Source organism: Cuculus canorus, chromosome 1 (genome assembly GCF_017976375.1).
Source record: "Cuculus canorus isolate bCucCan1 chromosome 1, bCucCan1.pri, whole genome shotgun sequence".
NCBI classification, from domain to species: Eukaryota; Metazoa; Chordata; class Aves; order Cuculiformes; family Cuculidae; genus Cuculus; species Cuculus canorus.
In genome coordinates this window covers 56,443,689-56,515,777 of record NC_071401.1, presented here as the reverse complement: position 1 = coordinate 56,515,777, position 72,089 = coordinate 56,443,689, and the positions used below count along the sequence as shown (strand labels likewise).

Below are 72,089 nucleotides of genomic sequence, written 5' to 3'. Positions count from 1 at the left end.
GCAGCATATGATGTTGGGAAAAAGAAAATATTTTTGCCAATGACACAAATAAATTCATATTAAAAAAAAAAAGAAAAAAAAAAAAAAGAAGACCTTACCATGTCTGGATGTGTGTGCAGATGTAAGTAATACTTGTAAAGTAATAAAATACCATCAACTACTTGATCAAACATGCTATTCAGGTTTCATACCTCCAAATACTATGTTCAACTTGTCAGGCTTTAACAATTTCCCTGGATCTCATAGAACTCCAGTTTTACTGAAAAATAGAATGAAAGTTGTGCACAGAATAACGTAGATGTCAATAGATCTTTGCAACTTCTACTATTAATACACTAGTCTAGCTGAATTTCAAGAACTGTAATACTATTAAAGAGTTAGAGAGATTGGACATTTCCTATATAAAAATAATTATATTTCTAACAATAAGAATAAACTCGTTTTGACAGAAAATAAAATTAGAAGGTAAAAGAAGAAAAGTCAAATTAATCAAAACCTCTGTTCCCAGTTTTAAAACTCTTTAAGTAATCAAAAGAAATAAGAAAAATAAAGACAACTCCTTTAATCACAGAAACTGTTAACCAAGTGACATACATACGAACTTGGAAAAAAGCATATTTGATCCATAATTTAATCTTACTTTATTAGTTTACGAAACTATCCTTGCATTCAGTGTAAGGAACGTGGAAACTGATGGCAGGTGCTTGTTTAAGTCACTGAGTTGAGGACTATTCAGTAGAAGAAAATAAGTGATAAAGAAAGTGATAATTAAACACACAGATACACAAACTTAAAAGAACAAGGGAATCATAGAATGATTTGGGTTGGAAAAGACCTTAAAGATCAGCTGCTTCCAACCTACCTGCCATGGGGAGGGGTGCTCTCCACTGGACCAGGTTACTGAAAGCCTCATCCAACACCTCCAGAGATGGAGCTTCCGTGACGTCTCTGGACATTCTGTTCCAGTTCCTCACTGCTATCACAGTAAAAAAAAAGTCTTCCTAATATCAAAACTAAATCTACTCTCTCCTCCTGTCGCTGCTCTCTGATGAAGCTTTCCTGTAGGCTCCCTTTAAGGACTGGAAGGCTGCTATAAGGTTTGTCCAGAGCCTTCTCTTCCCCAGACTGAATAACCCCAACTCTTGTGGACTGTCCTCATACAGGGTGTGGTCCAGCTCTTTTATCATCTTCATGACCCTCCTCTGGACTTCGTTTAACAGATCCATACCCTTCCTGTGCTGAAGACTCCATAACTGAACACAGTACTCCAGGTGAGGTGACATGAGACCAGAGAGGGAGAATCACCTCCCCTGATCTGCCTGTCACATTCCTTTTGATGTACCCCAGGATACAGTTGACTTTTTGGACTGCAAGCACACATTGCTGTCTCATGCTGAGCTTCTCATCCACCAGCATCACCAAGTCCTTCTCTTCAGGGCTACTCTCCACCCATTCTCTGCCCAGTCTGTACTTATTCTTGAGATTGCCCTGATGCAGGTGCATGACCTTACACTTGGCCTTGTTGGACTTCATCAGGTTTGCACAGGCCCAGCTCTCAAGCCTGTCCAGGTACCTTTGGATGGCACCCCTTCCCTCCAGTGTTTTGACTGCTCCACACATTTTGGTGACATAAATAAACTTGCTGAGGGTACACTCAATCCTGCTGGCCGAGTCTGCAAAAAAGGATGTTAAGCAACACCAGTAACAATAGTGATCCCTGCTGAATGCCACTGGTCACTGATCTCCACTTGGACCTTGAGCCACTGACCACAACTTTTTGAGTGAAACCATCCAGCCAATTCCATATCCACCAATGGGTCCATCCATCAAATCCACATCTCTCCAATTTAGAGACCAGAATTTTGTGTGGGAGAGTGTCTAATGTTTTTCACAAGACCAGGTAGATGATGTCAGTTACTATTCCCTTATCCACCAGCTTTGTAGCCCCATTATAGAAGGCCACCAAATTTATTAAGTGTGACTTGCCATTTGTGAATATCTCTGTATTCCTTCCAGGCTGTCTGCTCTTTCTTCCACCATCTGTAGCCTTCCTTCTCATATTTAAGTTTTTCCAGAAGTTCCATGTTCATCCATGCAGACCTCCTGGTGTTTTCGCCTGACACCCTTTGTGATGCATTGCTCCTGAGCTCTGAGGAGGCATTCTTTGAATACTAACCATCTTTCTTGGTCCCTTCTCCCCTCCAGGGCTCTTGAAGAGGCCAACGTCCACTCTCCTGAAGGCCAGGGTAGCAAGCTTGCCACACACCCTCCTCAAGACGCAATAACAGTGACAATAATGAAGAAACAGCCACTAGTGGATGGGCTATAAAAGAACATCACAGACATAGCCTTGAAGATGGTCAACTTGAATGTTTTAACTGGCATGAGGAAACAAGAATAACAAGAATATTAGGGGTTACTTGAGTGACGTCTGTGAGTATGTCTGGAACTTACTATGGGATCCTTAGAGAAAGCATCAAAGATAGGGAAAAGGGGGCATTGGGTGAGATCAGGGAGGAACAAGTGTGAGAAGACACAAAAGGGGATTGAAGGCACTAGCTGCATATGAGCAGACCCAGTCATTACCCTCTTTCCTGGCTCAGAACAGTACCTGATCACTGCAGTCTATACTATCTTTTTATTATCTAAATCCTTTTTTATTGTCTAATTTTTATTTTCCTGTATACTTTCACTCTCTGTCCCGCTGCAAACGGGAAAGCAGCAGTCACATCTCTCAGACTGGGCAGAGACCCCAGATCCTCAGGTACTAATACAGAACTATTAGCAGCCAGGCAGAAGTTAATCTTGGGCTAGAGGGCAGGAAGCCACGCTTAACATGTCTTAGCAGTCTGAGTCCCCAGACTCTCTAATAGGGAAGGTTTTTTAAGGTTTTTTTAATTTGAAGCCTGAATACTGTTATGGAAGATTTGTATATTGAATGCAATGTTATTTTTAGAGATTTCAAGTAGGAACATTACAGTTTTCTTCTCAATCCTCTACGAACGTAGGGGGAATCTTACTTTATAACAATGATTTATATAGAAGAAAATATCCAAGGAAGTGTGACTATTTATGTTCCTATTTTATTTATACAGGATGAGAAAAACATGAACGTTTACATCAAAATTCAAAGTTAATGAAAGTTAACTACATGGGCTTGGGATGAGGTGCTTGAGGATGGCTTTCTCGGCGGCATCCAGCGGTAGGACGGTGAGTACTGCGATGGGGCACTTCCCTGAGCCGCGAAAAGCCCCGCAACACACAAACCGCAGCGGGGCCGGCGGGGCTCGCCTCCTAACACGCGGCAGCGGATAATCCCGAGCGGTGCCTGACGGGAGGGGGTGGTCCCGGCAGCTACTGCGGGAGAGTTAAACGGTCCTTTGGGAGCACAGCAAAGAGGAGTGTGACACGGTGTTGTAACGCGGCAGTTCGAGCAGGCAGGGAGGGCGCAGAGAGAGGCTGGAGGCCGGCCAGAAGGGACCGTAGACTAACATGCTAGAACCAACATATCACATTTAATTTTGCATAATGATTCCATCTGCATCAGATGTGAGAAAAATGGGTTTTTTTAGGCAGCATCCAGAGGCAGAACGGTGACTACTGCGGTGCGGTGGCCACCTGAAGCGGTGGGGCACTTCCGTGAGACGAGAAAAGCCCAAGAAAACAGAGGCGGAGGCGGGGCTGGCGACGCTCGGCTCCTGACACGCCGCACCGGACGATCCCGCGCGGTGCCTGACGGGAGGGGGCGGTCCCGGCGGCTACTGCGGGAGAGTTAAACGGTCCCTTGGGAGCACAGCGACCCGGAGCGGGGCACGTTAGTGTAACGGGGCAGTTCGGGCGAGCAGGGAGGGCGCAGAGCGGGGCTGGAGGCCGGCCAGAAGGGACCGTGGACCATGGTGGCTACCCGGCAGAAGATTAAAACGGCTCCGGGTGCTGCAGCAAGCAGGATAGGTGTTGCCACCCAGACAGAGCCTCAGTGGATCCGTGCAGCTCCCCAGACCCTGGGCTGTAGGCGGTGCCCCCCTCCCACACCAGCTCACGCCTCTGGCACTGGCTCCGCTTGTGGAAGCTGTGCTCGCGTGGGGGAACTCCTTCGCATGGTGGCAGAGCTGAGGGAGGAGGTAAATAGACTAAGGACCATCAGGGAATGTGAGAGGGAGACAGATCCCTGGAGCAGCGCCCTCTCACAAACTCAGCAGGCTGCTGGAGCTGGTGCGGCTGAGCAACACCCACCTGCAAACTGCAAGATTGGAGGAACAAGAGATGGGGAATGGCAGCAAGTTCCTGCCTGGTGCAGGAAACCTGCTCCCCCCACCCAGACAACAAACCCCCAGATCCCCCTCAGGAACAACTATGAAGCGCTGCAGGTGGAACCCATCCCCAAGGATGAAGAAGATGACTCCCACAGCCAAGAAACATTCCCTAGGCTGCATCATCCTCAGATGACCCTAAAAACATCCTCAGTAAATAAGAAGAGGAGAGTGATTGTCTTAGGGGGTTGCCTTCTAAAATGAACAGAGGGACCCATCTACAGAAAGGACCTGCTCCACAGGGAGGTCTGCTGGTTTTGGGGTCATCAGTGAAGGATGTAACTAGAAACCTTTCTTCCTTGGTGAAAGAGACAAATTATTACCCTCCGGTAGTATTTCAAATAGGCAATGATGACTTACAGCGCAGAAAGCTGAAAACCATCTAGAGAGACTTCAGGACTCTAGGGAGAACATTGGAGGGCTCTGGGGCACAAGTAGTGTTTAGTTCCATTCCAGTGCTAAGGAATGAGGAGCAGGAGGTCAAAGAGAAGCAGTTGATTAATGCCTGGCTCTGAGCCTGGTGTGAGGAGAGAGGCTCTGGGTTCATTGAACATGGGGTGACCCACGCACTCCCAGACTTTCTTACTAGGGGTGGGACATGCTTGTCTCCTAGGGGGACTAAAGTCCTTACTAAAAATCTAGCTATGCTCTTAAATAGAGCTTTAAACTAGATGTGAAGGGGGAGAGTGGGATAAGGACAAGGCTGAGGTACTTAATGCCTTCTTTGCCTCAGTCTTTAATAGCAAGGAAAGTTGTTCCGTCTGTGTACAAACCCAGGAGTTAGAGGAGCAGAATGAGGCTCCCATGATCCAAGAGGAGGTGGTTAGAGACTCGCTTGCCCAGCTAGACACCCACAAGTCTATGGGGCCGGATGAGATCCACCCAAGAGTATTGTAGGAGCTGTTCGATGTCCTTTCCAAACCCCTTTCCATCATCTTCCAGCGGTCCTGGCTGACTGGGGAAGTTCCAGTAGACTGGAGGCCGGCTGATGTTGTGCCCATCTACAAGAAGAGTTGCAGGGAGGATCCAGGGGACACTACAGGCCTGTCAGTCTGACCTCAGTGCTGGGGAAAGTCATGGAACAGGTGATCTTGAGTGCTATCATGAAGCACATGCAAGAGAACTGGGTGATCGGGCCCAGTCAACATGGGTTCACAAAAGGTAGGTCTTGCCAAACTAACATGATCGCCTTCTATGACAAAATGACTCAACTACTGGATGAGGGAAAGGCTGCGGGTGTAGTCTTCTTGGACTTCAGTAAAGCCTTTGACACAGTTTCTCACAGGATTCTGCTTCAGAAACTGTCTGCCTCTGGACTGGACAGGCGCATACTCTCCTGTGTTGAAAACTGGTTGGATGGATGGGTCCAGGTAGTAGTGGTAAATGCAGTTAACTCCATCTGGAGGCCATTTACAAATGGGGTTCCTCAGGGCTCGGTACCAGGTCCAGCTCTGTCCAATGTCTTTATCAATGACCTAGATGAAGGCATTGAGTGTCCCCTTAGCAAGTTTGCAGATGACACTAAGCTGGGTGGAAGCGTGGATCTGCTGGAGGGTAGGGAGGCTCTGCAAAGGGATCTTAACAGGCTGGACCGCTGGGCTGAGACTGATGGCATGAGGTTTAACAAGGCCAAATACTGGATCCTGCACTTGGGGCATAACAACTCTATGCAGTCCTACAGACTAGGAGAAGTCTGGCTAGAAACCTGCCTAGAGGAGAAGACCTGGGGGTGTTGGTTGACAGCCGACTGAACATGAACCAGCAGTGTGCCCACGTGGCCAAGAAGTCCAATGGCATCTTGTCTTGTATCAGAAGCAGTGTGACCAGCAGGTCTAGGAAGATTATTCTCCCTCTGTACTCGGCACTGGTGAGACCACACCTTGAGTACTGTGTTCAGTTCTGGGCCCCTCACCACAAGAAGGATGCTGATGCTCTAGAGCATTTCCAGAGAAGAGCAACGAAGCTGGTGAGGGGGCTGGAGAACAAGTCTTAAGAGGAGTGACTGGGAGAGCTGGGGTTGTTTAGCCTGGAGAAGAGGAGGCTGAGGGGAGACTTTATCGCCTCTACAACTCCCTGAAAGGAGGTTGTGGAGAGGAGGGAGCTGGGAGTGTTAGGAATGGCTGAGCTCGATGACCCAGTGGGTCCCTTGCAACCTAGTGATTCTATGATTCTATGATTAGACTGCACGTTTCTATTTCAAAGCTGAAGAAAAGAAAACATATAATCATCTATTAAATCCTGTGGAAATCTTAGTATGTTTATATTTAAATGAAAAATGCATCTTCAGGTGTCATATCGTTGTGTACATACAGAAAGACAATAATGAAATAAAATAGATGTGTTTCATACAGAATAGTAAACATGCATTCTTCCCTTAAAACTCTACTTCTTAGAATCAATTTCATATTCTTCTTATTTTGGATATGCCTCAGTTTTTTTTCCACTCCCTTCACTTCCCCAAAAGGCCTTGTTTTTCCCTGGCAAAACATGACTTTCATGAGATTTGCCAGAAGCAAAGATTATTTTCCTGCAACTCTCACAGAAGATTAGAAATGGGTGAATCTCTACAAGCTTGGAAGTACAGCTAAGATAAGCAATTTATCTAAAATTTTTCTTAGTGGCCTAGGGCCTTCAGTAGGAGTTTATCATTCAGTATTTCCCTTATATTTGGAGACTTAATGATATATTTTTCCACTTTGGAAGAATCAAAGGAAAGCTAGTTCCAGAAGTCTCAAGGAACACCACAAGAATTAACAGTTTGAACTGTATCAGCACAGGAGAGAAAATGACTTGGTGCGCATCTTTTTGTTTAAATAAATCTGCTCTCAGCTTGGGGATCATCCAGCTTTATCACCTACCAAATGCAGATGGGGGAATTGCATCTACCTGTGTCTTTCCTGATGAGTGAAAGCAGACAAGGGGGGTTGGCAGTGTTCATTAGAGCTTGGCGTTGTTCGCCTTGAAGACCTTGGAAGCTGATAATGAAGGAGCCAGCTAGCAGAAGTTTACTGATAAGTGGGCATTGGAATGCAGAAAGCTGGAAAGCAACCAGAAGAGACTGTGCTTGTACACAAGGAAAAAAAAACCTTTTTTTCATCCTGAGGGAGACGTCTTACTTCATCCCTAAGACCCCAATCCACGACCACCAGGAGGCACTACGCAGGCTCAAGACTGGAGCAAACTTTCCAGAACTAATAATACAAAGCAGGGAAAGTTTATGAATATGTAGTAGGCCCTTATAACTATGCATGTCTTTACACTATAAGTAGCTGCTTGTTAAGGTATACAGTGTGCAAACTAGGAGGAGAACCCCCTTGCACCCCAGCACTGGAAATAAACATACCTGCTTTATAACTCGTTTTGGATTATAGGGTTTGATTCCGCAAAACACTCCCTACTTCAAATGCTTTAGCAAAGCACTTGAAGACAGGAGGAGTGAGTCTAGTCCCTGTTGTGTTGACAGTGTAGCTATATTTTACTCATTATTTCCTTTTGCATCTGTGTAGGATAATGACTTCTTACTACCCTAATTTTATTCCAGTTGTGTAATGTTAAATCACTTTAGAAACGGGAAAGTTATCTATTGATGTTCTAGCTTATGCAATCAGTAAGTAATCTCAGCTCTAACACTCCTTGATCCTGGATCCTTCAATCTTTTATTTCTCCTCCTTCCATTCTGTTGCCATTCTCTTTCTTTGCTGACTAGAGATAGAGTTGCATTCAATACTTACATGGCCACAGTTCAGTGCTTGAAAAATTGTAGTAAAAGTTCTTACCCAGTTAGCTTTTTTATACCACCATGGCTACTGCAAAATACAACTCATTCAATATGTAACATTCTTAATCCCAGACGTCTAAAGGCCTTTCTATTATCTTTGTTTGTTCCTTTTTATTTAATTTCTCTCACTCCATTATCAATTCTCCCTAAAATAATAATGTATCTTAATATGAATTTTAGTTGTGGATATTGTTTTGCTGATGCATTGCAGAATCCTTTTTTTTTTAAAATCAGAAATGGGACTGATTGAAGGAGAAAATATTTTTTGTGGGAATTGAGGCAATGGAAAAAGTCTTCAGGGATCACATTAATAACAATAGTTCAACTGATTGCAAAGAGTACTCCAGGGTTTTTGCCAGATTTGCTGAAAATAAGGATAGATCACACTTATATAATCTCCATTAATAGTTTCCACAGTCTAGATATTAGCTCAGTAATGTTGAGATAGATATTGAACAGCAATCAAAACTATCTATTCCAGAAACAGATTCAGAGACTGCAAGTTTACTAAGTTACATTATTTCCTCAGTTCCACTTTGCAATTACGGAATACGTCAGACTGTGATTTTTTTCTCTCTACCTATACGGACAATTCATCTCATTATGGTAGTGGCCTGCCAAATTGCCAGTGTCTATATAAATTTCCAGGGCTCTCACAGTCCAGAAAACAAAATGAGATCTTGCATTTTAACTGATTAAATTGTAATCCATATTCCAACAAGTGAATGTAAGCAGAATTTTTATTATTCTGTCCACTGAGGCAGCCCTACCAAAGCTATCAGTTACTATCAGCTGAATCAGTCTAATGGTTCTCAGAAATATAGATTTCATCACTGATGCCTGGCATCTTGGGGTCAACTTCAATCTTTTTTATGGATTTGCTTCTCAGGAAACAACTGACCGTGACTGTTGAATGCAATCCCTCTTTCCTGAAGGGAAACATATAAATACTAGAGGTGAAGGGGAAATACAACATCATTAGTAATGACTGGAAATATCAATACATTTAAGAAAGAAATTCTTCAAGGCTTTATCATCATTTGGAAAATAAACATTTTCATAGGTAACGAGGATATTCGATAGACAAAACATACAAAGAAAGATTAGACTAACAAGGACTATCACTGTTGAGTGCATAATCTGCACAAGAGTTGAGCCTGCAAATCATGTAATTTTAGTTGCTTTCTTTTCTCCTTTTTTTCTGCTGCCTGTAAACTACTTAGGATGGAGGCTATGTGCTCTTGTTCAGATAATTCTCAGCCAAAGAGCGCTTAATAAAAGCAGTGCTGGAATAGAACTTTCCAGAAGTAACTTTTAATTTTTTTTTTTTTTTAATTAACAGTTAAGATTAATTTGAAAAGAGGAAACAGTTATGTGTTCATCTGACTACATGAAAAGGTTTTCTTTGTAAATTTAGATAAATGTTTTCCTGGCAATGAAACTCGATATGGAAGTATTAATTATTCACAATATACTCATTAGGGAATTGGGTAAATGTAGTTATATTGCACAGCCAAATTAAATTAGCAGATGTCACCAAAAGGAATAGGATAATAATAATATATTTTTAAATAGGGGAAAAAAAATCAGGAAAAAAGGCATAAAGATCTAATAACACCACTATTATTACTAATGCTTTCTTAAAAAGCATTGAAGAGAATAGAATATTATTATTCTGTGTGCCTGTGTATGTATTACATTACTAAATTTTCTGAACAGGATGTAGAAGATATTTTTAAAGTATATCCAGTTTCTATACCCTGTTGTGATTTTCCTCTTGCAAATAAGAGGATGTATGTGAAGAAAATTATCTGAATAATTGTGTAGATAGTTAGACTTAACAAAAGAGGTGTTCCATCAACCACTCTCAGGGATCTCTGGGAAAAAAAACAGGGCTTCCTGTTTAGAACTTGAAAGACATACAGATTTAGGGGTTTTGTTGTCCCTGAGCACCAAGTCACAATTTTCTGGAGCCACATCAAAAAACATGAAGTGCTAAAGGTGCTTATTAATGGGTATGGGATGTGGAATATAAGGAGAGTAAAACTACCTAATAGTGCAGCCTGAATAATGCAGTTATGCTTTTAATAGGAATCATCCTTAGAAAAGCCAGCATTTGTCTTCACTAATTACAGAGGAAGGTTAAGGTCACAATTTGTGTACTTAAGTCAGTTGCCTAAAAATAAGCACTATAAATATCCACCCAAATGAAAACAACTGCCTAGAACCTGAGAGATATGAGTTACACTTACAATATTTATTTTTTCTTTTTCTTTTTATGTGTTCATATTTGTTCAGACAAGCACATTATAGGTTCAGGCAAAACAGAAATGCTTTTCAAAATTAGCAAAGTGAAAATGAATATGTCAAAAAATTTAACTCTACAAGACATTATTTTGCGGAATTGCATGTATACTTTCACTTGCAAAGCATAGGACAACTCTGAAGTTCTTTAAATATTAATTCTAACTTAGCATAAGATTTTACAATACTTTATGCAGGCTTTGCTTACTGAAGAAAAACAGAAATGTAATGAAGAGTACAAGGAGCTTTCTGCAGCCTCTTCTTTTCAGCTCTCCTCTTTGCAAAGCAAGTAAATAGTAATCTCATCTTATACCTGGTTCAGATATGAAAAACAGATCCACTCTTTCACAGAATTCCATTTAAATAGATATAAAACCAAGGAAGAATACATGATATCCTAAGTAAATATTAGGGAATAAATGATTTAATTTATTTTCATTTGTGAAAATAAATATGGAAGTGCTGACTGAAACAAAAGTCAGCATCATTTTCAGTGAAATGAAAAATCAAATAAATGCTTTCACAACAGAATTAATAGTTTTGTTCTGAAAATATTGTTTTATTTTGAATATGTAAATTCTTTTCAACTTTTAAGAAATGGGAAATTTAAATAACCAAAAGTGAATTTAAACAAAAAAATGAGACAAACATCAGAACTTGCCATTACTGAAATGAAAGAAAAAATACAATTTCATCATAGAAAGTCACTTAAAGAAAAAAAAACCCAAAACATTAAATATTTTGATGATTTTCCAGTTTTCATTGTTTATTAAAAAAAGAAAAATCATATGCATGGTGTATCTACCATTCTTTTTAAGAGGAAGGTAAATATTCCTATCATGTGAAGAGATAAATCTTCATGATCTCCGATTTGTTTAGTTACCAAATCAAAGACATTAGACAGAAGGATATTTTACATAACAATTTTATTCAATATGTTGATTATTCCTTTCCTTCACACATTTATGAAATCCTATTGCTAACCAACATTAAATTAAATTACATTGTTACACTTTTATATTTGCGAAAGTAAAAACTACTGAAGTAATCTGGAAATACATCTATATTTATTGATAAATATATATGTGTGTGCATACATACATATAATAGTTATGCTCTCTATATAGCATATATATTATCGAATGTATCTTACATAATAATAGTCAATATAAGATAATCTTGGATAAACATATCTAGAAATGGAAGTCATCCTGCATCATCTATTATCGGTCACTATTTTGAAAACAAATTATACTTAACATTCATATTACAGAATTAGGTGCATGGTGAAGCTCTGTGCTTACTTTTCACAGGAGGTCAAACTAGATCCTAAGGATGTTCTCTTGCTATAAAAGCTCTGATTCAGTGGGCTGCCTCTAATCAAGGAACAAGTGAAGACAAGGTTGATGAGGACTGTATGAAACAGTTTTCAAAAATTCCAAGCACTATGCAGAAATCAAAGAACTCTTACATTCTGGGTAGTTAGACATACCAATATTTGTTAAAGATCACATAAAATTTGAATCAATTGGCCTATTTTACATTGTCATCTTAAAGCAGATAACATTTTCTTTAGAATTACAATGTCTTCCTTTTGATCATCTTAAAGCAGATAACATTTTCTTTAGAATTGCAATGTCTTCCTTTTGATTATAGAATAAGCAAACTCCTTTCAGAAGTCAAAAATTTCCGTGCAAAGGAAATAAAATGCAACTCTTAAAATGTATCTAAACTCAACATTGACAATTTCGTATTTGAAATCCATTTTGAAAATGCTCTTTCTGCTTACAACTGAGACATGGAATAACTGCTTTTCTCAAACAAGATCTGGAAAAGTAAATTAACGTTTCTGGGTTCAGATGAGACTTTTAAATACGTTTTAAATTTAGCCTTATGTAATTTTTTTATTTATGTTGTCATACTAATTTAACTGTAATTTCTTGTGCGATCACTGGGTTTGCTTTAATTCTTATATTTCCTTCAATACTATCAATGCTGGCTTTAATGAAATTAATAGCTTTTAAATATGGCAATTTCATAGTACTAGGTAATATTCTCTGGTTCTTTTAGATTTTCCATATAAGTAGGACTTAGTGCTTTAATATTAGGTTTACTTTCTGAAGATAATTGACATCACATGGGATTTTTATTTAGAAAAGGGATACAGCATACACTGATCCCACAATACAAACACAATGTATCAATTACAATACACATTTGGATCATAATACAAACATGATACCCATTACCAGTCTCTACATTCTCACTGTAGCAACACTGGGCATCTCTAGTCACTGGGAAAGAATACAAGGATCAAAGGCAGCTCAAGGCTTCTGCTGCCTTCAAATTTCATTCTGTTTATTACTTGACTTTTACAGTCTATGTTGAGTTGAACCACGTGAACACTTCCCCTCTGTTATCTGGCTGACTCAGGAAGACATTATTTTATAATGATTACTTCAGGAAGACCATTTACATCTAGTTGACCTAGTCAACTGATACAGCCATTTATCTATGACAAAACCCACTTTCTCCTTTCCTTGATGTTGAAAGTTTTCCTATACAATTGCTGTGACCACTTCCTACATTCTTTTTCTGAGCTCTACCAGCACATCATCCTTGCTTGCCTTGTCTGAGTCCTCTTCCACTGTTGGGGTTGTTTATCACTTAGAAAATGTAACAGATAACATCTCATGGTGCTTATGTTAGTATTCTTTCTATGTAATTGTTACAACCTCTGAAAATCTACATCTTGTAACTTCAAATAAAACATATCAGCATGATCTTTCTTTTGAATCCAATTCATTTTTTTAATAAGAAAAAGAAAATAAGCCTAACAACCATTTTAAATGTCAGGCATAAATAAATGAGCAGCATTATGTAAGTTTTACAATAAAGTGAATTATAAGTGATTATTTCTTTTGTGTCACATTATTTAAAACCCCAATATATCCTTGTTGAATCCATCCATATGGTCTTCTCTTCTTTTGAGCCCATTGAGGACATAGTCCTTCCAAAACATTGCATACAATGTTAAACCGAGATGGCATAAGTGTATTTTCTGTGTACTCTTTAATTCTTATTTCATCTGAACCCCACCTTACATATGTTAACCATGGAGAGAACAGAGAAAAGATAGATTAATTAACACATTCTTAGCATTGTTCTAAAAATTTGGAGTCTTGGTTCCCGCGCCACATACCTTTCCTATCATCTTCAATTTTTTTGTAGATCAATTACTAACCCAATAAGAAAAAAAAAAAGTTGTTTTCAAAAGAATTCTGGGGGAAAAAAGTATAGAAACATACTATGAAAACGGTATGCCTACTTGCTAGAATGATTACTACAGTTTTAACAGCTCCCCTCATGTGCAACTGGTATGCATATATGCAGCTATTTAATTTCATTAGTTACTTAAATAGTATCCAAATTATGTATGCATTCAGTGTACATATTGATTCACTTGACTAAATTGATTCCAAAGAAGCCATTGCTATCAATCAAGTAAATGATAAGCATTTTCAAAATATTTATGTTTGGCCAATTATGTAGATAATGGGGAAAATAGAAAACATATTTAAAATCACATATCTTTCTGGAAGACTATGTATCATTTCCTTACCATGCATGGCAACATAGATACATTTTGATAATATGAGTATTTGTTTTTGTTAATTAAATCTAACATTATGGGACATCTAGAACAATCTGGAGAATTTGTTGTATTTATGCAGGAATTGTGGAGAGAAATCCACATTCTGGCTCTTCTTGGTAAGAGTGAAGGTTTAAGGAATAGAGAGTGCATAAACTCCAGAGAGCATTCAAAGTTCATTTACCTGGACATAGCATTACTGACCATACAAAGGGGGCTACATAATCTATTTAAGGTCCAGGAGGCACACCAGTATTCAGAAAGGGAATTTATTTTTTCCCTTCAACTGGAAGGCACTCAAATCATAGAATAGTTTGGGTTGGAAGGGACATTAAAGATTGTCTAGTTCCAACCCCTCTGCCATGGGCAGGGACACCTCCCACTAGAGCAGGCTGCCCAAGGTCCCATCCAACCTGGCCCTGAACACCTCCAGGGGCATCCACAGCTTCCCTGGGCAACCTGTGCCAGTGCCACACCACCCTCATTGTGAAGAAATTCTTCCTAATGTCTAGTCTAAATGTGCCCCTCTCCAGTTTATACCAATTGCCCCTAGTCCTATCACTTCAAGCCTTTGTAAACAGTCTCTCCCCAGCTTTCTTGTAGTCTGCCCTTCAGGTACTGGAAGGTTGCTGTAAGATCTGCTTACAGCCTTCTCTTCTCCAGGCTGAACAACTCTCTCAGCCTGTCCTTGTATGGGAGGTGCTCCAGCCCTCTGATCATCCTTGCAGCCCTCCTCTGGACCCTTTCCAACAGCTCCATATCCTTCTTATGTTGAGGATTCCAGAACTGGACACAATACTCCAGATGAGGACTCACAAGAGAGAAAGAGAGAGGCAGAATCACCTCCCTTTACCTGCTGGCCACGCAGGTATTCTTTTGATGGAGCCCAGGACACAGCTGGCTCTCTGGGCTGCAAGCACACGTTGCCAGCTGATGTCCAGCTTCTCATCAACCAGCACCTCCACATCCTTTTTCTCTGCAGGCCTGCTCTCAATCACATCATTGAATTGCTAAGAAAGAATCATCATCTATTCTGGACATCAGCTGCTTTCCACTCTCCACTAACAGTGCACAGAAAAGGATTCAATAGTAATTACAGGAAGTCAATGAGAAAGTGAATCTGTAGCCTGCTATGTAGGATACTCACATAGGAGTGATGAAATAGGATTCTGATCCTTGTTACTAGGGCTGCTTCTTTAATTTCTTTAATTAGTTATGTAAAATATAGGAGCACTACTGAGGGCAGGGAGCATAACCCATGCAAGCATATTAATCAGTGATTTGTGTAAGTATATACTCTTGAGATTACTGCTGGGCTACAGAAATATTCTTTATTTTCACTTCTTCTCTAAACTAGTAAGCCTTGAGGTCTTCTGTGCTCCATGGAGAAGATTTGTCACCACGGGAGGAGAAAGCTGCCTGATAAACAAGACAACTTTAAGGTTCTCTTACTTCAGGTTCAGACTGAAGCAAGGTAATTCGGTACAGCTCAGCAAGTCCAGGCTGGCTGGAGTCCTTTCTCTCTCCACAGCTTCCCACGTTCTGATGACTGTTGCCACCCAGTGGGAGCTGCCACTGGCATTTTTATACAGGATCAACTGTTAGAGGTGAACAAACAAACAAACACACACATTTCTTTGGAAATATATTATCCAAGAAGACTGAGTAAATTCTCTGTTTTCTGAGTTTGTGCTTAAAGTAAGAAGGATTTAAAATATTTTTCACTGATCTACTATTCCTCTAAAATATTTTGAGGTGAAAGTATCACTAGTTTTTTACTAATTGATATCTTATTCAATATGTGTATGGTTTGTTATTGTTCAAAAGCCTATGTTATTAAATTTGAACATTTAAAAAAAATTAAATAATATGGAGTTCCAAAATTGTTTTATTGTGGGATTTTTTCAGAATTCATAATTTTCCAAAATGCAATTGTCAACTTCCCAAATATTATTAACAAAAATAACTGCTGAAAATATCTTTGACATAGTTGCTAGAAATAAAACATGCAACATACATATATGCAAAACTATCTGCCTAGTCATCAGGATGCCAACAAATTGCGAACTATAAATTTAAGAGACAAAGTAAACAACAGGTACAGTTATAGTCACTCGCAATTGCAGTAAAAGAATACACAGTGCTGTGATTTAATGTTTTTTTTTGCAAGTTATTATTTTAGTGAAAATACCAGTTGTAGTTATGGTTTTTTACTGCCTTTACTTTTTTCTTCTGTTTTGATAATACACAGGTATTCATCCTCTGTGAGCCACTGTAAACTAGGAGTAGCTATAACTGCTTCCCTTGCCTCTTTTTCCCTTACAGAATAAAGCAGAAATCCCAGGAGAGTTTTTAAAGGATGCGTATATATGCAAACTGTAAATAATTTTTATTCTATCCCTTCTAAATTATGCTTGGACCATAGTTTTATTTTCTTTGATCAATTATCTTTTCATTCTAAAAAAACTGTAGTTATAAAAATAAACACTAGACCAACCTTCTGTTTACAAATTGTAACACCTTGTGCTGTGATAGTGATTTAGACTGATATGCTGTCACTTCATATTGCTTTCCATTGACAGCTTCAGAATTACAAGTTCATTTGGCCAACATCCAGAATAAATAAAGTATATGCAAAAAAGTCTCTATTTATTGTGCATGAGTGGTTGTAAGTTTTTTTCACATTAACGTTCCAGAATAATTTTATGTAACAGTAGGAGGTATGTAGACTTCAAACAAAATTGTTCCATTGATGTAACTTTAGGAAACCTACATAAAAAAGATTGTTTTAATTACTGAGGAGATTGAATGAGTCTGTGGGATCAGTGCAAACCTTATCAACACACTTGCTTAAAGCTAGAGGTTAGACAAATATCAACAGAATATCTATTAAAGCTATTTGCTTGCTATTGTCAAAGGTCTCCAAAAACCTATAGGATTCAAATAACACCTGAAACCTCAGATGTTCTTTCTCCTACCCCTTCCATTCCAATAAGTGTATCTTACATTACAGATTGAATTGGAAAATTTGGTTTTGTGTTTTGAAAAAAAAATAAAATAATCAGGATTTCTTCCACAGAGAATTTATATCTTATCAACTTTGGATTCCTCATAATTTGAAAAATGTCATCCCTTATATTCTTAGATAGAGAATACTGAAAAACACTCAATACTCTTTCAGCACTGGTTTGGTGCATGCACAGTCAAATACCTGTCAGTACAACATAGTAATTGAAATAACAACAACATTTACCCAGAAAATGTATACTTCTTTCTAGCACTTTACAAAGGAAACAGACCAGAAAGAAATATAGCATCTGTATTTTCTACTTCTGTGTGTTTTGAGAACATTCACACTGTGAAGTAATAATTGTAAAGGTGACCCAGAAAGTACAGTGGATTAACTGACAAAAATTACCTCATCGTAGCATCACTTAATTTACTTATGCCTCTGGGATTCTGAACGGATTGAATGTACCCAGCAGCTTGCTCATAGGTTCATTTTTCAGTGCTTAAGAATCTTTCGGCACTTCAGCAATTTTTTTTTCAAAATAGAGTACACTAACTAATAAGAGTTCTGTAAAGTAGGAGCAAAAAAAAGTGTTCTGAACGTCACATTATCTGATTGAATTACACATGATTAGATGATGGGTATTGATATCCCACTGCACAACCACTCTGCCTTAGAGAAGTGATTTGCTTATGTAGCAAAGAGAGTGCAGGACTTTTCAAGAATAACCCTAAGGTTGACTTAATCTGCCATGTGAATGAAATCAGTTTAAGAGTAGGTGGATATTGTTGGAGATTATATGGGAAGTCTGTATGGGTTTGGAAATTTCTGTCAGCTCTGGTTGATTTTGCAAGTGAGTACGTACACAGGTACATTCTGAAGAAAGCACAGTTTTTACCTTCTACCTGTGCATTTCTTCATCTAAGCAAAGGCTTGTATTTCTTTTTCTCTTTTTCTATTATTGTTGAAAATATTGATAATAGCAATGAAGAAAAATAAACATGCAATATTTCTTTTCATAAACGGAAAACGTATCTTTATAGAAAAGATTTTCTCTTTGAAAATGACAAGGATCAGAAACATTTTCTGTTTATTACATATACTTCTATAAGCCATTTGCCATAAATGTTAATTTCACTAGCATACCTTAGCATACTTCTCAGGCTCAGTGAGAAAACGTTCTATTTATGTCATTTTACATACGTAAATGAAGGCATATTTTATTGGCAGTGTTAAGAATCGAATAATCTACTGGACCTAATGGAAATTATTCTGGTATTCTGTTAAAACTATTCTGGTATAACAAAAGAATACAGATAAGGCTGTGGATAAAGATAGCATCCTTTACTGCACCAACGATTATAACTGGGAACAATTTCTGAAGAATTGGGTACACAATTTTTTATTTTAGTTCAAACGCAAATTGAGAATAATTTATCAGATTACTGTAATATGCATATATTGGGCTTTCTTTGATAGAAGGTGCAGTTGGCATCTGTGAGAAATAAGGTATTTCAACTGAAAGTTGGGGGGGAGAGAGCAAATTGGGCAGCAGGGAGAAAGAGAGAGAGATATACTTTAAAAAAAGAGAAAGATGTGTCTCTTGAAGTTTTTGGAACACAGAAGAAAATAACTGTGAGGAAGAAGATAAATAATAAAATACCATATATAACAAGGGCTCCCTGAGTTTTGTGTTCTAGTATTCAACAACGCTTTGAATTTTAGTTCATACTGGAAGATGTGCTGTCAGTCAGTGAAATGAACTCATTTATAATGAAGTGCTTTGTTTTCACTGTATTTTTAGAGCATTTTAGTTATCAAGCATTAACCTACTTGATCAGAAAAAAACTCTTTTTCATCAGGAAGATATGCTAATTTGTTGTCAATTTATAACAGAATGTGTGATGCAGAAGTATACATCACACAGTGGAGTGATACATGTTGCTGCTTTGGCAGCAGAACTTCATCATCTCCACCTAATGTGAATGTTTTTTTCCTTGGATAGTGACTACAATTCCTATAGTAACTATCAGTGAAAAACCTGGATATGAAAGTATAAATTTTTCATGTTCTGGAAGGCAACTAATAAATAGCTGAAAATATTTATTATAGAAGAATGGAAGAACTATGAAAGAACTATCTTAAGAGTAAAAAAAAAAAAAAGCAATTTAAAAGTATGTGCAACAGCCATCAAATGTACCTGAAATCTATATTGATGAGTTACCATTTCAGCACTCTATTACCTTTGACTTTTAGAGTGTGTGTGTCTCCATATAAAGTATATATGCAGAAATGTTTTCTTGTTATTATTTGAATTCATAGAATCATAGTATCCCTAGGTTGGAAAAGACCTTTGAGCCCATCAAGTCTCTTGTGCCACCAGGATTTCCTTTTTAAAGAGCATCCAGCCCTCTTGGGCTTCTTTGCCCTTAAGGACTGTCTCCCATGGAACTTTATCAACCAGCCTTCTGAACAGTCCAAAGTCTGCCCTCCAGAAGACCAAGGTGGCTGTTCTACTGACCCCCCTGCTTACTTCTCCTAGAACTGAGAATTCTATCATCTTGTGATTGCTATACCCTAGGCGTCCTCCAATCATCACATCTCCCACAAGGCCTCCTCTGTTCACAAACAGCAGGTCCAGCAGTGCATCTTCCCTAGTTGGCTAATCTTTACTGGCATTTGAATTGCTATTCCCCACCTTCCTCTGAGGAGGCAGGCTGAAGCTCCTCTTCAACACACCATTCCCCAGACACTGGAGTGCCATTACCAGGCCTTTTTCTATCAAGCCTAGGTTTGTCACCCTTCCCCTTCACATCTACTTTAAAGCTCTGTTAATGAGCCCTGCTAGCTTCTTGGTAATTATCCTTTTGCCCCTTGGGCACAAGTGTACCCCATCCTTGGACAGCAAGCCTAGTGTTATATAGGCCAACCCATGATCAAAGAACCCAATGTTTTCCTCCTCACACCAGATCCAGGTATTTATTTCTTGGCTCTTCCTATTCCTCCCTTCATCATTCCCTGTAGTTGGAATGACAGATGAGAACAATACCTGTGCACCTGATCCCTTCAACATATGTCCCAAGGCCCTGAAATCCCTTTTTACTGTCTTCAGATTTCTTGTATAGATGTTGTTACTACCTACTGAGAAAATCAATAGAGGATAATAATCCATGAGCCTGACCAAGGTTGGAAGTTTTCTTTCCACAGCTTTAACCAAGGTCCCAGGTAGGTAGCAGACTTCCCTATGTAATGTGTCTGGTCTGCAGATTGGGCCTTCTCTTCCCTTCAGAAGGGAGTCCCCTATGATGATAACCTGTCTTTTTTCTTAACAGAGGTGGTTTTGATGGATGGCTTTGGGTGCCTTAATCCAAGGAACATTTCTAGGCTGTGAGACCCATCATACTCATTGAGGTTTGGTTCCACTTGCAGAGCTTCATATCTACTGTGCAAGGGAACCTGGGAGGCTGAGGCTGGCACAAGGGAGACACTCCTGGTGTTGCCAGGAGTGTTGCCAGGAATGTGTTGCCAGGCAGGAATGTGTTGCCTTTATACTCCATCTCCTAAATTTCTCTCCTCAGCTGATGGGAGAGAGGATGGGGCGTTCTCTGTCATACAAGGCATGGCTGCCTGTTGGGTCTGAGACAGGGAACACAGGGTGTTATTCCAGTGGTCAGTGTCCCTCTCACACTCCCTGATGGTCCTCTGCCTGCTCACCTCCTCCCTGAATTCTGACACCAAGCAAAGGAATTCCTCCTCTCAAGCACAACTCTCACAGGTGAATTCCCCACTGGTGTCCAATACCAGTGCAAGAAGGGGACGCACCCTGCAGCCCAGCATCTGGGTGGCAGTGTGCACCCACTCGGGCTCTGTCTGGGAGGCTGCATCAGTCACAGCTGGTACAGAGCTTGGAGCAGCCTTAATTTTCTGCTGAATAGCCACCATGGTTCCCTGGTCCTTCTGGCAGATCTCCAGAGCCCTCCCTGCCCTGCCTGCATGAACTGCCACTCAAACTGCCACACACTACTTTCCTGATGCCCCACACATCTGTCCGCCTGCTCCTGTTCGCAGTGCTCTGATTTCTGGCATTCCCCAGGGGCTATTTAAATCTCCCGCAGCTGCTTCAGGTGTTTTGCGGAATCAAACCCTATAACCTAAAATGAGTTATAAAGCAGGTATGTTTATTTCCAGTGCTGGGGTGCAAGGGGGTTCTCCTCCTAGCTTGCACACCATATAGCTTAACAAGCAGCTACTTATAGTGTAAAGACATGCATAGATATAAGGGCCTACTACATATTCATACCCTTTCCCCACTTTGTATTATAATTAGTTCTGGAAAGTTCGCTCCAGTATTGTGCCTGCGTAGTGCCTCCTGATGGTCATGGGCCGGAGTCTTAGGGATGAAGTAGGAAGTCTTCCTCGGGATGAATATTTTTCTTTTTGAACTTTGCGCAGACTCGCAGACTCAGTCTCCTCCGGCTGTTTTCAAACTCCCGAACCAAATGCCGCCAGCTTTCTGCATTCCAGTGCCCACTTATCAGTAAACTTCTGCTAGCTGGTTCCTTTGTTGTCAACTTCCAAGGTCTTCAAGGTGAACAACGCCAAGCTCTAACGAACACTGCCAACCCCCCTGATGATAAGCTTTCGCTCATCAAAGGTACCAACTCCTGTCCATGTCAGCTGCCACGTGGCAACTGTCGCTTCCAGGAGTCAGGAGCCACCAGGCCTCCACTCCCTCCTCAGTTTCCTGGGCTTCCGCAACTCAGGCAAATGCCTTTTAGCCTGGATCTAGTGCCCGGTCACATAACTTACTGTCCCTGCTGCCAATTCTCTCCTATAATTCCTTAGAAAATAATGAAGCTGGAGATGGATTCCAGATTCTTATTTAAATGGTATCATTTCTGTCATATACCTTGTGTGATTTACCCCTTCCAAGGGAGTTAGTTTTCTTCTCCTGTCTTCTGCCTCCAGGTGGGGAGAGTCAGAGACAAACACTAGATAGCAGTATTTGAAGCCTATCAATCATCCATATGAATGACTGGAACAAAAAAAACCAACAAACCAACAAAAAAACCAAACAAGAAATATTTTCAGAAGGCTAGTTGTGTATAGGGAAATGAAGACTCTACTAAACTGCCCACTTTCTTAATATCCTGATGTTCCCAGACAATCCTTAAACTACAGGTCAAATTCATCTCATTCATTATGCAGTCTAAATCTGATGGCTTAGTAAACTCATTTCAAGTCTATGTTTGGCCTGTTGCTACCCTAAACCAACAACTGAATTCTACATTTATATTCAACTTCCCTTTTTTTCCCTTACCTTTCAGCTTTTAATCTGTAACATCTACTTTAAAAAGTTGACAGAAAACCAACTATGTAGCCTTTATTTCCTCTTTTTGCAAGAATGTAGATTCTTTCTACATGAGCCCACTGGAAAGACTGCACTGTAATTCATTCCACTAACAAACAGTTCAGATAAAACCGATTCAAATCCACAAGGTGTCCATCCCTATAGACTTTTTCAGGAAAGAAGAAAGCAAATATGCAAATTAATATTCAGAGAATACTTTCCTGAAGGCAAACACATTAATCTTCTCTTTCATCGGACAACTTTTTACCTTACAAGTTAATGAAAGGACTATCTTTAATTTAGCATGACTTTCCTTGATTGAAATGATATTTGTGCCATGACACTCAGGTCAATGTCCTTCAGACTAGTAATTTAAACATTCGTACACCCCAGAGGATGACACTTGTCCAGCCTTCATGCATTTTATCAACTAAACTAAAGTCAGATGTGAATTATTTTTCTATAAGTATGCAAAGAGAGAAAGAACTTTACATACCTAAATGCATATCTGAGCCTTTCCATCTTGTTCCAAAAGGTGACTTTTCAATATTGCTCTGAAAAATGCATGAGGTGGAGGTTCTTTCTGAGCTCTGACATGGAAAGCATGATAGTAATTAGCATTTTCTATTGGAATATTTACAGAAGCAGTATTTCTTTGGAGGAGTTATACCAAACAATAAACAATGTTAACTGTATGGTAATTTATTAGGGAAACAGATACCAAAAGAAGCAAATCCTCCCCCCAACACCTCCGGATGTTAATACTTATTTTTTCTTAGTTTTCCACATACTATGTCAACTTGAGCAGTGTAGTGTGATCCAAAAATCACCAAAATAAGTAGACACATTTTTGCTCAATGTAGATAAAATTTTATAAGAACTTGAAGAAACAGAATAATCATAGTGATGATACTAAAGAAAGGAAAAATATTTTCTTCTGAAGTTGCTTATTACTATAAAATTTCTGTGGTTCATAAACTCTTTTAAAATCATATGAGTGATACTGAGGATTGGATGACAAGCAACTTCTTCAGACAACCTATTACATTTAAGACATTTAAAAAACATTTTTGTTGTATTAAAATTTCTCTTTGAGTCACTACTCATACTGCATAGTCACTCTTCATTGTCAGTAGCTTGAAACATCATAGTTTTATACCAACCTTCCTGTAAACAGAATGCTAGGAAATTCTGATACAGCTTCAGAGATTATGCTTGACATCAAAGATAAAAAGAAAGGGAAGAGGGTATTAAAGAGAGGTTTGCCAAAAAAGGGGAGATTTGTGTAAGTCTGAATTTGCTCTTAAATCTCAATAAAAGCCCAAAGGAGCTTAGTGCTATAACCCTGAAAATTTATGTACATGAGAACTTTGGCCACGTAGCTCACAGATGCCCAGCTTATCTCAGTCCTTCCTAATTTAAATTTTGTCACTTAAAATCCTCTTAAGTCCACATGATTTCTACACTGTCTAGCCCTCTTGGAACTCAATTCTCAAATATTGCAAAACGGAGTAAAAGAAAGAAGTAAGAATATATGTGAGGAACAGCCCTGCAGACACCAAGGAGCACCTCCTCCCCCTCCTTCTTCATTGATCTTGGTGAAGATTAGTGAAATAAATTGTCCCTCTACAACCCATGGAGGTCCACAGTGGAGCAGTCATCTACCCTGCAGCCCATGAAGGACCCCACACCAGAGCAGATGGATGTGCTGAAAGGAGGCTGTGACACTGTGGAGAGTCTTACACTGGAGCAGGATCATGGCAGGACTTGTGATCCCCTAGAGAGAAAATCCCACACCAGAGCAGGCTGCTCCTGAAGGACTGCACGCTGTGGATAAGACCCATGCTTGGAGTAGTTTGTGAAGAATGGCTGCTTGTAGGAAGGACCTATGTTGGACAAATTCATGGAGGAATGTCTCAGATGGGTAGGAATCCACACTGATGCAAGGGAGGAGAGTAAGAAGAAAGGATTAGCAGAGACGATGTGCAATGAATTGGCTTCAACTCCTCTGTTCCCCTGTGCTGCTCCAGGAGGTAGAAGGTAAATCATGAGTGAAGCTCAGCCCAGGAGGTAGGGAGAGGTGGGGGAAAGTGTTCTAAGATTTAGTTTTATTTCTCGTCACTTTACTCTGGCTTTTGACTGGCAATAAATTAATTTTTAAATTTAATTTTTAAATTAATGGAGTCTGCTTGTCCATGACAGTAACTGCTGAGTGATCTCCCTGTTTTTGTTTTAACTCACAAGGCTTTCATTGTTTTCTCTCCCTCTTCCTGTTGAGAAGGGAGAGTGATTGTGTGGCTCGGTGAGCACATGGCATCCAGCCAAGGTCAATCCACAACAAAATAATTTATTTTATTATTATTATTATTATGGCAGCTAGAGGAATTAGTAAAACAGGAATCTATCAGAGCCACTAATATGACAAACTCTGGAAACTCAGTACAGAGAAGACACTTGTAACTTTCAAAAACATTATACATATCAATTTCAGAATCAGGGAAGCCAGAAACTACTTTCCAAACCATTTTTGGTGTGCAACAAATGTGACTGTTTAATAAGAGTTTAATTTGTGTTTAAATCTATGTATTAGCTGTATCCAACACTCCCATTAATAGACACATTTATTGCTGCTAATTTTCTGCAATCACAGAGAACAGAAAGAAATAATTCTGCAAGTGAGAACTAAAATTTCATTTCATTGTGGCTCAAAAGGGAGATGGTTTCAGGAGCCAAATGTAGATCCTGCATCCCCACAACTGAATTGAGAAGTTCTTAGCTCTTGTAATATTGTGAGTGATTGCTAAGCTGCTTAAGATATATGGATTTTTTTTTTTCATTCTGGTGTAAAGCTCATCTTCTTTTTACTCCACTCCTTCTTTCTATAGTGCTTATGATCATAGTCTTTAAAAAGGAGACCCGGAATCTCTTTCTTGTCTATCCCTGCTGTATTAACCACATGCTTGTTCTCTCAGTCATTGCAAATTTCTAGATATCAGCAAGGCATAAAAAAGTCATTGTACATTATAACGCAGAAGCACTTTGGAGTAAATTCAAAACTATATGAACAATTTACAAGCAAGTATATAGAATTCCAGGCTTTACAGAATCAATGTGTGAAAAACAGTTTGTGGCATTTACTGAATACTCGTTAACTATTTCACAGAAGTCATTAGGTCTTTACAAAACTCAGTAACTGGAATTCAGGAAACATAAGATCATTCTTCTCTATGAAAGGGTGACATAGTTAACAATTACATAGAAAGATAAGGACAATGGCTGCTAGTCTGAAAATTCCTAGCATGTGACAAACTATCTACAAACAAAAATAATTCATACTCATAAAATACTTCCCATTGAGGAAAGTCAACAATTCTGGAAAGATCACCACATATTTAACCATTTTTAGGAACAAATAAAGATTTCTGCTATATTTTGTAACTCTAAAATATACAGTCTTTATAAATTCTCCCAAGTATTCAATCTTGTAAAATTTATCCTTGCCAAATTAAACTATTCACGGGAATTCTATTTGTATCTTCTTCAAAACATAAAAATTAATTTATAGATGTATTTTTGACAGCTTACATTTTTTAACAGTTAAACTAATGATTTTGCCAGTTTGCACTACAAAAAGTGACAAATTTAAAATGAAAACATTTCAGCTTCTACTTTAATTCTAAAAATATATATTTTAAAAAATGTAAATTTTTGAAAAAATATTTTATTTATAATCTTAAATTGAAAAAGACTATGGGAAATAGTAAATAGAAAAAAAAAAAAAGACTACAAAAAGAATCCCTCTTCTTGTCTTTTTTCCTGTAAAGGTGATGTTTCATAGATTAAATCACGTGGTTCTATTTTTACCTTCAACTTCTTACAATCTCTGATTCTGACAGTTGCAGTTCTTAATTTTACACATGGCAAGATTTCTGAAGAAAACATCAGAGAAACTAGAAACAAAGATGCAGGAGATTCATATCATAAATATAGCAACTGATCTGAATGACTATTTATATATATTTTGTGTAACACTGATTTAGAATCATAGAATAGTTTGGGTTGCAAGGGACCTTAAAGATCGTCTAGTTCCAACCCCGCTGCCATGGGCAGGGACATCCCACTAAATCAGGATGCCCAAGACCCCATCCAACCCGGCCTTGAACACCTCCAGGGATGGGACATCCACAATTTCCCTGTGCAACTTGTTCCAATGCCTCACCACTCTCATGGTGAAGAAATTCTTCCTAATGTCCAGTCTAAATCTGCTCCTCTCCAGTTTGTACCAGTTCCCCCTGGTCCTATCCCCACAAACCTTTACGAATAGCCCCTCTCCAGCTTTCCTGTAAGCCTCCTTCAGGTACTGGAAGGTTGCTATAAGATCTCCTCTGAGCCTTCTCTTCTCTAGGCTGAACAAGCCCAACTCTCAGAGTGCTTCTGTCTATAACTTCAATGATTGATGTGCTTTTATAAGCAGTCTCTATATCCATCATCACACATGACGTAGTATTTTTATAGTGATACATTTGTCATTCTGTTGATATCTGTAATAGTTCATATTGACATAAAACTATAAAAAAAGACAATTTCTGTGTTCCCTTCAGATGCAAAGACTCATCACAACAGGAAAGATAATTACATGTTCTAGCTAACAGAGATAATCACAGAAAATCTCCTTAGATTCATGAGGTGCAAATAATATGTAGCTGTCAGGTTCCAAATGTTTCTTTCCTTCAAGCCTTTCTTATTTTTTGAAACATCAAGCAAGTGTCTCTCTCCTTTACTTTCACATATATTTAATTTAAAAAACAATAGGAATACCAGAGTATCTGCTGCTTGGAGGTTTGCATGTCCACCGTTTCAATAATGGGCTAGCGTATCCCAAGACCATAAAGAAAAGTATTGTGCAAAGAAATGGAAAAACAAGATCTTGTCAACTGCTCTGCGTGAATAGTAAGATCCAGTTTCCACCTGGGAAGATTCATACCTTTTTGCTTAATTTTCATCACGCCCCTCCGTTTATTTGTCTTTCTGTTCGGTACTTCTAGAAAGATATGCCCTCCTAGGGACACATGATTAAATAAAGCTATCTTATCTGAAAAGAACCAATTTGAGTTTTGACTTTAAGGGATTGATGGAAGAGAAAATAAATAGGTATAAAATTTGGGTAATAATGAAATTATTGTGGAGCAAATGACTCAGGAGATAACTTCTGTATTAGTGATGGAAAGAGCTTTACTTTAAGCCACAGAAAATAAAGATGTTTTGCAGATGCTAGCAAAATCTCATATAGCCAAAGTACTTTCAATTTAGCTATAAGACAGCATTTATTCTTTTCTTAAACAATATGAACAAGGCTGTTATTTGGAGGAAATAAGTTGATGGGGAGTGGAAGAGGAAGAAGGAGGGAATCACTTTGCTGCTTAAAATAGTGTTTTGGGAAGAAGTGCTCTGTTTTAGAGTAGCTAATATTTCTAATGCAACATTTTTAATTTTCATAAAGCACCATTATAGTGCTGAGCTTAGTTCTGGCTCCTGCAAAGAACAATGTTCTTTCATTGAAAGCTTCTGCTGGTTGTCTGAATTTCTCCCCTGAGTAACCTGTTTGGAAGTAACCCCATTAACTTGAATCAGGTTCCTACTAAGGCAGAGTTTGATAATTGGCCACTCCTTTTTAAGACAACAAATGATTTGTCATTGAACAAACAAACAAACTAAAGAACAGCTGTTAGAAAGAAAAGCAAGTTAATGCACCTTTTTTTGTTAGTGAACATCTTTCAATTTGATAAGAGAGTGAGTTGAAAACAAGGAATGCTTCTCTAAAGCTACAGCCTGGAAAATCAGCATTGACAAGGGAATAGTATGGTGGGAGAGGAAATCCTTCACTGATAATAAATGAATGCTGGAAAAGATTGCCAAGGACAGGTATAAAGTCAGCCTCAAAGATTCAAAATCAGTTTACAGCTCTCTGTGAGCCCTGGTGTTGAAATAATTATGTGTTTTCTCCTCCTAGGTAGAGTAATTGACTAATGACCCAGCAGAAACTTATTACACTCAAAATACTGTTTTAAGAAAAGGCTGTTACGCTCAGGACTGTGATACACTTTTTTCTGCTACCCAAGGAAAACACAAATCCAACAGGGTGTTTGGACATAAGCCAGTAATGTGCCCTTGAAGTCTAGAAAAATCAATGTGAAAAAAGAAGTGTGGCCAAGCAGGAAAAGGGAGGTGTCAAGAGAAGTGATTCACTGCCTCTGCTCTGCTCTTGTGATATTTCATCTGGAGTACTGAATTCAGCTCTGGAACCCCCAGCAAAAGAAAGATCTGGAGGTGTTACAACAGGTCCAGAGAACAGTCACAAAAGTTATCAGAGTGCTAGAACACTTTTCGTATAAGGGAAAGCTATGAAAATTAGGTTTGTATCACCTGAAGAAGAGAAAGGTCCTGGGAGACCTTACTGTTGCTTTTCAATACTTAAAGAAAAATTGGACTATTTACCAAAGCCTGAAGTGTGAAGACAAGGGGTTCTAAACAGAAAGAAAGTGGATTTAGATAGGGCACGAGGAAGAATTTTTTTTACAATTAGGGTGGTGAGACTTTGGAACAGGTTGACCAGAGAAGCTGTGAATTTCCTCATCATTGGATGTGTTCAAGGCTACGTTAGATGGGGCTTTGAGCAACCTGATCTAGTAAAAGGTGTCATTGCCCACAGCAGCATGGTTGTGTTGTCCAAAATGTGGATCTGTTACTCAGTGTGCAATAAACCAGCAACTACATCACTAAAAGACATTGTTTTATTCAGGTTTGCTCAGATCCCAGGTACTTGGAGGTTTTCCTCAAATCAATGCACATTTCAAAGGGGTTTGCCATCTTTATTTACATGCAAGGTTACACAAAGTCATACAGTATTCTTCAAGCATGTAATCACATATTTGCATGTAATTATAATAAATGCCGTCATTCCTTGCACCTTCTACACATGCTTCAAGGGGATCTTTAGGGGTACCTAGTAGTCATCACCCCAAAAATTACCTGCAAGTTCACCCATTGATCAACTCCTCCCAATCTTCTCCCAGTCATTGGCAGTATTTCTAGACCACTGGATTGGTATTTCTTAAATTAATTAAGTTCCCAGCTGCCAGTTCAAAAGTCATGCAAATAAATTTGCTTTATTGTTTCTGATACCAAAAAATTACAAAAAATAATCTTTAACTAGGACCAATCTTGTTTAAGTCTCCTGCCTGTCTAATGATCCTAAGATATTTTTAAGATATTAAAAATGCTAAAATAATATAACAGCATATAAAATTGTTATGTAATTTATATATGTAATATAATCATATATATGTAATGAAATAAAATAAAACTTTTATATGATATATATATAAAAATGGGCTTTTACAAATAGTTGGACTAGATGAACTTTAAAGGTCTCTATGATTCTATGAGCTAATGACTTGATCTGTACAAAAGTAGAAGCTCCATTTGGAATTTGTTATGATTATTAGCTGATTATTAGATGATTATATTAAAGGAAGATGTCTAAAAGAACAAAACCACCTTATTAATATTGTGTGAGAGAATGCACGTATTTTCAAAAGCATCATTATGACAAAAAAGCATAATTTAATCCAACATCCTGCATAATATAAACTGCATTCAGTTCCTTCCTATTAATGCAGGTAATTAATTTAGTTCACCTCTGTATTCAGGCCAAAAGTCACAAGATGGAGATTCTCCAGGTCATACAATTGGAATGCAAATATAGAGAGGTCAGTTACAGAAGGTCTGGAACATTGCATGACACAATTTACATGTTCTAGGAGGTACAGTTTTGGTGTGGTTAAGCAGCTGTGTTCGCTGTTTATTAATTGTTTTGTGTAGCAGCATCACTGGCTGCACCAGCTGTTAATTATCCTGCTTTAATTGTACCTTATTTTCTACTTGCATTTGTCTGTATTGGCTCTTGTTATGCCTTTTTTGCTATACTGAACATATCGTTATAAACAGATATGTTTACAAAATGCAATTAGGTCACTCATCTATCTCCTCTAATAATCTTCTTAAATTCCTACAGGCTTTGTGTGGGTGTCTTGTATTTTTCCCCCCACTTCTATCATTTCTACTAGTGACTGTAAGATCTCTAGGATATTTGTCAATCAATGTCACATGCAGAAGTAAAATCACCCTCACTGTTACACTTCCTCGAACTGTATGCTTCCAGCATAGTTTTTTATTTGCCATATAGGCATAGTGTATGTTGCTTCTAGGATGCCAAGATTCTTTTTGAAGTCACCATTTGGCCAGAGGTACTGGGATCAAAAATAAGTTGTGTGATGAGTAATCATGATGAGCCATTGGAAGAAAAGCTTTCCCTCAGTTTTAACATCTCCTTCCTTGTTTAAATCAGGTTTAACCATTTGTGAAAGACATGGGATAAACTGGGTATTCTAGTCCCAGTTCTCTCACTGACAGTTGGTAATCTACTCTACAGAAATCTCTTACAGCCTTGAAAATACTGAGCTAAGAAGTCATGCCAAGCTACCCGAGTGACTGAAACTGTTTCAGCCCCTTTTCATGCTCTGCACTTGCATTATTAGTACCAGACTGTTAGTGTCCAATACTCTCTTACCACGTTTGTGTAGATATGCCACACAGAGAACGTTTAATGTTTTAATATCAGGTTTTCTTATTTTAATGTATTTGGCATTACACAGGACTTTGATTTAACAGAATGCTCACTGCCATAATGCTGAGCAGCAATAATTGCCAGGAAGGATTATATGGGTTGTTGTCCTCTCAATCCTACTGCTTTCTTCAAGGTTCATTTTGTTGGTCACTCAGTTTTTACGGACCACATATTCACTTCCCTCATGCCTGTCTGGCTAAATCAGTAAGATATTCACAGTTTTTTATTAACTCAGGGAAGATCATTTACACAAACACTTGATTCAGTGTTTCAACTAATACAGCCATGTATTTAACACAAAGTCCAGCCTCTGGTCCCCTTTGCTTTCAGGTAGCTTCAGTTTTCTCTACAACACCTGTGTTCACTCCCCGAGCTTCATTAAGCACATAACCTATGCCCATTGCCTCTGTGCCTTCTTCCACTATAGAAGCTTATTAATCAGTCATACAAGCACACCCCATTTCAACAACATAGCTTTCTTTGGTTCATAGAGAAACTCCACATTAAGCACAGTAATGCTGTATCAAAGGGAGCAGGAAACAAGAATAAATCAGAGCTATAAAATTGCTGACTGAAGCCATTTACAATTAGCTCAACTTTTTGTACGGCTTGACACAAACCAGATTCCTTGGCCCAGACATAGACCTCAAATGACTGATTCATATGACTCAGGAGCCATGGTACAGCAAACCTACCCTTTGGGATTATAAAAGGGTATTATTTTTACACTTTCTTTCAAGGTAATGTGGCCTCTAGCATAAATTCTAGCAACCTGTGGAGCTGCTCTAGCTTATGTCTACTTAACACAGTTGCCTCTCAAGGCATATGAGACCAAGAGCTGAAGCTCCTTCTACCCTCAGCCACAGCTAAGAACTATGGAATGATGAAGTACACTATAGCTGTGTGCATAACAGATGCTGCTTTGCTTACCACAACCCAACCAGAAACTCATGCGCTGTTTTAGAGGGTCTTTTATAGTTGTATTCTTGCTCATGAAGGACAAATCACAAGCTTGTCCTTTACCATTTAGTGCCTTTAAAAAAACCCAAACAATTGCAGTCAAAATGACCCTGTGTTCAAAATAATTTCAAATGCATCTAAGAACCAAGTTCCATTCACTGGGGCAGTGAGGGTCAGTAATTTTTATAAAGAAATTGAATATGACCTTGAAGGACATAATGCCCTGGATACAATAACTGGATTAGTTGGGGAAAATTACTTTCTTCCCAAAATAGTGCCTCAAAAGACTACTGAGAACCCCTGGGAAAACCTGAAAAGTGTTAAGTCATCCACTCTTTCAGTAAAAGAAAATTTGTATAGGATAAAATTATCCAAACTTTTGCATGTCTGTGAGGAATAAGCCATGGTACATTTTAACTTACCTTGACATGTCTATATTAAGAAATCATGTAGAGCAAGCCTTACTAAAGAGAATGTCCAGAGGTCTTTAGCAAGTCACTTGTAAAGTTACTGGTATTTCTGAACAAAGCAAAGCACAGCTTGTACCTGCTTCTTAACCATTCATCTCTGATAAAACTGAGAGAGAAAGAAATGAAAATCTGAAACACAGTAAACCGAACAAGAATAGAAGCAGCATGCTTCTTTACTTGACTAATTTTTTTCTCCTATGTTTTCAGGAAGAGTGTGGGTTTTTCACACTCAAGAAAAGAAAGATAAAATTATTTCTCTTCAGATTGGGAAAGAACTTCCTCTGTTGCTACAGAAATACCAGTAATATGTCTGAGCATCTTGGACCAAAAGATAGGTGAGAATTTGGAAAGCTATAGCCACTGTCACAATACAATTGACTGTTCAAGATAAAAGTTTTATCTACAACTAGTAGGTAAAAAACCTATAGAATAATAATATAGGATAGTATATTGGTATCTAGTCTCCACTCATCCCAAGAGGACTGAACTACATATTTGTTGTAGAAGTTTTATAGCTGCCAAGTTGTGAAGTCTTTTAACAGAGTCACCCTAATGGTCTTGTGCCCTAGATGCCTAAATGGAGTTTTTAATTATCTTTAAACATAAACAAATTTTACCCCTGAGATAAAGTATCAAAAACAGCTGAAAGGGATAATTCTGTATATATCTATGTTTTATTTTTTTTTTTCCTTAGTGTAGGTGTCCTAATATGTTAGATCTGAGAAATTCCATATGGGTACTTATCCCTCCTTCAATCAAGCTCTGCCCAACTGTGCATTTTGACAGTTACTCACAAAGTGGGGTGTGTAACTCACAGGTGTTGTAGTTGTCATAATGCTTATATCTCTTGTTCAGATTTGGGTGGTAGACAGCTTGCTGACTTAGGGACTGAAGAATTTCAAGTCAGGAATTTAGGGGTTTTATACAGTATAAGAAGGGACTTGACAATGATTAATACTTTCTACTAAACAAGAGGAAAAACAACAGCCAAGAAAATCTGCAACTAAACCCCCAAAGTAAACTCTCAATATATTAAATGAGAGGAGAAACCTAAGCTACTGCATAAAAATACCTGGAAAGGCAGTAGCTTGAATAAACCATCACCATAAATATTAGCGATTTTTTTACCCAGTATGCTAACAGAAGAACAAATATCAACACTTTGATGGTGCTAGCAACAGTCAGCAGAGTTTTAAACAATTTGTCTGCTTCACGAAGCATACAGATGCTTCACTAGTTAAGTAAATGTTAATATTAACCTGAAAGGTTGAATTTTATATTATTATTTGTTATAAGCTCTTTACCTTTATATTTATTAAACCTCAACTGGGCAAAAGAGAATACCCGAAGAATTCTGGGTGAACTTCAGTAACTGTGAACAGGATAGGGTCTTCAAACCTGATTGTAGTGTAGGGAAATGTAAATGTTGTAAATGATGTAAAACGTAAAATATAAAATGATGTAATATTGTAAATGTCAGAAAATTGTGGGTTGTAAACAAAAGATAATTGTAAGGCAGCTGAGCTAGTCTTAATTGCTGCAGCTCTGGGATGCTGAGAAGTGGCCAATCACCGGAGTAGCTGCTAACAAGGTGATAAGAGTGTATAAAGCCTGGCATAGCAGAGCAGTTAGGAAGACCACGCAAAGGAGGAGCTAGAAGTAAGAGGGAGTAAGAGAGCACTCCAAGAGAGAGCAGCCGAGAAAGTTAGGGCGCTCCAAGGAGGAGCTTGGAGTTAGAGCAGCACCCGAACAGAGGCCGGGGCGTCGACACGAACCCGGGAGGCGACTGAGAGCAGAGATCGGGAAGAGAGGTCCAGCTATCCGCGGCACCTGGTCTCACTCTATTTCAATTCATGTACTATTTATGATGTGGGGGACCATTTTGGCAATGTCTGAAGACCATTGCTACTAGAATTTGAAGTGTTTTAAAAAGCTGCTTTTTTTTTTTTTTTTTTTTAGTTATCCAGTTGCTAATATGCAGTCTTCAGGTTGTCCATGGCCTTCAAAGCTCTTTTATTCATAAAATAAATTTTTAATTTTAGCCAACAACTACCAGAACTACAATAATTTACTTAAAGATTATGAAAGGTGCATGTCTCTATATCAAAGTCTTTGTAGTCCTGAGTATCAATAAATTTGGGGTAAAGCAGCAGTGAAAAATGACCATGTGCTCAGACTTCACAGTGAAATTAAAAGTTTTGAACTCTGACTACTTTAAATAATAAGCGAAAAAAATTATAGCTGAATCAGCATTTTCCTGTAATTTTTAAATAACAGTGCTACTGAATCCCTGCTTTTATAACTTTTTCTTTATAAAAAATACCATGTCACATCTCTTCAATATAACAACATAGTATTCAGATTAACACTTTGTGTATCCCTTTACATGATATCCTTTATGAAGCTGCCAAGAGTACAAATCTTGGCATACCATATATCAGTTATATTAAGAAAGCTTAAAGAAGATAGTTATTGCTACTATTTTGAATTGAGTGCAACTCCTCCTCCTCTCCTGAAAATCCTGTACCCAGACAATAAGGATCCAGTCATGCAATCTATTCCGCTACCTCTCTGCAATTCCAGTGAGGTCACAGCTCTGTAGATGTAGACAGACCTTTAGCTTCTTTTTTTTTTCCCCATGGTGCATGTGTCTGGACATAGGTAGAGATGAATCCTAGCCATACTGCTTTAACGAGGAAAGTGCAAGAATCACTTTGAAGCTTTAGTGCCTCAGTGTTGATGTTGTGCAAGAACTGTTCAACTGTAACTGAAATATCAGCATGTTAGCAGCACTATTTTCCAAACAAATTCAAAACATAGCCTTATACAAATTATTATGAAGAAATTTAACCTTACCCCACCAAAACCAGTACACCATTCATAGTCTCCCACTGCCCCTCCATATCTTTGTATCTTTTCAGAAGATGACAACCCTTTCCTGACATACCTATTTTAACATTTTGACCCATTTGTTAGATTCACTCTGTCCTCTGTAGGCAATCTCTTTTTCCTCAAAGAGTCTTCCATGGTCATAGAATCATAGAATCACCAGGTTGGAAAGGACCCACTGGATCATCGAGTACAACCATTCCTAACACTCCCTAAACCACGCCCCTCAGCACCTCATCCACCTATCCCTTAAACACCTCAAAGGAAGGTGACTCAACCACCTCCCTGGGCAGCCTGTTCCAGGACCCAATGACCCTTTCTGTGAAAAATTTCTTCCTGATGTCCAGCCTGAACCTCCCCTGGCAGAGCTTGAGGCCATTCCCTCTTGTCCTGTCCCCTGTCACTTAGGAGAAGAGGCCAAATCCCTCCTCTCTACAACCTCCTTTCAGGGAGTTGTAGAGAGCAATAAGGACTCCCCCCAGCCTCCTCTTCTCCAGGCTAAACAACCCCAGCTCTCTCAGCTGCTCCTCATAAGACTTGTTCTCCAGCCTCCTCATCAGTTTCGTTGCTCTTCTCTGGACATGCTCCAGAGCCTCAACATCCTTCTTGTGGTGAGGGGCCCAGACCTGAACACAGTACTCAAGGTGCGGTCTCACCAGTGCAGAGTACATCCGCAGCCTCTCCCTCATCCAGTAGTTGAGTCACTTTGTCATAGAAGGTGATCAGGTTAGTTTGGCAAGACCTACCTTTTGTGAACCCGTGTTGACTGGGCCTGATCACCCAGTTCTCTTGCATGTGCTTCATGATAGCACTCAAGATCACCTGTTCCATGACTTTCCCCAGCACTGAGGTCAGACTGACAGGCCTGTAGTCCCCTGGATCCTCCCTGCAACTCTTCTTGTAGATGGGCACAACATCAGCCAGCCTCCAGTCTACTGGAACTTCCCCAGTCAGCCAGGACCGCTGGAAGATGATGGAAAGGGGTTTGGAAAGAACATCGAACAGCTCCTCCAATACTCTTGGGTGGATCCCATCCGGCTCCATTGACTTGTGGGTGTCTAGCTGGGCAAGCAAGTCTCTACCCACCTCCTCTTGGATCACAAGAGCCTCATTCTGCTCCTCTAACTCCTGGGTTTGTACACAGAAGGAACAACATTCCTTGCTATTAAAGACTGAGGCAAAGAAGGCATTAAGTACCTCAGCCTTGTCCTCATCCCTTCTCACTGTTGTTCCTTCTGCATCCAATAGGGACTGAATATTCTCCCTAGTCCTCCTTTTCTTCCTAATGCATTTGTAGATTTTTTTATTATCTTTCATAGACTTAGCCCGTTTGATTTCTAGTCGGGCCTTAGCCCTCCTAATTTTTTCCCTGCACGATCTCACTTCCTCCCTGTAGTCCACCCACGGTGCCGGTCCCTTCTTCTAAAGCTCATAGACATACCTCTTCTTTTTGATTTCTCTCAAGATCTCCCTACCCAACCAAGCTGGTTTTTTTTCCTCATCCGCTCCTTTTCCAAAACACGGGGATGGGTTGCTTCTGAGCTACTAGGATTCCATTTTTGAAGAGCGCACCCAGCCCTCATGGGCTCCCTTGCCCTTAAGGGAGGTCTCCCATGGGACTTTGGACTGTTCAGAAGGCTGGTGGGCAAAAGTCTGCCGTCTGGAAGTTTGATATGACTGTTTTGTTAATCCCCTTCTTCATCTCACCTAGAACTGAAAACCCTATCATCTCACGATCGCTTTGTCCCAGACATCCTCCAACTGTCACATCCCCCACAAGGCCTTCTCTGTTCACCTGCAGCAGATCCAGGAGGGCACTCTCCCTTGTTGACTCACTCACCAGTTGTGTGAGGAAGTTGTCTTCCAAGCACTCCAGGAACCTCCTAGGCTGCTTTCTCTCTGCTGTATTGTACTTCCAGCAGATATCAGGAAGATTGAAGTCTCCCACGAGGACAAGAGGTAGCAATCTAGAGACTATCCCCAGCTGAAGAGCTCATCAGCTGCTGCTTCTTGGCTGGGTGGTCTGTAACAGATTCCCATCACAATATCTGCCTTCTTGTGGGCTCCTCTGATTTTAACCCATAAACACTCAGTCCCTTCCTCACCGTAACTGAGCTCAAGGGTATCAAAGCACTCTCTAACATAAAGGGCTATACCACCTCCTCTTTTACCCTTCCTGTCCCACCTGAAGATTTTATACCCCTCCATGGCTGCACTCCAGTTATACAAGTAATCCCACCATGTTTCAGTGACGGCAATGACATCATAGTCACCTTGCCCTACAGCAGCTTCCAACTTCTCCTTCTTATTGCCCATGCTGCATGCATTGGCGTAAATGCACTTCAGCTGGGCTGGCAAACCTTCAGCCCTTATAAAGGGAATAGAGTTCATTCCCACTTGACTGGTCCTTGGAATAACTAACGCCACAGTGCCAGTTTTGTCCTTACTGTCCCCAGGTGTAATCGCCCCCACTTGCTCTGTGGTGGTGTACTGGTGGTCCTCTCCAGCACACCATCTCTCAGTCACTGGAGTCCCACTTCCAGGCTCACTCCCAACTAGCCTGGTCTCCTCCCCCTCCCCCTTCACATCTAGTTTAAAGCTCTATTTAAGAGCCTACCTAGATTTTTAGTAAGGACTTTAGTCCCCCTAGGAGACAAGCATGTCCCATCCCTAGTAAGAAAGCCTGGGGGTGCGTGGGTCACCCCATGATCAAAGAACCCAAAGCCTCTCTCCTCACACCAGGCTCAGAGCCAGGCATTAATCAGCTGCTTCTCTTTGACGTCTTGATCCTCATTCCTTAGCACTGGAATGGAACTAAACACTACTTGTGCCCCAGAGCCCTCCAAAGTTCTCCCTAGAGTCCTGAAGTCTCTCTTGATGGCTTTCAGCGCTGTAAGTCACCATTGCCTATTTGAAATACTACCAGAGGGTAATAATCTGTCTTTCACCAAGGAAGGAAGTTTTCTAGTTACATCCTTCACTGATGCCCCCAGTAGGCAGCAGACCTCCCTGAGGAGCGGGTCCAGTCTGTAGATGGGTCCCTCCATTCCTTTTAGAAGGCAACCCCCTAAGACAATCACTCTCCTCTTCTTATTTACTGAGGATGTTTTTAGGGTCATCTGAGGATGGTGCAGCCTAGGGAATGTTTCTTGGCTGTGGGAGCCATCTTCTTCATCCTTGGGGACGGGTTCCACCTGCAGGGCTTCATAGTTGTTCCTCAGGGGAATCTGGGGGTTTGTTCTCTGGGTGGGGGGAGCAGGTTTCCTGTGCTGGGCAGGAACTTCTGCCACTCCCAATCTCTTGTTCTCCCAATCTTGCAGTTTGCAGGTGGGTGTTGCTCAGCCGCACCAGCTCCAGCAGCCTGCTGAGTTTGTGAGAGGGCGCTGCTCCAGTGATCTCTCTCCCTCTCACATTCCCTGATGGTCCGTAGTCTATTTACCTCCTCCCTCAGCTCTGCCACCATGCGAAGGAGTTCCCCCACGCGAGCACAGCTTCCACAAGCGGAGCCAGTGCCAGAGGCGTGAGCTGGTGTGGGAGGGGGGCACTGCCTACAGCCCAGGGTCTGGGGAGCTGCACGGATCCACTGAGGCTCTGTCTGGGTGGCAACACCTATCCTGCTTGCTGCAGCACCCGGAGCCGTTTTAATCTTCTGCCGGGTAACCACCATGGTCCACCGTCCCTTCTGGACGGCCTTCAGCCCCTCTCTGCACTCTCCCTGCTCGCTCTGCCCGCTCGAACTGCCCCGTTACACTAACGTGCCCCGCTCCGGGTCGCTGTGCTCCCAAAGGACCGTTTATCTCTCCCAACAGTGACCGCCGGGACCGCCCCCTCCCGTCAGGCACCGCGCGGGATCGTCCGGTGCGGCGTGTCAGGAGCCGAGCGTCGCCGGCCCCGCTCCCGCCTGTGTTTTCCTGGGCTTTTCCCGTCTCAGGGGAAAAGTGCCCCACTGCCTCAGATGGCCGCCCCATCGCAGTACTCATAGTCCTGCCGCTGGATGCCGCCGAAAAAGTGGTGTTGATGGCTTAGCCGCATTTAAATCTCCCCCGGTAGCCTCCGGGACCGCCCCCTCCCGTCAGGCACCGCGCGGGATCGTCCGCTGTGGCGTCTCAGGAGTCGAGCGCCGCAGGTCCCGCTCTCGCTAGTGTTTTCCTCCGCTTTTCCCGGGTAAGTGCCCCACCGCCGCAGATGGCCACCCCACCGCAGTACTCACTGTCCTGCCACTGGGTGCCGCCGAAAAAAACAAATCTCTGTCTTGGGCAGCAGCCACCAAAGCTGGTGTTGATATGCTGCTGCATCCATTTCTTCCTCAGCCTTTCGTCCTTACTGGAGGGTCTTAGACCCCCATTTGGGCCTCCATGTGGAGCAATTGTCCCTACTACTTACTGTCTTTTGTTTCCTTCCTGTTCTCAGAGCTCTGTAACGGCTCTTGACACGTGAAGGGTTGCCCTTAGCAGTATCATTGATGCCTACATGGATGAGAAGCAAAAGGAGTAGTCAGAGGGCTGGAAAAATCTTGCCAGCCTGTCTGAAATTGAAGCACCAACTATGGGTCAAGTAGCAAATCTCTGAAAACACCATTTTGGTTAGTTGGTGGGTCTAACCCCCATAAGAAGTTGACTCTAGTGACTGTCACCGTGTTATTCTTGTTTGGTTCAGACTAAGACTTCTCTGATGCCTACAGCAGTGGAGGTCATCTTACTCACCTATTTGCAGGACACTGTATATGTTTAAGAACTGCAGAAAGAGAAGGACATTTTACTGTGTTGTCAAAAGTCACAAGTTTCTGGCCTCCCCCACTGTGGGCGTATCCACCCACTCTTCTCTGTTAGAGTAGCCTCAAGTTGTCTCTCTTCATGGATCAAAGGCTGGGGTTGTTGGCTCTTCACAGTCTTGGAAGAGCCCATGAATGTCTTGTTTGCCTCCCTGATGGTGCACAGCTTGCTCACCTCCTCCCACAGTTCTTTCAATTGTTGACACTGCATCTCGAGCAGAGTGTGTCTCCCCCGTGGAAGGCCACTGCTTAGGCCCTGATCAAAGCCAGTACATGCTACTAAAGCACTTCCAGAGCAGCAGGTACTGCTAGAGACTAGGATGGCAGCACAGTATGCAGGAGGTCAGTCTGGATGGAGATCTCTGCTGTGGTAGGAATAGCTGCTCCAGCCGGTGTTGCAGATTGTGATAGCTCCATCAGTGCACAGTTATGAGTAGAGATTCTGAGTCCATTTGTGTCCTTACTGCACTAACTACAGTGACGACTGCTGTAGCTCTGTTAACTGTCTTTGCTTCGTTTAATGACATATTTTCAGGAGCTCATATTACTCTGTTTTTATGTTAATTCAGATTTAGTTGGTTAATAGTTGTGTTTTACAAGAGTTAAATAGCATTAATAAAAATTCTACAATTTGATTAAAATACTGCAAGGGACTTCAGTAAAAATGAATATTGTGTTCTCTTTAATTTTGGTAAGCTGAGCTATGATATAGTAGTGGATATAGCTGCGCTGTAAAAGTGTACTGGATATATCCTACTAGGATATACACTACCACGGTGTCACTTCTTGTATGCTAGTTCTGCATTCTTATTATTCCCATTAACTTAGAAGAAGAACCAGTATTATAACAGCTGCTGAATTTATATTGCCACAGATTATGAAGCTTTCAGAAAAGTATGGAATTTACATGTTTTCTTAGTCACTTGTGGATAAATTCATTGATAAAAGTAGTTATCAATACCAATAAAAATCAATATAAATAAAGGTCTTTGTTTTCTTTAGGATATCATAACAGTGAGATCCCTCACAGTGGTAAGTAATATAAAGACTTCTCAGAAGCTCCTCATGAGTGACACAGGCAGGACTGAACACTGCATTTTAATGCAGTTTCTTTTTCTTTTTGTACTAATAAATGCATTAGAATATTTAACAACTACATCTATATATTCTGATATTCATCAAGCAGGTGTAATCTGGAAATGCTAAAAATACCGTCAATATCATTTATATTTTAACTATTGTTGAATTTTCTGTCGTATTACTTATGTCTTATGTCATCTCTTCGCAAAGGTGAAAATTACTAGCTTAATTTCTCTCTTCTTAACTAAGAAGCATTCCATTTGCCCTTCTAACATATTCAGTGATATCATGATGTTTATATTTTGTTCTCCATTGTTTTCCTAATAATTCTTTGCATTCTGTGTTTTGACCATAGCAGAGAACTGCACTTACAATTCCAAATGATTATCCAAAAAGAGTCTTATGTTCTCTCTCTTGGAAATAACAGTTAATTTTAAAGCCTGTTATTGTAAATATACAATTAGAGGTTTTCCATTCAATTTTGACATGCATACTTATGTATTTATCAATACTGGCATTTTAGCGATTATAAATCTTACTTCAAAGGTTGCCTTGCTTTGAGCAGAGTTGAATCAGTTGGCCTCAAAGGTCTATTCCAACACAAAATGGTCAAGTCTATGACTTTACTGCCCTCTAAATCATGCTAGAATTCAACTTGTCTAACTTCATATATATATCAATATCTTGTATTTGCAGCTAGCTTTCTAGTCAATGGAAAGATACAAGTTGGTTCTGTTTTCTCAGCATAAGTATCTACTGTCATTTGAAACTCCCTAGGTTATCTGAAGCATCTACACTATGCTAGTAGGTATGACACAGGACCTTAGAGAGATCTGCTGGAGTTGGAAACTAGATATAGTACCTCTGTGCATCTCGCAGCCAGGCAGTATTTGTCTGTATTGAGGGAAATTAATAACAAATGTGTAAGAAGAGGTCAAGTATTGGTCACTAGAATTCAGGAGGGGCATGGAGTACTCGATGCTCCTGAACCCAACTGCACATGCCTTCCTAGAACAACCGTATGACAGCTTATATAACACAGAGCTCTTCCTAAAAGAATGTCCAATCTTTGTCACTCAATCATCAAGACAAGGCACCTGGCTCATAAACACCACAGTCCCTTGCAATGTGTGCATGTCATCTTCCCTATGACATTTAAGGCACAAACAGAGGATGCTTTCAGAGTATGTTATGTAGTGAAATGGACCTGGATCTTGTCCTAAAATAAGGTCAGAACAGAAATGAAAAATGCATCTAGACTGTAAAGGTATGTGGAAGAAGAGACAATTTGTTCCCTTAATCTGATCAAGGACCAGAAGGCTGTAATAAGAAAAGAAAGATGCTAAAAGCAAGAAGACAGACGAATATAGACTCGACCTACAAATAATAAAGGATGAAGTGACAAGAGAACCAAGCCTGGTCAATCATACTGTTTGGTAAGGGTAGATGGAATGTTGGAATGTTCATTTCAATAAGAGTACCTGATGGAGGACCTTGTCTAATGGTAAGGGAATGGTCACATGTAAAATGAGCCAGGTCAGTACATTTGTCTGGCTGAACCCTATACCTTCTTTGCTACGTGACTGTCACATGATTAACTTACTGTCCACCACAACATCTAGGTCCTCCTCTGCCAGCTATTTTCTAGCTGCTAGGCCCCCAACATGTCATGGTGCATAGGATTATGCACTTGGACAGGCACGCACTCTCCTGGATTGAAAATTGGTTGGATGACCGGGCCCAGAGAGTGGTGGTAAATGGAGTTAACTCCAGCTGGAGCCCAGTTACAAGTGTGGTTCCCCAGAGCTCAGTACTGGGTCCAGCTCTGTTCAGTGTCTTTATCAGTGACCTGGATGAAGGCATTGAGTGCACCCTTAGCAAGTTTGCAGATGACACTAAGCTGGGTGGAAGCGTGGATCTGCTGGAGGGTAGGGAGGCTCTGCAAAGGGACCTGAACAGGCTGGACTGCTGGGCCGAGACCAATGGCATGAGGTTTAACAAGGCCAAATACTGGGTCCTGCACTTGGGACACAACAACCCTATGCAGTGCTACAGACTAGGAGAAGTCTGGCTAGAAACCTACCCAGAGGAGAAGGACCTGGAAGCGTTGGCTGACAGCCAACTGAATATGAGCCAGCAATGTGCTCAGGTGGCCAAGAAGGCCAGTGGCATCTTGGCTTGTATCAAAAACGGCGTGAACAGCAGGTCCAGAGGGAGGTTGTTCTCCCTCTGTCCTCAGCACTGGTGAGACCGCACCTTGAGTACTGTGTTCAGTTCTGGCCCCTCACCACAAGTGGGATGTTGAGGCTCTGGAGCGTGTCCAGAGAAGAGCAATGAAGCTGGTGAGGGGGCTGGAGAACAAGTCTTATGAGGAGCGGCTGAGAGAGCTGGGGTTGTTTAGCCTGGAGGAGGCAGAGGGGAGACCTTATTACTCTCTACAACTCCCTGAAAGGAGGTTGTGTAGGGGAGGGATTTGGCCTTTTCTCCCAAGTGACAGGGGACAGGACAAGAGGGAATGGCCTCAAGCTCTGCCAGGGGAGGTTCAGGCTGGACATCAGGAAGAAATTTTTCACGGAAAGGGTCACTGGGCAATGGAACAGGCTGCCCAGGGAGGTGGTTGAGTCACCTTCCCTTGAGGTGTTTAAGGGATGGGTGGATGAAGTGCTGAGGGGCGTGGTTTAGGGAGTGTTAGGAATAGTTGGACTCGATGATCTAGTGGGTCCCTTCCAACCTAGTGGTTCTGATTTTGTGGTTATTCCTCAGCAATGTCAGGACTTTGAATTTGCATTTGTTGAATTTCATTATATTTTCCATTCCTTTTCTCTAACCTGTCAAGGCTCCGTTAAGTGGCAGCACAACTTGCTGGTGTATCAACTACTTCTCCCAGTTTTAGATTGTTTGCTGACTTGCTGAGGGTGTGCTTTGTCCCATCATTGGGCTCATTAATAAAGATGTTTAGCAGCATTGGCTGCTGTATTAATGCCTGAGGTGTACCACTTAGTGACTGTCCTTAGCGGGATTTGGTGCTGCTGCTGACCACCCATTGAATCTGCAGTTCTGTCAGTTTTCAGTCTGCCTCATTGTTCATTTATCTGTTCTTTGCTTCATCCGTTTATCTATAAGAATTTTATGAGAGTTCAGCCTTACTGAAGCTGAAGTAAAGAACATTTGTTCTGCTCCTCACAGGCTAAGCCAGTCCCTTCATCATAGGAGTCATCAGGCTGGTTGAGCATGACTTGCCCTTCGTAAGTCCATACAAACAGGTGTCCATCACCTTCTTTTCTTTCCTGGGTCTGGAAGTGGTTTTCAGTACTATTAACTCCATTATCTTCTCAAGAGTCAAAGTGAAGCCGACTTTTCTGTCATGACAGAAAATGTGGATCTTCTTGCCTTTCTTCCTTTCTTGAAGAAAGGAGTGATATTTTCTTTCTTGTCTTCTTTTAGGAACCTCTCCCAAGTACCATAACATTTCAAACCAAATGAAGAGTGCTTGGCACTTGTGGGTGAATCCTATCAAGTCCCATGGGCTTTGGTGTAACCTGTTTGTTTAAATGTTCCCTAACCTAATCATGCTCTATTGAGTGTGAGTCTTCCTTGCTTTGAATTTTCTCTCAGATGTCTGCACCCTGGAATTCCTGAAGGCTAGTCTTACCAGTAAGGAACTAGTTTGTTGTTTTTTTTTTTACGAACATGTATCATTTACGATTATTTATTGTCACTAGATCCCCTGCTCTATTCTGCAGAGAGGCCCTGGTTTTGGTAGGCTCTATTTTGCTTGTCTTGCACATACAACTTAATAATATACTGACATTTTTGCTGCAACTGATGGAAACAGTTCCGTGTTAAAGTACCAAGAAATGTTTTCAGAGCTGCAAGGTGAATGAAACACTTTTTCTTTCTGGTTCATTGGATTTCATTCAGTCTTCACATAACTTCGGATCTGTTTGCTTTTTTGAAATGTGATTTTGCTCATGGATACTTTATGTACATTTTAAATATACAGGCAGTGTATATTTAGAAAGATTTCTTTAAATAGGGATAAGCTCAAGGATATATATAACAGGATATGCTCAAGGTATCTGTGTCTATGTATTTACATTCAGATCAACAAGAGACATTGTCACTTCATGCAGATAGTTACAGAATATGTCAGTGTAATGCACTTCCTATTAGGGTATAAAATAAATTGCACAGAATGAAAGAAAAAAAAAAGCAGATTAAAGAAGAGGAGAGGATGGATCTTTTCTGTTTGGTTTAGCCTATTTCTAGGCTACTCTAGAATCTTCTGTGTGTTTTGAGGAATCAAACCCTATAACCCAAAACGAGTTATAAAGCAGGTATGTTTATTTCCGGCACTGGGGTGCAAGGGGGTTCTCCTAACTTGCACACCGTATAACGTAACAAGCAGCTACTTATAGTGTAAAGACATGCATAGGTATAAGCACCTACGACGTATTCATAACCTTTCCCCGCTTCATATTACAATTAGTTTTGGAAAGTTCACTCCACTCTTGCGCCTGCATAGTGCCTCCTGGTGGTCATGGGCCGGGGTCTTAGGGATGAAGTAGGAAGTCTTCCTTGGGATGAATATTTTTCTTTTTGAACTTTGCACAGACTCAGTCTCCTCTGGCTATTTTCGAACTCTTGAACCAAATGAAGCCATCTTTCTGCATTCCACTGCCCTCTTAACAGTAAACTTCTGCTAGCTGGTTCCTTTGTTATCAACTTCCAAGGTCTTCAAGGCGAACAACACCAAGCTCTAATGAACACTCCCAACCCGCCTTGTCTGCTTTCGCTCATCAATTCCCCAGTCTTTTTAACATGGGCAAATTTATTTGCCAACTGTGTAATTTATCTCTCGAAGGGGAATTGGATGATATTTTGTTGGAAAATTACCTTTTTAATGCATTCTCATGGGCACTAGACATAGAAGTCAAAATTGTTAGTCATTGTAGCATTCTCCAATTCCAAATAAATAATGTAGCAGAGAAAACAAGGCTAACTAAAACTAGCATCAGAAGGACAATAATGGGGTGACACAATTTATTTAGAATGCCAGTCGCAGTAGGGGACCATCCAAACAACACATCCCTCCAATGACGGTTCACATTTTCTTTTACCCTTTTTAGGACCCCCTTTCTTTCCTCTGTGTCGTGGTGGACTGTTATCAGGGTCTTTTGCCGCTTTCCTGGACCGCATCCAGAATTATAATCAAGTCCTGTTGTTTCATTAACTGTTTCATTAATTATTTTAGCAATGTAAGATTCATTCCGATAGGTATAGGTGATAATTTGTGAAATATTGTACAATTGGATTTTATCAGCTAATGGGAGATAGGACTGGTGCTAAATAAGAAAAGTCAAACCCAACAATCTTAACAAGATTACAAATACAGGAATTAGAAGTTAGAGTGATTCTTACTATCCATAATTATCTCATCTATTACTACAGAGGTACAAGCAGTTCTCAAATACACACAACCCTGGCCTATCCTGGCCCATATGTACAAGTACAGTCCTCTGATTAGGGTTTAGATGGATCTCAAAGAGAGAGATGCTTTTCTCAGTGTCGAGGCAGGTGTCTTGAGCATCGATTGCATTATTTCACAAATGAATCCTTGTTCTTGTGTAATGCAAGATTCTAAATTTACAGTTTGCCATTTCCCGTTCACTATTTGTGCCCATGTTGTATGTTCGGAAGGATAGAGCACAGTTTTATCATGGCTTAATCCTAATGCAGTGATGGAGTGGACTACACATATTGAAGTGTTATGTATGGTCAGTACAAAGGCTATGGCTGTATTAGTGATGGGGTCATAGGTGAAATTTACCAGAGTCTACCAGGACTGAAGCTTCCTCTCTGAGCCAGTGGCACTGTCCCAAACCACTTTCCGGATTTCGGTGGGAAAGTAGCCTCACCACCTTCTCTTATAATTAAGGTGGCCACTAATTGCATCCATAATGTGATGCATCTCATCATGTGATTCTATACTCTGATTTTAAGACAATTTTCTGAAAGCATGTTTATGAAATTCATTGTACTACTTACAGGCTAAAATTAACATATAAGATCTCATTTATTGCAAACTGTAAATAAAATGAGCTCTCTCATTTAAACAACTATACTTCATGAAGGAAATTTCTAAAATAACTTTTAAGTGCAATGAATGGATGATTTAAATTGAATTTCTTTTGTATAAGAATAAAAAAAGTTTTCTGGTAGTATAGCTTAATTTCAAATCGTGTTCCCAAAAGAAAACATTAAAGTCCTTGACTTTAATAAAAGAGGCTAGGACTGTAATGCATTGCATTTCTTTGTGGATTTTTTTCCTCTTAGAAGATTTTTTAGCAATGCTGAAGGGCTAAAGTGAGTAAGGATACAGTTCAAGCAACAAACCTTCAGACTTGTCTAATGGATCTGTCTGGAATTCTGAAATACTATCAATAGTAATTGGGGAGGTGCAGGCCATTTTAACGAACAATTTGGATGACCATACCTACAAATCTAATTTGGAATCAGATGAGTCATGCCTTAGAAGAGTTCATCTTGTTTTATTCACCATAAAGGTATTCTGAGATACTTTATTTAGAATGAAAGAATTATAGAATATCCTGAGTTGGAAATCACCCATGCAGATCATTGAGTCCAACTCCTGACCCTACACAGAGCAACTTAAAAAATAAATCATAAAGCTAAGAGCATTGCCCAACTGCTTCTTAAACACTGACGAGCTTGGAGCCGTGACCACTTAGCTGGGGAGCTTGTTCCAGTGCTTGACCACCCTCTCAATGAAGAACTGATTCCTAATACCTAAGCTGAACTTCCAGTGATGCAACTGTGAGCTATTCCCTTGCATCCTATCATGCAATATCAGAGAAAAAAGATTAGTACCTCCTTCTCTGTTCCCCTTCATGAGCACATGAGCAATTTTTATACAGCAATGAGGCTGCACCTCAGTCTCCTCTCCTCTTAGCTGAACAACCATGCTCAGTTGCGCCTCATAAGTCATGCCCTTTCATCATCTTTGTTGTCCTCGTTTGGACATGATCTATAATTTTTATATCCTTCTTACACTCAGGAACCCCAAACTACACACAGTACTAGAAATGAGGCTGCACTAATTTTGTGTACATTTGGAACATCCTTTTGACTCTTTAGCTATACTGTGCCTAATGACTCGCAGGATACAGTCAGCCCTTTTAGCCTCCAGGGCATATTGTTGACTCCTATTGAGCTTACCATCAACCAAATGCCTCACATCTCTTTCTGCAGGTCTGCACTGCACTGCAGTCTCCTGACCCTTAACTTCTACATCCGTCCAGAATTACACACCCACGTGTAGAATCTAGTATCTGTTCCTGCTAAATTTCATACAATTGGTGATTTCCCAGCTCTCTAATCTATCAGGTTCTCTCTACCCTTGAGGGGATCTACAATTCCTCCTACTTTTCTGTTGTCAGCAAACTTTATGTGCACTCAACTTCTGCCTCCAGGTCATTGATAAAAACATTAAAGAGAACTATCCCTAAAATTGAGCCCTGGAGAACATCACTAGAGACTGGGTACCAGCCAGCTGTTACTCCTTTTGTAGTCAGATGTCTTAGTACCTGTACCAAAATGGTATCTTCAGTAGGCTTTAGGAATCTCCCGGACCTGTTTGTGTCTGTTGTGTGATAATCCCAGTTAACACCTACGTAATTGAAGAACAAGGGCAACTGATCTAAAGACTTTCCGTAATTCCTTATATGATAATACACCCATGTCATCAACCTGGATAGGTGATCGGTAGACTCCTACAACATCTCTTTATTAGCTTCTTTGCTAAGCCTTACCCAGAGGTTCTCAACCATGCTGTTCCTAACTGCAAGTGCTGCATAGTCCAACCCCTCCTTTACATGTAGCACTACCCCTCTACCCTCTCTCACAAAGAGCCTACAACTATCCATAGCTCTTGCAACGCTAAAAGCTGTAGCTGCTTTTCAAAAAGTTGGTTTTAAAGCTGACATATCCTAGGACAATATAACAAAATTTGGTCTCCATAATATTATTTATTTACCTGTAAATAAAAGATAAATAAATATTCCCTACATGGCGATGAAATTGCCCTTCTGAAATCAGAGAGATTTACTTGTCTTTTTTATCCTTACGTGTTACAATAGGGCAGTTACATATTAAACAGATAATATAACTCAGATGTATTTGCATAAGGATAATAAAAACCATGTGCAAATTTACAGATTATATAACCCATTATAATAACACAGCCATAAATATATGGGTCTTGAGGGCTGAGGAAGGATAAGTATACTTGGCTTTTGTTTGTTCAGTCCACTCTTAAAATCTCCATAGAGAGAGATCTCAAAAACTTTTATTACTTCATGATCATTGTATTTAGAGAAGTATTTTGTTTTGTTTTCCTCTGCCCCAAAATGTCTTACTTAGTAACTCAAATTACTAAAGAGGATAATTATGTTGCCGATCTTCCTGTAACATTTCCTGTGTTGTTTGAGTTTTCCTAGATTTTCTTTTAGGCTCATAGGTACATCTGTTTTCTTCGGCCTCTACTCAATTAATTTGGTTGTTTTCCTCCAGAGGTCTCTTGTCTTCCTTAAGAGCTGGTGCCTGAAAGTCGACATAATAAGGTATCTTCCTTCCTGAACATCTTCATGATTAGGGAAATTGAAGAGGAAAGGACTGTTTTATTCATTTAAGAACCTTTTTTGATGTTCTTATAAGACACACTTTATTACAGCTGCAGTCTTGCCAACATCAGATAGGAGAAACTACTTTTCCTTTACTATTACTGTTAGTATTTTTGCCTGACAAGCAACAATCTTAGTCTATCACAGAATGAGATTTACCTTTTCTGTTCAAAACTACTTTTCAGTCCTTTATAACCTCCATATTTTTCTGTGTAACACTGATGTTTAGCCATTTTTTCCTCATTTTGTAGCTATGTATTAGATTTTTCTTAGCAAGTACTTTATTTAATATAATCATATTGATTTGGGGCTAGTTGTCCAAAACCTTGATAAAATTCTAATATAATTTTTTTTTAGGTGTTTTTAACCTCCTCAGTTTCGGGGTCATAAAGTTTTACTAAATGCCATTTCTATCGGTCAGCTAAGTAATAATTAAAAAATTGAATTACACTAACATCATGACAGATATCTATGGAACCTTAATTGTAATGCTTTACCAATTAAATAGCAAATCATATTAAATCTCTTACATTGATAAAAATTTCCTGTAAATGTTATGCAGAAGTAAGGTGTTTTCTGTGAAGAATATCTTCATCAGTAGGAAAGTTGGGGAGAAAAAAAGTATAAAGGAAAGCTTTGTTAGCTTTGTTATCAGATTTGTGACCTAATTTTCTATCCACATAAAATCGTGGCCTACTGAATCCCAAATTTAGAGAAAGCTATCAAGTGACTAGAGGGTGAAGAAGAAAGTGTATTTCCTGTTTTATTTAAATTGAATATGGACTATAAAAGACTGAAATAAGTTAGAGAGCCCTATTCAGAATCATATTCAAAATTAGGCACAGGTAAAATCAACCCTTTATATTTGAATGTAACGTGTGTAAGTCCTACTTACCCACATCTTGCGTATAGGAATCGTGTCATGCCCAGAAGTCACTATTAGAGTAGCTATATTTTGCTGAATTCCTGAATTTTGTTATCTCTGCCTGAAGTAGTGTTTTAAATCTCATCTGGGAAAGCCTAATACAGTAATACTCATAGTAGTTACTGTAATAGATATGATAATTTATGACATTCCTTTCTATCACATTAATTAATTAGCTCTATCTGTGTTCTGATTATTGATAATCTACTGTGTGCAGAAGGAAATAATTTTATATTTAGGGAAAAATTTTCTTTCTGCAAAAAAGAAAGAAAAGTTTGGATTTGCACTGTGGGGTTTTTTTTGCTGTTCAAGAGCTGGTATGGACCAATTTCATTAATTATACTTATCTATGATTATGCACATATATTTCCAAATATCTTAGATAGCTATTGCCTAATTTCCATTGAATGCAATGACTATAATCTTTAACAAAACTGTGTTATGCAGTACGTTAAGAATCCTGTAAAATACAAAGTATATTTTTTACTGAAGATATTTTAAGATTCATTAAATTAAGCTTGCCTTAACCTATCAAGGAAAGGTAACAACTTGTATAAATCCTGAAAATGTGAGAGGATTTGAAAAGGAAGAAAATGAGCCCTGGTTCGTCTCTAGGCTTATCAGTCAGCTCATTTGTGCATCTCCTGGGTCGTGCTGTAATTTGTTAATGTACTTTCAGTTTAAACAACATCTACTCATCAGAAAAATATATTATGAAGCATGAAATTACTCTTCTGTTCTTTGCTTTTCAGTGTCAGCTGTGAATTCAGTTTGTAACAGAAGCAGGCTAAATACAGAAATTAAGAAAGTACTGCTAAAGCCAAAACCTTATATGGTCAGAGACATTTCTTTTTAATGTTTAAAGCTCACTGAGAACAACTTTGGATTTTTGTGCTTGTGATTAACAAATTAATCTCTTTAATAACATTCCAATCTTAACAGCATGTGGGGTGGATCTCATCTAAGTGATGTTCATGCCTATCTTCAGCAAGGATAAAACACTTACTAGGAGTTTAATTGACAAAAAACCTGTACAGCAACAAAAAGTAGGATAAATTGAAAACCATAGACTTTTGCCTTGACACCAGTACATTCGTGCAGGATTTTTCCCCTCCACTCCACCATCACTTAAGAACAGAGTCCAGCAGCAGAAAGAAAATTTCACTCTGCAGGAAGAACAGTAAAGATGGTCACATCCTGGCATGTCTAAACTTCAGGTTATCTTTTTGTTATTGTCATATCAAAACAGGACGCAATGTTAAGTGCAGCTCAAATGCAGCTCAAAAGAAGAAAGTGAGAAGCTGTTCACGTAAAACAGTACAAGAACCTACTCCATGTTTATATTATCAAAATATGTCCAGTATTATTCATTCTGTAGTCACATTGAAGGCTCTATTTATTCCAGATAAAAATCACTTTAAAAATAGTATGTTTCCTTTGATGTTCTGTACATGAAGGCAAGCTGCTAGAAATGTGTGATTATATGTCTTAGTGGACAGGAAAACATACAGACATCAAAGAGTCAAAAGGATATTCTGTTACAGAATGATCACGATAACTGGAAATTAATATCTAAAAGGAATGGTGGCATTATTTAGCTGGTCAAAGTGAAGTATTAAGATGCTCTCTGGTGTTCTAAAATACCAAATACTTTCTCACTAAACTTGACTGATACTAATTCCTTCTCATAGTACAGTCATGTAAATGTTTAAACACAAGTAAAAGAGTTAAACTTCACAAAATTTATCATTTTATACTTCACATTTTCAAGTCAGTTTGGATTGATGTTAAAATATTGAACTGAAATGTATTTATCCATGTATTTAAATTTTGAATATAAATTTGCATATAAGTACATACAAATCAGTAGTTAAATATATGTAAATATATCTACATATCTTGTATATCCAATTATATTTATCATCTATAAATCTACTATAAATATATCGAATTTATGCAGTTTATAAATAGGTTATAGAAAACGTAATAAAAAAACTTGTGATAGGGTTCAGTCTTCTACTGTGTTAATGACCTATTCATTGGTTCTGATTAGTGCAATAAAAATATACATGGACTCTCAAGTTATGAATGGCTCTGCTTATAAAGCAACATATAAAATTGTAAAATATTTTTAGTAGCTTTATATTACAATAAAGTTTAAAATAATGTTATTCTTTTTGTGAAACAATTTTATTGGAAAGTTTAATCAAATACTGTTCCCTGTTCAGGACCAATAGGTAAGTAACCAAGTGTATAAACATGTGTTTGAGTTCTACATTAAAGATTTCATACCTGTTTGTTAATACTAGTTTACTGAAGGACATGTATTAAAATGATTGTCTTAAACAAAGAAATAAACGGGTGTACTTGTTCTGTATATTTCTGTACTTACAGCTCTGAATAAACTTTTAAGATATCTGTCTATTTAAGCTAATAAAGTGAGATAGCCACAGGCTGTAGTCTGAGGTGTACATTAGTGTTACAGTATGTAATTTCCACACAAAATTGAATAACTTTATTTATTGCCATCCAGTATAATTCACACCCATACTTTCACACACACATATATATAAACATATGTTTTCTCTTTTCGCCTGTCTCAGTTTTACTTATTTTCACTACACTTTATACTCAAGTGTGTCCTGTTCAACCAGCCAGGTTATGCATGACATAAGTGGCTGAGGTGATATGTGTCTCTGTCTTTAATGATTTCTGCCACTCCTTTCCAAAATGCCCCTGCCTGGCCTGAGTCGCCCATGGGGTGCAATCCCGCAGCGATATCACTGCCCTGGTGTGGGTCACCCTTGTTTACCAAAGAAGGGGACTTTCTATTCCTTTTTTGTGCTGTCTACATATTTTTCTCAATATTTGTAGTAAATAAATGAAACATAGAAATAAACAAACAAGCAAGCAAACCGCCCTAAGAATGAAAAATATATTAGTTATTTTATTTTTTTTAATTTACTTCTGTGGTTTTGGAAACTTTCTATTTATGGGATATAAAAAAGTCCCACAGATTCTCTAACAATATTTTAATCAAGCTCAATAATTTAGTTTTTCGAGACTGAATTCTGAAGTACACTTTGTGGTTTTCGTCGATTTGTTCCTGGGGTTAAGGTTTGCAAGGGTTTTGTTTTGTTTGCTTTCTCTTCAACATTTTAGTTAATTGCTTTCCTTTGAAGTTAGTTTAACCTTGAATGTTCAGAACTCAATCATTTCACTTGTTTTGTTTTCTTGATTAGCTGCTCTTAATTCCATAGCGAGGTACAGATTTGTGGCTAAAATAGGAACCAAGAATTTGAAGAGAGCAAATAACTTTTATTTTAACTATCCCTAGAAAGATAAAAATTAGAGATGAAACGAATGTAAGGGAAAAAAGCAAGGGCTTCAGACCAATATATTTGTATATTTGTGCTAATACTCTAGGAAGGAATCACTCATTTTAGCTAGTGAAAGAAAAGATACAAATGGATCAGAAATTCTCCAAAATTATATCTTTTACCTATGCTGCATGGGTCAGTTCAAGATCAATTTAAATAATTGCCTGTTGTCAGGTAAGTGAATATTAATATCATTTTGGGACAGTTTAGACTGAATGTTACTAGTCACGCAAGTGGTTACCATAGCATTATTGAATGTAACAAACCTCTAATGAGTTTCAAATTTCTCCTATATCTTTTCTTATAACCGTGTGCAGTATACATTCAATATCTTTCAAAATTAATCTTGCTGACTTCTGGGACTCCTAAGTAAACCATGGAACAACAGCACAGCTTTCTCAGCTCTGCAAAAAAGTGAACTCAGATAGCTATCTCCATAAATTGAATTCCTGAAATGCTGGGCAAAGCAGTGACATATCCTGTACTCTAAAGGCATCTAGGTTGGAGGGGCACAAAGTCAGTGTATTCAGTACAACTGAAATACTCTATTTTGCGTGAGTTTGAGTCCTCATCTGGCATCTAAAGCTGAAGCTGTGAAACTGGAATTCAGAGTGTAAAGTCTCTTACTTCTATTCATAAGAAGAGGCAACCTACTTGTGTGATAATCTCAATAGTTGCCCATAAATGAATGGTGAGACCTGGGCTTTATGTCTGTCACACTGAGCAGATTTGCTTCTCTCTTACCCACCAGTAAAAAAAAAAAAAACTGTAAGTTTGTGGGCATCCTTGATAGGTTTGTCATTCTCCTACAGCAGCTTGAACGTTGCATATTTAGGACTGCAAAATATGTGGGTCAGAAAGAAAGCATTGTTATACTTGAAATGGTATTGTGAGCCAAAAGGAGCGTAATATTTATGCAGCTAAAAATGTATTGTTAAATTTTTTCACAGTCGTAAGTTCTAAACTACCTAAAATATTGTTGATCTTCTAATAGCTATCTTTGATGTTAAGTTTCCCTACCAAAGTCCCTTTGGGTACTGAGACCATTTCAGAAGCAGAGAAGGGGAGTTTCCAGTGAGTCTCTACTGCTGTGGAGAGTGTGATATTCAAGGTCAGACAATTCCTTCCTCCTCCATTCTGAGCTGTTGCACTGTGGCCAGGCCTGGACACCACTGGAAGTCCCGTGGTGCAGCAGCAGCAAGCAGATGCAGGGGTAGAGCACACATGTGAAAGCTAAGCCTATTGAGTATGATATTTTGTAAGGGCAAGGGAATCTGCTATTCATGTTTTTTCTTCCAGAACTTTTTTTTGCGTTTCATATCAAGCTGGATAAAACCAGGAACAGAAACTAAAAGCTGAGCAAACTGGGATTATAGTTAAGGATCACAACTCTCAAGGGAATTCCTTTCCAGCTAGGTTACAATCAGGATTTTTAATTTTTTTTTTTCTGAGAGTATGTTACATATTGACCCAATTTAAAATAAAGAAGTAGCATGTGTCTTCTAGCATTTAAAACACTTTATGAGGAAAGGCATTTTCATATTTTGTATAGACACAAAGTGAAAAACATTTTTTCAGAACAAACTTTTAAATTATTCATTTATCCTTTGCATTTCCAGCTGATGTAACCTTTATTAAAAGACCTAGGCAAGCCTAGTGTCTGGGTGCTAAGTAGTCTTAAGTAGGATGTATATTTTGATATTCAGTTCTTTAAAGACAGTGATACTCTGTCTCAAAAGGCAGAATATGAGACACGGTAGATTTTTTGACAGATATCTGAGTTTCCTGGAGCCTTAACTAGATTTTATTTGAGTTTTGAGGAGTATGTTTCTGAATGTGGGCTCCAAATCACATTAGGTATCCAAATTATTTTTCTTTCTGTTGTTAATAGGTGATTATTATTGTTTAACCATTCATAATTGTGCATGAATGTTTTGCGGTCATCTTTAAATTAGAGATTACTGTCTGATTTACTGTAAATTTTAGAACTATATTTTACAGTTGTTGTTTTCATTTAATTTGTTCTACTACTCTTTTACTTACAGTTCACATGATTAATAAATATTTTAAAGGAAAAGTGAGGCTATTGAAATATCCCCTCTAGCAAAGAAAAATTCACTGCAAGGTGACTGTCCTTAATTTCACCGTTGATCTTGAAATTGCATAAATTATAAAAGAAAATACCTAAATAATCTTACTAGTATTTATTTTCCTCATGATTTGGGGAAGCCATAAATCTGTTAAATCAACCTCATTCCAAATAAATAAATGATCATGAAAATACAATACAGATCATTTGCCCCTTGGTGGATCACGGTTGGAAGACCTGTGTGCTGATTTTTCACAGAGGATTTTAAAGTGTTGCATGCTGTAAAACTGAAGTAATTTGCCTTCTCTAAAATTTTGATTTAAGAAATATTTTCCTCCCTGTTTTAATTTTTCATGCTCTTTTCAGATAATATATATTCTAACACTTTTTGTTGTTTTATGCCACCTCAAATTGAAACATGAGCCCAACCTTGTACTTTTAGCTTTAGTCTAAGAGATAGAGCATGTGCATGTGTAATTAGAAATCTTAGAATCATAGATATATACGTCATACTCTCAATTTATCCTGGTTTTATATGTAGATACTTAATTAAGTTAAGTTATAAGTTAAGTTAAAAGTTTAACTGTTCTATATCTGTGCCACAATTGTCAATTTTTATAGTAAGGTTTCCTACATCTTGCATGTGTAATACTTGTGTTACTAGGACAACCTCAAAGCGACCTGCAGCAGAGTCAAGAGTTGACTCTGCTGTCAGCTCAGGGAAGGCTGAAGAGAGTGTGAGAAGAGAGCTTCTGTGATTCAAAATACACAGTCAGAATCAAATATTGGCTTTGGGCTTTCATCAGTTCCTGCCCACAGGCAAAGACGGGGGCTAGCTTTTGGAACCTTCAGCACTTTGTTTGCCTGCAAGGAGATCCAGTAACTGACTTCAACTCTTGTACCTCTCAAGTCTGTGCATAGGCACAGTATAACATTGACTTCCATCTATTTCTAAAGGAAAAGTTTCTATAAAGCTATGACTGCAGTTATTTCTTTGAAGCCTGGACTGTGGATTCAGTGTGGCAGAAGAGTGGAATAAGCCATCAAGTGTTAGGAAGGTTGGGCTAAGTAAGAACAGAGATCCTACTCAAGAAAGAAAGAAGGGTGGTGGATGTAGGAAAGTAAAGCTTTAACTTGAATATTTTTTAAGGAATGAAATATTATGTTACAGGAGCAAAAAAAAAGAATAACAAATCTGTCTCCTGTAGCCACATGTACTGCCTGATGCAGAGCTGTGTGCTCTTGCCATTGCTTCATGGCTAGTATCCATTTGTGCAGCCACAATTGGAATCTGTCACGCAAAATACCGAAATAAACATTGTTGGGGAGTTTTATTTCATGATATCTTGCATTACCAATAGAGTAAGTTCTGGCTCTTTAAAATGGAGCAATATATAGATGTCAAGGAATTGTGGATATGTTCTAAACTGGGAATTTTGATTCTTTTCTTTTACTAAGAATATTTTCCTTTACTCAGAAGAGACCTGGAGGGAAAGAGATTTATGCTCTCTATTTCAACAGCCTTTAAGGGTCTTTTAGAAAGTAAACCTAGTAAAAAGGTATTTCTATGGGGAATGAGTAGAATGAGAAAATGGTAGGAAGTGTGGCTTTTGAGAGCAAGAAGCCAGAAAAAAACTAAGTAAAACAAAAGAACAAATAGTTTGGAATAGTTTAATTTTTAAGTTTAATATTAAAATGTTCTCTTAAGGAATCTTGGAAAGGTTTCAAGTGTTATGCCCAAAATATCCTTTATGGACAAATACAATAAATATCTTAGGGAGAGAGAGAGAGAGAGAGAAAAGAATTCACTATTAGTATAATACAAATTTTGATATTCTAAGTTTAGAACACTATAAATCTAGATGGATTTTTTTTCAGAAGAGGGAGCATAATTATAGATATACTACTGTTATAAACACACTTTTTTCCTACCTTTTTCCTTGTGTTATACTCACCTTTACACTGCTCCTCAGAGTCCCTCGAGGCTGGTAGTTTTATTCTGGTGATGTAGTAGGTATTGCATCGAGTCATTGGCATCTGGAGTACTCTGGAATGTGTTGTTCATGTTGATGGTTTCATCACTCTAGGATCTACTAGGGTCACTTTCACCTTTGCTAGCAGCTTTGCACCTTTCTCTGCCTTCGTTGGTCCAAGTTCCACGTTACACTTGAGCTTACCGTGCATGGTGCTTTATGTGTATGTAGGATAGTATTTATGTGTTCCCTTTTTTTGCCCCAGACTAAAACCAGTTTAGTCCAGGTCTCAGTCTGCTTAGTTGTTCATAGCTGTGGCATCTCCAGGGCCCAGTCTGTGGGAGGGACAGAAAGGGAGGGAAGGGGGAAAAAAAGACAGGTAGCATTTTCTTGGTTCTCTGTGTTATCAGATACTTCCTACAATTAAATGATATTCCTCTTTCATAAGGAGTCAATTATGGTTTCAGCAATAATTATCAGTGCCGTGTAGAGTATAATAACAATAGAAATAAAATAAGTCAAACAACCACAATAACAAAACCAACAAAATATGTAATTGCATAGAAATAAAACAAAAATAAATAAATAAAACCATTGATATTGTCTTTAATTTTTTTTTTCCATTTTATTACTGGATCTTGCCTTCTGTATATCACTGCTACTTGCAAATGCATCTATACAGAATGAAGTGCATTGAAGAGTGACCTCTAAGCTAAAAACATTTGTTGCAGTTAGTTGTTGATGGAATTTTAGCTCTATGAAGCTCTTCCGCTGCCTTTATGCTGACTCTGGTGCCCTTACTACACCAGATCTTTCATTACTTATAGAAAGAGGAAACAGCCAAAATAATTCTCTGAGATTACTTCCAGTCATCTCTGCAAAAGCACTTAGAACTGCTCCTCATCTTAGGAGAGTCTTGCAACCCATAGCACTCAAGCAGTATTAATGTCACCAATCTTTCTAAGAGAAAAACTCTGCTCTTGAAATTCCAGGCAGTTTCTAGCCTCTATCCTTTTCAAATGAAGTAAATAAGTAATTCAACCGTTTTTCACCATAATTATCACAATTAAAATTAGTAACTTATAATTGTTAGGTCTGTTTGTTCTGTCTTATTGTATTTAATCACTACAGCTGTTTTTGTCAGAGTAACTTTTCTGGTGTAGAGGGTATAGTAGAGAAGTAAAGAACACTTCCTTATTTTTGTTGTTCTAAAATACCTTTCAAATAAACAGGATTGCTCTCCTTCTGGTTTTCCCTCCCATTGTGAAAGCAAATTTCTTAAAATTTATATAAAAATATCTGAACACGTGTTTGTTTTTCAACAATGTTCTTCATATTTGAGTTTATATACAAATATTTTTTCATCCAGCTTCGCAGCTGCAGCCCTGAGAGGCTGCAGCTGGGCTCTGAGAATATATTTCAAGATGGTAAAGTCAAATATGTACAGTTCAGACTGAGTTGTCTTTGAAAAATATCTGTATTAAACAGAGAGCTTTAACTTGTGGAGGAATATCAGAAAGAGGTTTTTCCTGGAGAAATGTATTTAATTATTGGTCATATTAACTCACATCAACTAGTTTGGAAACATCTTTCTCTTAGTACTTATCATGTTTTCAAGATAAAGAAGGTAAACACTATGGTGTTTATCTTGCATAAACTCCTGCTGAGATTTTGTTAGGGAACTTTCGTGTCTATTTTTTATTGGTTTGGATATTTTATTGGAAGACTGTTTCAAAATATCTACTCTTTAGTTTCTGATCTTAAGCATGTAACTAACCAGTGAACACAAAATTTTTCACCACTTGTAGTAATCCACTCCTTCAAAACTAGGAACTTTGCCAAAAATATCTGCAGTATGTTTTAAGGATTAATAGGATCACTAAGATTTTGTCACTTTGAGACTTAGGGAGATATAACATCCCCTGCATCAAAGCAGTTGCTGGCATTTTTCCAGTGTATGTGATATTTTAACTACAGAAAATCAATTTGTTTCAGACTTGTTTTCTTTCCACCCTTGACTCCATTTCAGCATAATTTAATAAAATTAAACTTTTGCAAAATAGTAATGATCTTTTTCTCAGTAGAAGTTAACACACATTTTTATTTATTTACATTTTTTTAGGGGTTTAGTAACTCATCAACATAGTATTGGAAGTTCTAAGTAAAGAATCTGTGATTATTTAAAAATATTTTGAAGACTTTCTTTTCTACCTACTTTTGATGCTATGTTAACATTTATTCCCACTTATTATTCCCAGTCGTATTTGGAAAATGGAGAGTTATGCTGTTCGACACAAACACTGAGATTTTTGGCATTATGCAACCAAATTCTGCCTGAACTGTTTAATTTTCATTAACTTTTTCATTGTTTCTAGTCTTGCACCAGTAAGTGGCAACTATGACTTAGTACTGTAATTTTTAAAATCAGCAATTTGCACTTCTAAACAAATGGAGAATTGCTTAAGAATACAATTTAATGGATAGTGTTATTTATTTTAAAAAAATGCAAATAATATTCTGCATGAGAGAACCAAGGAATGAAAGTAACTGTGGTGATTATTGCACAAATAAGTCAATTACTTCCTACTTTGTCCAGATTAATTTTGAAAGGAAAGATATTCATGCTGTCATGAAGAGTATACAGCTGTTATCTAGAGCTGTTATCCTTTTCCATGGTGCACTGCTAATTCCACCAATGAAAAAATGTGAGATGGTAACTGCAAAAAAATGTGGCACTCGGCTCTGAAGAAACACTCAATTCAGACTGCAGTGTAGTTTGAACAGCAAGTACCAGCTCTTCAAGTTTGATCCCCTGTCCCACCTCTTCTGTGGAAAAGAAGCAGACCAATCACAGCTCCTTAACCCTTGAAGGAAGTAAATGTCATATTTTCCTGCAATGCTGAAAAGACTTGAGCTAACACTGAAAGTCTGCACTGGATAGTATGTGGCACAAAGTATGCATTTGGATGTTCAGGTCCCCTATAACTTTTGCCTTTAGAATATCTCCTCCCAGTTTCTTGCATGTTTAAGTCATGAGTAGAGCCTCTCTCTCTTTCTTTCACACGTATGCATTGTACTAAACACACTGAGCTGATCTCATATTGAGAAATCAACACATCATTTCTATATTGCTATTATCAGTACAAGCTGGAAGGAATCATCCTATTTATTAAAATTATATCATTAAATTAGACATTTATACTTCAATAATAATTGGCTGAGTACAGATTATGACTTGTTCTGCTAAACAGATGATTGATAGCCACTGAAATGTGTCTTCAGTATAAAACTAGAAGACTGAAGGAATATTTTCCTTCTGTAATTTGATGGTATCACAGATAAAATTTTGCCCAGTTTCTGAAGTGGCGGAAGCAGTGTCTAGCTTCAGAAGTTCTTTGGATCTTTTTTTCACAGTCACTACTGTCCTACACATTAAGACAATAATGAAACCAAAAGTAACACCACATTAACTCAAACGTAAATGCCATTCTAATTTTACCATAGAACTGACAGTGACTCTACTGCAGGTTTCAGCAGCCCTGCTTTACTTCCATCATATAAGAAAAAGGCAGACATGTTCTCTTTCGCTGTTCCACTGTGTGTTTTCTAACAACTCGTTAAGTAATTAATATTTTCAAAGCTCTTGTCTTAACCTCTCTCTGTGTTCACACTGACTTTTGTGAAATAGGCTATGAAAGAGCTTTTAAAAATCCCAAGGAACTGGAATTTTCCTCCAAAAAATTAATTCTTAACAAAAAAAAAAAAAGAAGAAAGAAAGGGAGGAGTAGCTTTGTAATCATTGCTGAGTTCCCATTTCAAGATATGAGCTTTGTCCAAGCATAGCTGCAAAGTTATACATTAAAACTCCAAACACTTTTTAAGTAATTCCAGTATTTACTTTTCTTTTCAATTAATATAAATGTTAGGAAAAATACACAACCTTTTCATACCTCATCTTAAAGCTCATTGAAGACTGGAAGTGTTACTGCTGTGTATTTTTTTTCCACAATGTGCTTTTTTCAGTTTTCACTTTAATTCTTACTCTTCAGAAAACTTCAGTCTGTGTGTAAACTGTCCTATATATCTACCTGTCATGACATTACCGCATTAATATTAATATGTTGTCAGTTGAAAACCATATTGTCATTTTCATTTCATTATAATGAACTGTAGACTAAATTTGTTTTTCAGTCTGTCTAAATCATATTTGGAGACATGTTTTTCAGACTAAATTAGAAATATATTGCACTGCTAGATGAAGTAGTTTCCTTCTGGTCACGTTGATGTGCAAACTTACTTAAAACCATACCATAAGTGATAGACAGCTGCCTTTAGATAAATTGCTAAGATTTTATAGGCATCTTCTGACAATATCAGTAACTTGTGGACTTTTTAAATAGGATTCCAAATCATGTCTCTTTGTATTTTCTATCATCATAGAGGACTTACAATTGAGACTGAGAAAGAAATTCACTCTAGTGTTTTGTACCTTTGTCAATAATGACATGTTCAATAAAAATTAAATTTATTTAAAGATTTTGTTTAGTCATAATACTATATTTTACTTAGCTGCCTTTTGAGGTTACAGTAACTATTACAATATCTTTTATAATATCTAATATGATGGTCAATTCCTTTCAATTAATTTTCCCTAGCACTACTTTCTCTTTTATGTATATATATGTGTGTATATACATATGTACACACACACACAAACATATATATGAGTTTGTATGTCTGTATACCTTATTAGGAGTGGCTGAGGGAACCGGTGTTCTTTAGTCTGTGGAAAAGGAGTCTGGGGAAGAGACCTTATCACTCTCTACAACTACCTGAAAGGAGGTTGTAGTGTTGTGGGTGTTGGTCTCCTCTTCCAAGTAACAAGTGATAGGACAAGAGAAAACAGCTTCAAGTTGAGCCGAGGGAGGTTTAAATTGGGTATTAGGAAAAATCCCTTCACTTAAAGGATTGTAAAGCATTGGAACAGGCTGCCCAGCAAAGTGGTTGAGTCATCATCCCTGGAGATATTTAAAAGGTGTGTAGGCTTGGCACTTAGGGATGCAGTTTAATGGTAGACTTGACAGAGTTGGGTTTGAGTTTGGATTCTGTGATTTAAAAATCTTCCAACCTAATGATTCTATGATTCTGTATAGAGAATATGCTCTGTGGTTATGTCTTAAATGTAAGAAAATACAGGTTTGTGGTTTGTGGGTTTTTTGAACATAATAGATAAAATACAAAATGAAAAGCCAAGTGATGACCAAAACAGAACATTTGGAAAATGTTAGTTTATAGATACATGGACTTGTGAACTTCATTATTCATTGTTTAAGCAGCCTTAAATTACATTTTTTAAATTTTATCTTAAAAAAGAATAAGAAAGGTAAAAGTGTGAACATTGTTTTATGCAGTAATCATTTCATAAGTATTTGTGTATGAATACATTAAAAGGCAGGAGATGCAGAGTTTAGGCTACTATGATTACTTAGCAATTTTTATTTCATTCTTTACTGTGATAATTTTCTGTGATAATTGCAGACAGCTCATGTGGGAAAGCATCTCAAGATAATCTCAGCCAAATTCCCTACTTAAAGCAGGGTCAACTAGAGCAAATTACTCTGGATTGTGCCCATTCAGGTTTTTATTATCTCCAAGGATGGAGACTCCACAACCTCTCTGGATAACCTACAACAGTGCTTGGTCACTCTTGCAGTAAAAAAAGTATTTCCTGATGTTCAGACAACACCTCCTGTGTTTCAGTTTACACCTATTGCCCTTAGCGCTGTCACTGGACACCACCAAAAGGAACCTGGCTGCATATTCTTTGCACTCTCAGGTATTTAAATACCTTGATCAGATGTTGCCCAGAACCTTTTCTTCTCCAGGCTGAACAACCATAGCTCCCTCAGTCTCTCCTCATAAGACAAATGCTCATATGAGCATCTTTGTGAACTTTTGCTGGACTCACTGAATGTGCATATCTCTCCAGGAAGCACAGAACTCAAATCAGTACTCTAGATGTGGCCCCATCAGAGCTAAGTATAGCTGGTTCACTTTTTCAAAAAGTTTTGTCTTGAATGTGAAACTTATGTCTTTGTGGCATATTTACTTTACCTTCAGCAACACAACCTTCACAGAGTAGTGGACTGCGTAAATCTTATGAACCAGAGACAATGGATAGTGAGTGTTTGGGAGCCCACGTAAAAAATGAAACTATAAGAAAATACCTCAATGAAAAAGCAATTTTATCTTGAGCGATAAGACTGCATGACAGATTACTTGTAAAATATCATTTTTTTCTGAATTTTATGATGCTCCAAAAAAGCGCATAAAAGAAACCATAAAAAATACCACAGGAGTTACGTATTTTTTCCAAAATAAAGTACTACTGAAGAATGACAAACACTTAAATGATCTTAATATCTTTTCTGTTCTATGAAACAATGATTTTGAAACAGCGGGTTTGCACCTCTATTGTTTCTTCTATCATTTTAAAATATTTACAGACACTACCATAGATTTAGTGAAATATTTAGGCAGCTGAAAAATCTAGCTTTCAAGAGCCAGCCTTCTGGGACTTCATTCATTTGCCCAGAAAAAGGAATGCATTGTTGTATGAGATGCCTTACGGCATTCAGGACATCCACTTGAGCCTCAAAAATGGGGCAATGGATCAATAAGAAAGCCATGTCCTACAGAATAGTCAGAGTCCAGATGTCTTAACTTAGGGCATCTCAGCAAGTACTAGATGCTCCTGTATATTCAATTCAGTCCTGTTCTCGGATGTGATGTATTTAATTCTGTATAATGTTAGATGTTGACTTCTGTGCAGTTCTCGGACCTGGGAAATATGAACTTTACATACACACACAAAGCTCGTGCAACTCTGAGGTGTCCTGGTTTTGCCAGGGTTAAGATCATGGTGATGCATCTTGACTTCTGTGCAGCCCATGGGCCATTCTGGTAAAGACATGAACAATGCAGCTGTGGAGAATCCTGCATTGCAGTAGGTGGATGTGCACTAGGGAAAGCTGAAGCCCGTGGAGATCCCATACTGGAGAAGGCTCTTGGCAGGAGCTGCAGCCTGTGGTGAGGATCCCATGCCAAAGAAGGTTTTCTGACAGGAAATGTGGGTAGAAGGGGGCCCATGCTGGAGCAGTCCACTCCTGAAGGACAGCAGGTTGCTATAATAAGGTTTAAAATTGCTTGATTATTAATATCAAATAAAACAGTCATATATAGGAAAACTAGTACAATAATTAAAAGTTTCATACTTCCACCCATATTGTATAATCTCTCTTTACTCAGTGTGTCACAGGTTGAAGCATAATCAAAAACATTGCTCAGATAAGTGAAATTTTAACTGCATCTGCACAGAAGTAGGACAGATAATTGTTATGGGGAAAGCTTACCAAAAGCTCTGGACTATATCTGACCTCTTAATAATGTAGGTATGTATGAGAAAGAAAAAAGAATCCCAGATAAAATGTTGAAAAGTTTTTATCCATATACACTTTTGGATTGGGAAATTAGAAAGTGATAATAGCCCAGATAGCAACAGCTACATGGCTTTAGATATGAAAAAAGTCAAACAGATTGGCCTGAAAGGAGCATAATCAATAAGACAAGCTAAGTTAGAAAACAATAAATAGTGAAGACAATAGTTCCTGGATGGGAGAACAAGCATGGATGTCCTAGCACTGTGGAGAAAGCTGAACCCAAAGCAGAATGGCTATGCATGGAGGCTAGGCTTCCAGACAGGGTTTGGATACAGTTACTGGTCAGTGTCTGGATCCACCTGGTCTACAGATTGGTTTAGATTGAACAATAGGACCAAAGGCTCAAATTGTTGTCAGGGTGAAGAGTGTGTGTGTCATAGAAGAGGAGTCTTAGAATAAAAATCATATTCCACCCAACGTATGAGTCCCAGTAAAAAAAACAAATTCTAGACTTTCTCTATGGAAAATCTGAATGAAGCAAAATGTAAAACAAGGCAATGACATTTGTAATTTGGAGGATTTTTGGGTGAGTTCTATTTTAAAATTTTAATTTAAAAGAAAGGGCATGTGATTTCTATTCCACTCCCCAAACTTCATAAAAATAGTTTTCAGTACCTAACATTATTTCTGTATTCCTATAGCTATAAATAAGGTCACCAAACACCAAAATCTGAAATCCTCTGCTGCATGTTAGCAGAAAACACTTTTCCAAATAACCTTTAGAATGTTAACACATCTGTAACCATGTCAAGAAGTATAAACCAGACATGATTTCTAACCTTATTTAAGACTGACAAATTGCAACATTTAACATAAAATATTCCCTTCATGTGTTTTTTTTAAGTTAATAACCTGAATCCAATCTTAGTTGAGATTTTCATATCAAAGTCCAATGCATATCATATGAAAGTCATTTAATGCATATTGTAACTCCAAGAATTACGTTGAAACACCCCATCTCAATACAATATAATGAGTTGCATCTACCAAATTATATATTTCAGATGTGAATTGAATGAACTAACACTGTGAGTAGGAGAGTCATTAGACAAGAGTTCAAGTTTCTGTTTTTCCTGCTATTGACTTGCTACTTTAAGGATACTTCCTAAAGTATGGCTACATTAAATTCTTGGATACCTGAAGCACTGAGCATGAACCTGTGTAAATAATATACTGTATAAAACGCAGCAGAATCTGGTTTTAATTAATTATCTCTACAGTTACTGTGTGTATAAGCTGCTGCAAAATAGCCATGCAGGCAATCCATGGTATTAATCCTCTTAGGTCCTCCTTAACCATCACAGAGACTCCTCCAGTTAAAAATATCTCTGTCATGCTGCCACCAAAAAGAAAGAGAAACAGGCTACAGTGCTTCCTTGTACACTGATGGCTCATCGAATAGACGTCAACATTTTAACTGAACGGCCTATTTAAAGACACTGTCTTGTATGTTTTGCAAAATAAATTCACAAGTAGCTAAAATCTTCCACATGAAAGTCTGTGGACTGGTACCATCAGTGAAACAAAACACGGTGAGGCCTACTGTCCTAAATTACTTGCAATTTTTCAAAGGCTTTACGGACAGTCTGTGTTACAAAGAAGAAGTTTAGATCTAATTCACAGTTAGCAGCTGTGCGTCATCACATACCTCACATTTCAGAGTACCATCAAGATTTCTGTTTCAACAAACTTTAGGTCATTGATGGCATATTAGTAAGACACGTTTATGTAGATAAATTCAGTGAAGCTGTATCAGTTCTGTTTATACAGTAAGCGAGCATGAAAGCACGAGAGGGGGTTTACTGTTCTTCCATTCATCAGTTTTATTATATCTCTCGTTCACATTTCTAAAATCTGTTTCTATTTTTTAGAAAAAGTGATATCAATGAATAAACTAGATCTCATGGTACCTTGAAGAACAGTGAATAATCGCCCATATATATATCTGCTATATATAAATACATGTGTGTAAACAAAGGTAAAAAAAACACCACAAAACAGATTCAGGGTATCAGTATTCAAAGGGGAAGAAAAGCTGGTCTTAAAATTCCTGAGAAACATTTGGGTTGACAGTGTGTATGATATTTGGTGCAAAATGTAATTATATATGCAGATTATTCTCACAAAAAGTATTTCCTTATCTGCTGCTCCCTTTGTCCTCTTCAACTACTGTAATCACAAATCACTTTTTCTCTATATACTAAATCACAGACCTCTTAAAACTTCCAGACTGTTTTTCTCTGTCATACTTTACTAGTTTCACTTGCCCTTCTGATTTTTGTTCAGGTCTTCCCTCAATCACCACAGTTGACATATCTATATTAATTTATTTTCTTTCAGAGTAAACTATAAATTTTTCTCTTTAATATGTCCTTGAGTATGTCACTGAATTTTATCAGTCTCTAGACAGGTAAACATATATAGCAAATTTCATTTCATCTCAGTGTGCATTTTCTCCAGTTTTACATTCCAGTGTTTGGTTCTGCATGGTTAGGATTATTCTTCTGTTCCAAATCATGATTGATACACAAACCTTTATCTGTCCATTCTAATACTTTATCCTTTTTCACTTTTCAAATATTGTAAATCAAACATAATTGTTTTAATATATGTTAGGCACTAAATTCCTGTAACAATTCTCATGGACATCATTATATATTTTTTTTTATCTTCTGACTAAATGTCTGATCTGGAGGTACCCCTTGTATACAACATCAGTTTTTCACAACAGTATTCCATTCCCTCACCTTATATTAAAAATCCTGAACATAAGGAGAGACCCCAGAAAAAAAAAAAAATGTAGAAAGCAGAACTTTCACAAAGGCGAGTGGGTTCTGTTAGGTATACAAGCTGTCCGTAGTCCATGGAAAGAAATGGAGCATGTCATCTTGGAATATGCTTTGAGCAAGCAAAAGAAAGAAAGAGAGAAAGAAGGAAAGAAAGAACGAAAGAAAGAAAGAAAGAAAGAAAGAAAGAAAGAAAGAGGAAGAGAGGGAGAAAGAGAGAGAAAGAGAGAGAGAGAAAGAGAGAAAGAAAGAGAGAGAGAAAGAAAGAAAGAAAGAAAGAAAGAAAGAAAGAAAGAGAGAGAGAGAAAGAGAGAGAAAGGAGGTCATCAGGAGCAGTCAGCAGGAAATTGTGAAGGCAATATCATACTTAACCAAGCTCAATGGCTTTGATGATGAACTGAGTGCCTCTGTGGATGAGCTGAAAGCAGCAGGTGCAATGCTTAAATCCAGTTCACAGTCACAAGCAGTGTTCCCGAGGTTTCAATACTGGGATCAGTTCTATTTAATATCTTTATCAATGATCTGGACAAGTGGAAAAAGTGCACCCTCTGTAAGTTTGCAGATGATACTAAAATGGGTGGGAGTGCTGATAGGCTTGAGGGTATAAAGGCTCTACAGAAGGGTATGCACTAGCTGGATCATTGGGCTGAGGCTAGTTGCATGAGATTTAGTAAAGCTAAGTGATTTGTCCTGAGGTCATAATGACCCCATTCAAGACCACAGGCTTGAGGAAGAGCGACTGGAAAGCTGTCCAATGAAAAAGAATGTGGAGGTATTTGTAAACAGATGGCTGAATATGAACAAGCAGTGTGCCAGGTGGCCAAGAAGGCCAACCACACCATGGTTTGTATCAGAAATGGTGTGGTCAGCAGGACCAAGGGAAGAGATTGTTCCCTTGTACTTGGTGCTGGTGAGGCTGCACCTTGAAAACTGTTTTCAGTTTTGGTTCCCTCACTACAAGAAAGCCCATGAGGTGCTGGAGTGTGTCCAAAGAAGGGCAACAAAGATGTTGAAAGGTCTAGAGTACAAGTCTTAAGAGGAATGACTGAAAGAACTGGGATTGTTTATCCTAGAGAAAAGGAGGCTGATGGAAGACCTTATCACTCCCTAAAACTACCTTAAAGGAAGTTGTGGTGAGGTGTTTGTTGGTCTTTTCTCCCAAGTGACAAGCCATGGGGAGAGAGGAAATGGCCTCAGGTTGCACCAGGGGAGGTTTAGACTGGATATTAGGAAAAATTCCTTCACCAAAAGTTTGTTAAGCATTGGAACAGGCTGACAGGGAAGTGGTTGAGTAACTATCCCTGGAGTTATTTGTAGATGTGGTGCTTACGGGCCTGGTTTATTGGTGGACTTGGTATTGTTAGGTTAACTGTTGAACTTGATGATCTTATGGGTGTTTTCCAACCTAAATGATTCTATGATTCCATGATTTTATTATTCTCATATATACACCTTGACTTTACCAAAGCTTTTAAGATGGACTATCAGTGTAGTGTCATGAAGGTGAGGTGGTATGGCTCACAGCAAACTGTGAAGGTGGCTGAATTAGCTGAATTAAACAGCAGAAATTACTGGCAAATCTCCTGGATCGAACGTTGCTTTGTCAAAAAAAAAAAAAGGTTTGTTTAATTTTTTTGTTATATTTTAGTGAAGTAATACAAATCAACCAGCAGATAAGCTCTTTCAGACAGCACTTGCTGTGGCTCTGCTTAGGGGTTTATATGTATAATGCCAGGGATTCTTTAGCGTAGGCAAGGCTTAAATAATATCCTGTCATACTTCACTTATTTTTCTGGAGCAGGAAGTAAGCTTTCTGAACAGGTGCAAGCTTTGAATATTCTATTTTAGCTTTACGGAGATGCGTAAGTTCAATGGGGTGCTAAAGATAATGATGATTTTCTACCTGACAGTTTTGAGGGTAGCACTTTAGTGGAGAATTGCTGAAGAACAATAACACTTGAAATGGCCATGGGTAGTTTAGTTGTGTGTGCTAAAAATTTCCTCGGGCCTTTTCAGTCTCTGTGTAGAAAAATAATCAGGCAAGATGATTCAATTCTTCAGTAACCATACTTAATACATACCACCATCTGTGACAAAAATTCCATTGACTGAGTTCAATCTTTAGGAAATCAAAGATTTTTTCCACAATCAGGAACTGTTTCCAAAGTTTTCCAGTATTGCAAGGTACAGAAAATCCTCAAAAGGGAACTTTTTATTTTTTTTTTTTCTTTTTCTTTCTTCATGCTGTACTAATTCCTAAATCAGGGCATTGTGTTTATACAGGAAATGGAAGGATCTGTCATTTACATCATCTAGTTTCCTACTTATTATCTTAATCGAGATGGGGAAACAGCATTCTGTGCTGGAAAAAGAATATTTTAGCAAATGATGACAGAAGCTGGTGACCCAGCTTTAATCAAAACAGAATGAGATTGTACATTATTCTGTCAGAATTTGTTCCAGGTTACAGATAAATTAAAACTACTAGATGAAAGTCTGATTTTGTGTTTTGTTTCCCTTTTTTTTTTTTTTCCCCCTCTCAATGCAAGCCATTTGAAATATATAGGATTTAATATAGTGAAAATAGGGAAAATCCTGACAGTCAGTCTAGTGAATCTCGAGAGCTTTTTTCTGACTGAAGGCATAATAAAGAAACTGTCAAACTATTTTGTGAATAAATTATTTTAAAAAGCAAGCAGTTTTTATGATAGCAGATTATTTGTGAATCAGTAGAGATTTCTATAAATGCATTATTTAGCTGTGAATTTTTCCTATGGAAAAATTAAATAAAATGCAGGCTGTGAGTGTTCTTAGACTTTTGTGGTTATTCCTTATTGCTGTTTTTCATTTCAGTGCAGAACTGCTTGCTCACCTAGGTGACACATAATCTTTTTTGTGATTGCATAACTGAAACTTTTAAAATTGAAGAATAAGCAAATGAGTGGTGAATAACAACAAATGAACAAAGACTGTAGCTGTCCACATGAGAAATTACTATTTTATTGGCAATATTAATTCCCTAAACATTTGTGAGAACAGCATATTTGTATAGAATTATTCAGAAAATGAACCATAAAAGGTACAGAAATGTCTACGTGGAATTTAAATGCTTGCATCTAAAGGTAACTCCTATGTTATTCAGACAGTTCTAACCCTCAATGTTTAGAATACATTGAACAGGGGTTTCTGGCATTTCATTTTGAGCAGTAGGTAGTAGAGAAGAGTTCCTGTCTTTATGAACTATAGTACAGTGAGAATACTCATTTCACAGTGACAAATGAGGCAGATGTATCATAAATAGCTGCTAGCTATTTTTTTGAAAACACTATTTTGTTAGACAGCTATGAAGGAACAACTATGAACAAACTGTTACGTTTTTACAAAGTTGCCAGCTACACTTTTATCAGCCTGGGTTCCTCTTTACCAGTACAATAAAAGCAGACTAGCATTCATGTGTGTCTTTGATCATGTTCAG

General features: G+C 38.5%; 1 long non-coding RNA gene across 1 annotated transcript; it reads left to right on the top strand.

The window, feature by feature from the left end:
* Nucleotides 1-39,501: 39,501 nt before the first annotated feature.
* Nucleotides 39,502-50,261, top strand: LOC128854071 (uncharacterized). The gene is made up of 3 exons (XR_008452964.1): nucleotides 39,502-39,573; nucleotides 41,183-41,212; nucleotides 49,853-50,261. It is a non-coding gene; the product is annotated as an uncharacterized LOC128854071 (long non-coding RNA).
* The last annotated feature ends 21,828 nt before the right edge of the window (nucleotides 50,262-72,089 follow it).